General features: G+C 41.3%; 1 protein-coding gene across 1 annotated transcript; it reads left to right on the top strand.

Moving 5' to 3' along the window:
* Positions 1 to 43,019: 43,019 nt before the first annotated feature.
* nrn1la (neuritin 1-like a) lies at positions 43,020 to 58,695 on the top strand. The gene is made up of 3 exons (XM_076106559.1): positions 43,020 to 43,044; positions 43,778 to 43,928; positions 58,398 to 58,695. Exons 1-3 carry the CDS (start codon positions 43,020 to 43,022, stop codon positions 58,693 to 58,695), a joined length of 474 nt encoding a protein of 157 aa, XP_075962674.1.
* Positions 58,696 to 72,089: the final 13,394 nt, after the last annotated feature.

The following is a 72,089-nucleotide window of genomic DNA, read 5'->3' as shown; positions in this document are numbered from 1 at the left end:
GCTCAGCAGAGTCTCTGGAGACTCCGCTCAGCTCAGCATCTGAACCTGACCGGGAAACACTGCTCTGTGGTCTCATTCACTCACTGTGTCGTTCAGTCACTAAACTACTAAAGCATAAATGGGCTCAGATTAAAACTAGCCTATAATTAGGACTGGTATTTATAGCTGCCTTTGATCAATAGGGATCTTAGCAACACAGAGCGCCTGTGTGTCACACAGTGTAGAAAGTATTTCTAGTGTATCTTGAATGTCTGTACTCAGTCCCGTGGGAGGAATTTCACCATATGTATAAAATTTCTGCAAATGTTGCAAAAAAAAAACAGGTTTCTCAAACAGAAGTGTGAGAACAGTTAATCTGCTCAGCAGCTTCAAGAGGGCTGTTCTTCGGTGTCTCTAGGAATAAAGAAAAAGAAGGAAACATCACAATCTAAAAGAGGCTCAGGTGTGAATAATTAAGCCAATGATGACTTAATTCCATTCAGCTTTGTCGGTTTCAGGGTTCTGGTGTTGTGCATGCTGGCTCGCTCTGTCATGGCTCACTGGGCCACTTGAGTAGAAACAGTTGTTAATGTTATGAGTAACACCTGTGCTTTTCCTACTATCACGAGTCAAAAATGTCTGCAGTGAAGAAGGACTATCGTGGGACGCTTACACCATCACTAAGAGCATAATGATCCTACCCTGTTGGTAAGGATAGACAACATTCATATGTAGTCTTCTAAACAACACACCAGCAATGAACCAGCCATCAAGTCCAACCAGGAGACAAAAATACAATGTGCACAACTAGTTAAATAACACGACCGTGATGCTAGCGACTCTGTAAAGTTGTAGCCTACAGTAGATAATTGCTGGCAACATGCCAACATGTTCACGGCGACAATGCAAACATGCCAATGTTTACCGTGGTTGCCATCTTCATTTAGCATTTTAGCATGCTAAACATTTGCTATTTAGCACTCAACACAAAACTGTCTCCACTGGTTGTCTACCCTTTTTACTTTTTACACTTCTTGTTGTTGTACGGATTAAAAGAAAAATATATAACCTTTGGACTGAGCCAGGCTAGCTCATCTGTGTTGCGTTCACATAGTCGGACCGGCCACACGTGCCTTTTAGTGCATTTCAGTGTGTGTTAGCGCTAGACCCACTGGCTAGCTGACGGCCGCCGCTCTGCACTACGCTTGTACGGCGTTGTAGAAGTGTAGCGCCCACCCTCGGGTTCCGCTCAGGTTAACACCGTTAGCTCTGTCCGCACTGTTGCCGTTGTTTGCACTGTTAGCACCGCTAGCTGCTAGCCGTCGCCATGTTGAGGCAATAGATACGCTCTGAATTTTGCATTTAGCACCTTTAACTTAATCTCAAAGTGGTAGTAACGAATATGCCTCATTTATTGTTTGAACACAGGGAGCCTGATACGCTGTCTGTCCTCCTCACTTCACTGTTTTGTCTCCTCCGTCTTGGCTCAGAAAGCTCCAAGTATCAGGGCCAGAGGGTTTCCCCTGGGTGCTCGTCTCCTCTCTGCGTCATCAGCACCCCAATAATCACATTAAAAGCAGTCCATAGGCGAGAGGCTGAATATATTTAGCTTTTAATTGTTCTCCCCAGGAAACACTTCCTCTCTCTCTCTCTCTCTCCCCCCCTCTCTCTCTCTCTCTCTCTCTCTCTGTCCCCCGTCAGTGGGTCGACTGCAGCGTTTTATGAAGTGTTTTTTTTCCCTTCTTTTTGTGTTAAATGCAGCACATACACACAAAGTGAAAGATTCCTCATTAAAATAGGTTTAAAAGCCTCATGGAAAACTGCCTGTGCTTCCCCTCCTCCTTCCTCCCTCCTTTCTTCCGAAACCGACTCAAAGGGATCACAGTCTGAACACACACCGCTGTGTCCAGCACAATGCACCCCCCCCCCCCCCCCCCCCCCCCCGCATACTGTTCTTTCCCTTCTTTCCCCCACTTGCTTTATCCAACTCGTCTTTCCTTCCTTACTTCCAGCGAACCGCATTTCCTCGTTTCTCTTACTTCTTGTGTGTCTGCAGTCATTAATATCTCTACGCTATCCCTCCATCGCTCCTCTTCTTCGTTTTTTATTCTAAACTTGCACATCTCTCTGCTTCTGCTTCTTTCATCATCTTCTCCTACTCTTTTTCTCCCCTTCTTCTTCCTTCGTCCTTTTCATCAAGGATTCACAAATAATGATAAATCTGATAGCGGGAGTCCTTTGTCACGTCTCAAATCAAAGTAAAGCCTGTTAATTTCCAGGATTTTTTCAGTTTTTCTTTTTTAAATAGAAGGATCTTAAGAGATCACATGGAGGAGATTTACATATCTCATGGGCCACACTGACTGACTGGCTGACATGCGATCACATGTGAGGGAAACATTGCAGCAATTATTACTTTGCACCAAAGACAGTGCAAAAAAAAAAAGACATTTAATCGTCGTCTCATTCACTTCCATTGAAGCCTGCGTGTGTGATGGATGAACTGAAGAACGGGTTTAGTTTCTGTCTGAGCTTCGACTACGCTCACCTATGCTGACATTTGACCTGTAAATTGGCAACGAAAACAAGACCTGTAGAAAATGTTGATGAAAGTAGCAATATGATTGGCAGACTGGCATCGTCGCGATTCATCTTACCGTGAAGATGTAAGCTGCATGTCCTGATTTTACAAGTAGAAGCAGGTAGCAGCTGCACACATCGTCTCCCATTTCAGTCGGTTCGGCCTGATCAATCCTAAAGCTGAACATGAGTCTGCTGAATCGTCAGTGTCGCTGTGTCACAGTTTTTGCATTGGAGTTCTACTCGCGGAGGACTGAAAGACCGAAGCCAGGTTTTTAAAATAACTTCTGTCTACATTATATGTGCATTACACAATGCTTAAGTTAAGTTAAAGATTCTATTAATACTGTTAATACATTCTGGTTAAAGCTGCAGTAAGTGATTGTTTTGGCCACTTGGGGGCAGCAGAAACAAGTTGTGAACAATATCACCTTTTAAGTTGATAAGATAGAGCAACATTATAATTTCTTTGGATGAATGTTATTCCATTTTTCTCTCTCTTTTAACTAGGTTTTTGGTCTCCACCAACTCCTGAGGTGAAATATCTCTTTAGCTGCTAAAGTATTGACTGTGTTCATTAGCTATAATTGCTAACTGTGTCTGTCTGACGTTTTGTACTGGACAGGTAGTGTACAGTGAGTTTTGTTTTTTAATGAAACAAAGCTAAAAAAAACAACCCTATGAGAGCCGTGATAGTGAACCAAAACAGTTGATTTGGGAGCCAGTCAGCTAAACAAAGAGCTGAAAGTCACTATGAAGCTCTAGAGAAGCTGCACAATCAGGTGATGGTTCCCTGTAGGTTCATCACTACGAGCCCGTTCATTGTCACGTTGTTTTCACATTGTCACTTGATTCACAGCTATCAAAAATATTGACTGTAGCTGCTTTAAAGTTGCTACAATTAACATTGTCATGAAATCAAATCCAATTTGATGGTTGACATTTTGTCAGCAATAGCCAATCAATGTATTTACATTATTTCTCTATATAGTCAGTTTTATTGGTAGTGGCAGAGTCCGCCATTCCTGTGCTGGATTCCAGCAAAATCATTCGAAATTTCGACCTCTTTTTCCTCATCTCCCCGGTCCTGTTTCCTCTCCTCCATCTCTCAGCCTCTCCTATCCTTCCTCCTGGTCAGACACCTTCTATAACCATCGCTTCCTTCACCTCTTCCTCAGCCTCCCTGTATTCATGCTGTAATTGTTCAGCTCTGCTTTCTAGTTTTAAACCAACATGCAGACACACGGTTGGGAAAGTAGTGCCCACACACACACACACACCTACACACACACACACACCCCTAATGAACAGACAGAAGGATACATGAACACGCGCACACACACACACTCTTAAATCTTTCACGAACCCGTAAAACCCTCCGAGGGCACACTTGAATCAAACACAGAGACATACACAACAGCATATTATGCACACATGTAACACACACGCATATTAGTGTTTGTATCTGCATCTCCTCCTTGATCTCCTCGAGGGGGTGTAAGTGTGTGTGTAAGCAAAGGGTGACAGTGTGTGTGTGTAGAATGAAGAAAGTATTGGATTAAGACCACTTAAACAAGCTGTGTGTGTGTGTGTGTGTGTATGTCAAGGCTCCTCTAACAAACCAAATACTGAAGTACCAGAGCATGACTCTCTTCTCCCTATCCACAAACTACACTGAGCATGAATATTCATACACACACGCATACACACACACACACACACACGCATATATACTATATACTGTAGGAAGGAATCACTTTCCTCTATTGCAGGGGTATTCAATTAAAATTACAAAAGGTCCAGATTGAGAAAATGTCCTCGGGCAAAGGTCCGGAACATTACAAGAATATCTAACTTGCGCTATTTAGTGCCATATATATATATATATATATATATTCAAGAAGCCTAGTAGTAGTAACAACGTCTCTGTGTCGTCAACAACTGTCAAATCAAATAAAGAATGTACACATCAATTATATTTTAACAATTATTATTCTCACTTTTCAAATTTAACTGGATGGATTATAAATAATACATAGAAATACAAAAATAAATGTTCTTCTCATTTCAAGTAAAATAAGAGCTGGAATAAAGAATAAATTACATAACAGAAAGCTTTTCAAAAATGTGCATCTTAAAATAAAGTACTTCATTTTAGAAAAATGTATTTCACTGAATTGTCCTGCAGCTTTAAATTCAGTTCATTCAGGTGTGAAGTGATGTCAATAAAAAAGATACAATATTATATTTTTCTCATCTTCTAAAAAGAGAAATCAGTGTGCATGGACTTTATGTGTGGTTATTAAACCACTTGTTTCTGCTCTATTCTCTCTGTTAACATCATTGTTGGGCAGTGAATTCATGTGTTAGGATTCTGATCATTTTGGGCTCTTAGGTTTATTTTCTGTGTCTTCATTTCAGATGTGAGATGGTACGTTTGTTCAAAAGAGTTGTGCTTTGTCCCGTAATGGCGCTTCATTTACCGCTTTTAATAATCGTCACGGTGTCTGAACATATGAGACACACTGGTTTTAAACTGTCCATGTGAAGAATTAACCTATAAGAGTCTGTTCATTAATGGTTAAAGACTCTGGTCTCTCTGAACACTTTTCTCTTTTTGGAGAACGTCATGTGAAATAACTTCTCTGACTCACGTATTATTCTCCTGCTCTTCCTTCTCTTTCCTCGTCTCTCCCCCGGTGTGTGTACATATCACTCAATTCAGGAAACTTGTCAGAATACCCATATTTGATTGGCTGAGCTGCATCACGTGATGTGATTTACAACGCATTGGTCGGAGCGTTTCCTGCACCGCTGAACAAGTGCTGTAAAGGCTGAAAAAGCTGCGCCGGTTAAAATAGAAGCACTCTGTAAAAATAAAATCGATTTTAGGTCCTGGGTCCGGATACAATGGCGTCTGGGTCCGGATCCGGACCGCGGTCCGCCAATTGGCGGCCCCTGCTCTATTGTAATCAGTCTAACTCAAATCATCTCCCGTTCTCACGGGGTGGTCTTGTGTGTTCTTATGTGTGTTGGCATGTAGCACCTAAAAACGTTTTAGTCTGAGTGCATGTGTTTGATATGCTGTATGTGTACATTAATTCTCCCTAAACCCCTTTTACTCTCTCTCTCACACACACACACACACACACACACACACACACACACACTTTTCAGCCCCGCAGTGTGTTCAGAGAGCATATATAGGAATGTTACTGGCAAGGAGGAGAGGGCTGGGTGTCCAAGGTCAGTGGAGCTCTTGTCTTTTTGTCTGTCTGCCTCCACATACACACACACACACGCACTAATACACAATTCTATAGGGAAGGACTGCAGAGAGCATTGGCTTTGAGTCTGAAAGAGGCGAGTGAACCAGAGAAAAGTGAGGAATTGCGATGCAGTCTGCGGGAACACAATACACAAGAGAAGTAAGAGAAGTGTTGTGGAGGTGAGTGAGAGAGGCAGAGGACAAGTGTGGAGAGAGAGGACGGAGGTAGGAATGGAGATGCAGACAGAGATCAGGACCTGTATTTATCAGGCCTGTCAGAAAAAAGGCGGACCATCATGGATCACTGACCGGAGCCTCCGGACAATTCAATTAAAGAAGAAAAATACTGAAAAAGCTCTCCAACTCTGGAAACTTTGAATAAAACCCACCAGAGAAGAACGGAGGAACAGAGAGAGAGAGAGAGAGAGAGAGAGAGCACAGACAACCTGCAGTGTTGTACAGTGGAGGACCACACAGGCTCAGGGGAAGACTTCTTTGAGTACATTAGCAGTGTAAACAGAGTCAGGAGGACCATGTAGCAACATAGGTCCAAATGTAATCAGGCCTCCCTCTAACTGGGCCGAAGATGTGATCGCGTGATCACGCCTCTTCTGTTAGAGTAATAAATGGCCAGATTATGTAGCATCTTTAGATTGATAATGTTCTCGTTTTGTCCCTAATGGGCAGAGCGTGACCCAGCAACACTGCAGTGAGCCGCTGATGTAAAGAAAAAAAAGTCTGTGCATGTGAGCAGGAGCAGACCGGAGACTACTGTATGCACAGTACGCTGGTGTTTGAGGAAAGCTGCTACATTTCATTTTTTTGGACGTCCATATAGGCGAGCTAGGAAATTACCTAGTGCGGCAGTTTGGTAAGGGCGGCAAAATGATGAAATATGGAGGTAGTCTCTGCGACGTCACACGTTGGTTTCCGGAGAGCCGTTGAGAAGCTCAAGGATGGTCTTAACCATACTCTGCTTTATGGTCGATTTGACTCTAAATGGACCATAATTTACGAAATGAACATCATGCTGTATTGAAGAAGACTTGAAACTAGCGATTGAGACCATAAACTCATGTTTACAATGTTTACTGAGGTAATAAAATAAGTGAAAAGTAGAGTAATTTTCTCATAGACTTCAATACAACCAGAGGAGTCGCCCCCTGATGGACAGTAGAGAGAATGCAAGTTTTATGACACTTCCGCATTGGCTTCACTTGGCTTACTGTGATTGACAGGTCTCTGCCGCCACCAGAGCAGTATACGGCGTCTCTACATCACTCCTCTGCATTCCAAATATGGTGACTTCTGTTCATTAATTGCAAAAAACAAAACAATGGCGACAGCCGTAATCCAAGATGGCAATGGCAAAATCGACAAACTCGAGGCTTTAAAACAGTAGTCCACAAACCAATGGTCATCGTCACAATGACTACGTCCACTTCTAATATACAGTCTATGGTCCAGCCTCGTTCTTGGGCTCATTCACATGAACCAAGGGAGGAAATAACTCTGGATTCTGCTATTTTACAACTTTCCGGACCTAATGATTTAAAATAGGGCTATTCAAATGTTCGTGGTGGGAAGTTAATTCACCTGAAAACAATTATACAGATGCCTCTTAACCAATGTAAGTCAATGGGGAAAAAGTATTTTGGGGCCCAATGACTAATCGCCTCCTTGTTTGTACAGCGGAGGACGACAGAGCCGCTAAAAGTCTCAGAGTCCTGATGCTGTGTTCACACTAAACGCTGCGCACATTTTTTGCGCGAGTAGATTACATACAAAGTCAATGCTTAGACGCAAGTAACGCGAACTTGCTTGCACACATTTTGTGTGTGTGTGTTGATAGTGTTATCGCATGTTACATATAGGATGATGGCATAATGTTTTTTTGCCCAGAGAGAGCGGTAGAAGTGAAACCAACTCATATGACACATTTTATCCATTGTTAATATAGATATTGATTAATGCAGCGTCCATGCTGATACTACTACTAATGTCAGGTTAAGGTTCTCTGAGTTGAATTACTTCTCTCAAGCGAGCTTCAAACCTGTTTTTAGGTGTGAACTGAATTGGAACTAGTGACTGGTATCAATACTTGATTCCCAACCGATGGTTCGAGGTATGATTCCGTTTTTCATTTAATTTAATTCATTGCATGGTGTAATCTCAGTACATCAACACATAGACATCAACATTGCATTGGACACATGACAAACACAACCGAATTCAATGAAATGTAATTCTGTGATTTAAAGACTTCACCTAACATGCTTACTCAGTTATGAAGTAAAATGAAGTTCATCTTTACTGCTCATGGGCTGAACCACAACAAATGTTGCAGTTAAAAAGTTTAAATTGTACTTAAGCAGACTGTTGATTGGACATTATGTTGAAAAGTTGCGGGCCATAAAACCGAAACAATGAGCTAATGGGTGATTCCTGATAAATACCTGTGTTTTGTCATGTAGCATGGGAAATGTAGTTCCTAGCAAGTGTGCAAATTCATAGGAAACACACACAAAAAACAACAGATTATCAGAGGTATTTTAAAGGAACAGTTTTTTCCCGTTCTTTTTAAGAGCAAGATAAGAAGATTAGCACCGATCTCATGCATTAAACACTAATGAGATACAATGTGTTGATGAGTGAGCGTTCCAAGAAAGCAGACTGTTTCCCCGAGCTTTCTGTCTTTATGCTAAGCTAATCACCCTCTGGTTCCACACTTTACAAAGAATGGAGATTGATATCAATCTTCTGATCTCGTTCTCGGAAAGAAAACAAAAAAAAATCATATTTCCCCAAATGTTGAACGGTTCCGTTAAGATGATCCATATTACTGATTTGTATTCAGTGACTCGGCTTTTACAGCTTCCTGAGCAGCTTAGTTGATTCGAAGTGTTGTTCTTGTGTTTTTGTTTATCTGCATCCTGCTACAGACGAGAGAGGAAGTTGTTTGAACAAATGTGCTCAACCTGCGACGATGTGAAGTGACACGAGCATTAAAAAAAGATGTGCATGCCTCGTCGGATGAGCACATATGCAGACGTGCAATGGCCACAGTGTCCTTGTGTGTGTGCGTTTTGCGTGTGTGTGCGTTTTGCTTGTGTGTGCATTTGGTTGCATGCATGAAGGCTCGCGTGCCCGTGGGATGCAGGGCGAGGTGAAGTGGACGGAGCGGCGTTTTGCGGCCGCGCGGCCGAGGGCTTTGAGGCTTGGAGACGAAGAAAGAACCCGATCGACAGCAGACTCCTTCAGAAATCAGACAAAGGAGATAAACCAGACTCAGTCGAGGGAAAGAGAGAAGCAAGCCGAAATCAAACCAAAGCCATCAAAGACGAGAAGGTTGAGGAAGGCGCATTTGTCGCATACAACCGAGGCCAACCTACACTGACATTTAGACACACATATGGTTGTTTAAGATGAACTGAACAACTCCTCACCTTTCCATAACCTAAACTTTGATGAACTTGTGAGACTTTGCCGCTCAGTTCTTTTTATTTGTGTTTCGTATTCAAAAATGCGTTAGAAGTACATGCTGGTAAGAAAAGTCTGGTCCTTTTTACATTTGTTATATAATATTGTCTGAGTTTCTTCACTTCTCCCTGCAGCACTCTATTAAAGAATCACTCGTGACGTTCATACAGGAAACATATATAGCTGTAAACACATGCACATAATGTGTTGATAAATGTGTTGATAAAGTGGCACAGTCACAGGTTCACTCCCAATCAAGTGGTGCTCTGAAATGTAAATGTGGATGAAAATGAGCACACTTATCAACACGTCCCCAGGTTATCTCGCTCTCTCTCACACACACACACACGCACACACATGCATACACAAACAGAACCAATTATTTACTATGAGTTGAGTAACAGTATTTTAAATGACCTACTTTGATTCTTGGGTTATCATTTATACATTCATATATACATTCAGTTCTTTATGGATACACAACAACACATTCAGCCCCAGGGACAGGAAGTGGAAGGTTAGATTTCCATATTGCGTACATTAAAGGTGTGTTTGTTTTTGTCCAGAGGATGGTAGCTTCCTGTTTGTGTGAGTCTATGTGGCCCTAAAAGGAGGAATAGAGGTGCAGGTTCAGACCCATGGAGTCAGCTACAGAGGGAACTTAGGGAATTTAGTGATTTTTAAATGTCACTTCATTTCAATGACAGCAAATCAAGAACTGTTACTGCTCAGCTCACTGTAATGAGAAAGATATGATCATCCCAATCATACATCCCCGATAATACACGCGCTGTTCAAACAGATCATTCTGAGCTGCTGTCCTTCGAGACATGATTTGTGATGGACTGCATCAGTAAAACCGGCACTTGTTGTTTGCCTTCCACCATTATGTTTGTGTTGGTGCCGCCTCTTAAAAAGATGATGTCATATTTGGATTACAATTCATTGATAAGTTCTTCTAATTTTTTGTTTCCCGTGTGGAAAAATGCTGGTGGATGAAATAATCTTTTAAGCATAATGCAGAAATCTATTTAACTTTGTTAGATTAATTGAAGTGTAAAGGGTAGAAGAATTTAAATGTTTCTTAACAGTGAACAGTGTTTTTAGGGGGCCAGTGTGTCGCATTTAGGGGGATCTACTAGCAGAAATGGAAAGAAATAATCAGAAATATGTTTTCTCTCATCTATAATCACTTTCTGGAACAAAGTCCCAGAAAGCTGCAGGTCTGCTGAGACCCTCAGCTCCTTTAAAGCTTTAAAGACTTTTCTGTTTGCTGCTGCCTTTAATTGAGTGCAGAGTAACAGTGCAGACTTGGTCTCTAACATGGAAAAACAAGGTGTTATTCTGAACCCAATGATCTCTCATTCCCTCCTTCCCCCATCTTCCACATGCTCTTTACTAAACAGCAAGCTAAACACAGTTCAAGGATTCAAGGATATTAATACATTTCTGCATTTTACTACTGTATTTTATTTCTTACACTGCTTTTTAGTGTTTCAATGAATGTTTTTAAATCTCCTTTTCCTTTGCCTTATGTTTTGATGCTTTTAATGGTTTTATGTGAAGCACTTTGAATTGCCTTGTTGTTGAAATGTGCTATACAAATAAACTTGCCTTGAAACTAAGAATCGTGTTTCTACAGTAGCCCAGAACGGACAAACTAAACACTGGCTCTGGGAAGGTTGATTGGTTGCAATCTGCAACTTCACCACTATATGCCACTAAATCAATTAAAGATGTTCAATAATAATAATTATAAAAATTTGAAGAATCCTGTTGTTGGCAGGATTGTATATCCTGACTAGGGTTGCAACGGCTCATAAAAATCATGGTTCGGATCGTGTCACTATTTTGAGTAACGGATCGGATCAGCACAAAAGACATTTTTTCTTACTTTTAGGGCATCTCTGAAATAACTTTTATTATCTCTAAAAGTAATTTTAGAGATAATAAAAGTTATTTTAAAAGATATTTTAGAGATGCCCTGATCAAGTTTTTTTTGCCACCAAATATCAATCGCCGATCATCGATGATCTATACTGGCCGATACAGATCAATTTAGTTGTTTAGTTTTGCTGCTGTATACAACTCTCTGTACTGTTCAAAATAATTGCAACTGCTCTGAAGTCAGTGTAAACCAACAGAGGATTTTATCCTTTTACTTTGTTATCCGCATCTATAGTGGTCTCTTACATAAAAACACCCAAATCAAATAAAAAAAAAAAGATTGTACTGTAATGATAAAAACAACAACATTGCATTGACGGTTTTAATAATGTTCTATAAGCCGTTAAAACTAGCGTTAGAAAGTTTCTCTGAGCTTGAAACCGTCACAATGTAACTGAATGGAACCGCCGTATGTTAGCTGTTAGCTCCAGTGCTGCTAACGTTACCAACTCGGATCGGCTACTAGAAAGCATTGATGCCGATCCTCTGAACGCATATTTTTACTGAATATCATTCGATAGCAATCGGCAATAAAACTGTATTTCACACTATGAGGGTTAACGTTAAACTGTGTAATTAATCTGCAGTTCACATGCGTTGCGGACCGTGAGGGGGATCCATACGGATCGCGGCTCGACAACGGTCCGTTACACCACTAATCGTGACATTAGTTGCTGTTGGAAATATCAGAATCAAATCCTTCAAGTAACACATTTTATGTCAACAATATTCAGAGGTGGGTAAAGAATTCAAAGGAAGTTATACTGTCTTCCTTCCTTTTTTTACCAGGTGGTATGGCAAAAGGAAAACGGATGTTTGGATGTAACATTGTGACATGTCGCAGTGTGAAAAGCACAGGTGTTAATGATAAAACCAGTGATGGCTGGATTTCATTTCGCTGCTTCAGTTTCAGGGTCACGGTATTGTGTGCACGCTGGCTCACTGTCACGGCTCACCCGGACTGATCTGACACAATGTCGAAGGGATGTCGTCTTTGCACACTTCACCTGTTGAAGAGCAAACTACGAAATGTGCTTAAAGCCCTGTTTGTGAGTTCCTCCGCATTGTAGCATCCCTGGAGCCTCTGTAGGTTTACACACCGAGAGCTGACGGCTTGTGTGTTCCTGTGTCTCCATGGATCTTTACACACACACAAACAGAAAGCGTGTGTGTGCGTGTGTTTGCTTGTCTGTGTGTGCACGTGCTCCCCTGTGTGTTGTGCGTCTGGGGAGTGAGGTGCTAACAGTGATAAGTTACAGCAGCAGCTTCAGGTGCGGAAGTCAATAAAAGCTCATTAACTCAACAAGGGGGTCAGTGGCTCCGTCCGCCACAATATACCTCCCACTTCGTCATCTTCACAGGGGAGCGTGTGTGTGTGTGTGTGTGAGAGAGAGAGGGCGTTTTCCCCCGCGTATACGCATGCACGTGTGAGCCGCAGGATCGATGGGACCACACGGTTCGTTTCCTATTGACTTCACACAGGAGTGGAGGGCGGGAAATGTTAGAAAACGGATGAAAGAGAACGACTACATTAGCGGGATCAATGACAAACAGTGATTATGACAGAATTAGTCATGATAATTCCGGAGAAGATAAGCGGTTTACGTGGGTCGCTGCAGGACGAGCACAGGTGCAATTAATAACGCTAACGATGGGAGGCTCACAAGCTCCTAGGTCCTAAGTGCTGTATCTGTGTTGTTTGGCTCCTCGAGGTATCTTACTGGGACACTGCTGCCATCGTTAATGGGATCAGTAACACCTGTTATTCTCCTGCTATCACAAGTCAAAATGTCTGCCGTGAAAAAGTCCACTTAAAAGCAAACGCTAACGTCGGACATGGGATCACTTAAACCTCTCCTTTCGATCACGTATAGACGCCTCAGCGCCACAGAGCACACACGTGCTGGTGGGTGAAATAACACATCAATGATAATGAACATATTTATTACATTCTCTTTTTTTGAGAGATTTGAAACCCTTTTTTGAGTTAGTTAAATACTTGCGGAGATCGCACAGCGACAAAAAAGAGCGCTGTAACTTCATCGAGGATATAAATCTTGTATCGTTCATCATGTATTTTCAATACTTTTTTTTTTCATCCATTTTTCATGACACAACTGTCATTGCGTCCCGTCTCTGCATCAGACGCTAATGACTTCACTAACTAATTGTGGCTATCAGCACTGATCGTTGTGGATTGGACGTTTTGTGTAATGAGGCTCATTTGCATCGATATGAGATGATTGTCTTGATATGATGTCTGCATGTTATCTAATTTATATATGTGCGCATAGCACAGGACCACCAAGACAGGGTAGGGGTGCATTTCGTGGGTGATTTGAGAGTTACAGTTCATTTTTGTCTTATTTGCAAAATCCGGTTGTGACTTCGCCCCTAAGATTGATATAAACCACCTCATGAGTTCCAAATATTTCCTTTTGGCCACTTTGGGACAGCGGAACAAGCTGTAAACGCAACATTGACACATTTTCACCCTGATTGACTGGAACCATTCAAAGATTTTCAACCAATGGTAAGAAATAGGTTTTATAAACGTGTTGGTGCGTTTGTCCTTGCGTGCTTGTGTCTGTGCAGAAATTCCCTCTCAACTCCTCTCTCCTTATCTCCCTCTCTGCTTTTACATTCCCATTCTCAACGGCTGCTTTATTGCTTTACATAACACGGGCTAACTAAACAGTTTTTTACACATCAATCTTTCATTACAGCTCCATTGTGAGCTCTCCTTAATAAGCTTTTAGGCTGAATAATGCACAGACCGGTGGCCATCGGCCTCGGGTGCAGGTCTGTGAATGTCAGTTGTGTGTGAGTGCGTGTACGCAAGTGTGTGTGCGGGTGTTATCAGATTCACATTCTCGTAGGTCAGATTAATTTCCATAGCAGAGCGGTGCTCTTTCCATTCGCCCATCTGCTGCTTGCGTCGTTGCAGATAATTCTGTGACCCTGGGGGTAGGTTGGAGGGTTAAGTGCCTTGCCCAAGGGCACATAGTGGGACATCAGGGAAATTTCTCAATTTAGAAAACGTCTGAAATTGTGACAATTTCACATGTAGCGCTGTGAACTGTTCTGTCTCATGTGGTCAGGCATAAATTACGTTAAATAGTCAAATGAATGTGTGAAGGTTAATGTGACTCCTCGTCATCAGTGGACCCAAATGAGTGCTGTGATCTATATTCTCTTAAGTCTATTAGGAACCTGCATCTGTTTCTTCAAACATGTTAAGTTATTGTAAATCAATACTCTGCGCCTCAAGGGAAAAGGGAAAAGAAATGTTTATGGTGACTGTAAAGACTCTCAGGAGGATTAGTAAGGTCACAGTTGGATATATTTGGTAAATGTTTAATCAATGAAGCTGCTAACACATCAGCAGCAGATCCATCAACACATTGCCACTTCCAAATCATCAAATAGCGATGCTCAGTGGCCCTACGCTGCAAAGTATGATGCCCCTCTAGCTTTAGTTCTGACGTGTCAGGGACGACATGTCAGTTTCCGCTCATTACATGCATCATGTCTTTTCAAAATAAACTTCCAAGTTTGCAGGAAACGCACAAAACTACTTGGTTAGTTGCAGGAAAAGATTGTGTTACGTTACAGTTTGTCATGTAAAATAGCGATGTTCGTTACGTTACTGGCATTCATAAAGTTAGTAAGTTACATAAAAAAAGTAAGGTAAAAACAGTCAATGTTGACTTGGTTTTACATTGGACACTAACAGCGGTCTCCTGGGTGAAAGTCGTGTGTTTGTTTGACCTCCTCCCACCAACCGTGGGTGGATTTTCTTACTCTTTATACTATGCCAGTTGCTCCGACAGTCTAATAATGACAGATGGACTCAAAATCAGATGCTGAAGGGCGCTCACCAAGCGTCTGGTTGGATCCATAGGTAAGCGACCTCCCATCACCTTGTCATAAGCATATGAAATACAGGTGTTCACAGGCTCCATAATTAACACCTACAACCCCTTAAAATCATGTTTTTGGTGTGTCTCCAAAACCAGGTTAATTATCCTCTGATAAAGTTGATACGGCTAATATACTAGCAAACAGTGTTTTACTTAAACGCATCATGAAGACACAGAGCGCCATTAGCATTCATTGTGAGTCGTGTTTTTGGTCACCTGTTGAACGCAAGTCTAACGTGCAACAGTGCTCGAACTTTACTGATGTACAGTATGCTGGCGGCACAATTGCTGCTGATGAGAAATGTGGATGGAGTAGCATCTGTAGTAGACAACATGTGTTAACATGTGTTAACATCCTCCATGTCATGGTACACGGTCTTCACATGGTATTGTGGAGAGTTGAAGATTACTTTCTGCTGCTCTCTACCACAGTGAATGATGGGAACTTTAAAATGATGAATAGTTCCCTATTTATTAGTGAGTCAAAGCCTAATAATCGTAGTTACCTGGATCTAACTCCAGATCTATTCATACATTTGTAGCTCCCTGTCGCTCTTATCACAAAGTAAATTAAATATATATATATACGTATATATACCAATATATCTACTTGGGAATATAATCAGGGCCTAATCACTTATATCTCAGTCCGGTGTTGTGGGGTGAAATCCAGATCTGAGCGTATGCCGCTGTTAGATTTATGCTTCAAAGTTATCAAGGGAAATGATTCAGTAACAAAGACGAGCATCATACTTTCTTTTATTGTGAAAAGCTGTCACATAAACCAAATCTGTGTAGCGCCAGATGAGGTTTCCTCTGAGCAGCCTAGTCTGGAGCATCATTTGTGCCATTTCAGTGCTCTCTGATAGGCTGTTATGTAATGTGTATTCTTGCACACAAAACCTCATAATGCTACATGGGCACTTACGAATGAAGCACACACTGTGACTGTGCATGATTTTGGCAGAAACTGTGATAATTATTTTTGGAACACGGCTATATTTGCAAGAGTTTTGAGTAGAGTCAGAAATGGCCGCAGCAGCGGATTATAAACAAGGTAATTATCTCAGGGTGCTGCAAGAAGGAATACAAAACTCCTTAACTTTGTGTTTAACTTGCCAAATGGACTTCCCAGAGGTGAAGTCAGTCAGTATTTCTTTTGTTTGAATTTTTAACAAATGTTTTCCTAAACGCCTAGTTTTTGTTTTTTACATTACCATGAGGAATCGAGTTTATTGCTCAGCAGGTTTGCACTCACACACCCACAGAGCTGACAAAGTCATCAGACGAGACAAACGGCTGTAATAGGTTGGAGAGAAAGTTCTCTCTAATTAGTTTTTACTTACTTGGCAGCTGGGTCTAAAGTGACCAAAGACAAGAGGACAAGCAAATGAGGGTTGTGAAGTCCAAAACAGGCTAAAGTGCTACGGTGTGGACTTCAATGCACCAAGGCAGTAATTATACATTGGGAGGTGTATATACTAATGTGCTCAAAATGTCGACCCTAACAACATAAATGACCCCAGCTGAAGCTGTTGCTCGACTCCTGTGGGTGGGTACAAGCAATGTATGCTACTCTGTCTCTAAATAATTACTTTCAAATGCATTAAAACGGGGGAAACTAGAATTTAAAGTGAGTGTTACGTTAGGCTGTATCCAAAGATTGTATATAAGAAGTAAGTGAAGTCTCGAGTTCGCCTCAAGTGTGTCGAATTGGCCGTCGCCATCTTGGATTTTGGCCATCGCCATTTTGGTTCTTTGCATTTGGACGGCTCTGGTAGCCACGCCCTAAAGCATATCTTGCTATGTGGTCTATGTTACTCTAAATGGGACCGTTATTTACTAAATCAACATTGCTGTATTGAAGAATACTTAAAACTAGCAATTGAGACCATAAACTCTTGTTTACAATGTTTATTGAGGTAATAAATCAACTAAGACTCATTTTCTATATAATCAGACTTCTTTTTGCAACCAGAGGAGTCGCCCCCTGATGGCCATTAGAAAGAATGCAGGTTTAAGGCACTTCCGAAATTGGCTTCCCTTTCCTGAAAGGAGGTTATATCACGATTGGGTTGTTTTTGTGAAATGTTATGAAAAGAGAAGAAGACGGGACAACCCCCCTCCCCCTTCCACAATGCTGACTGTATTGCTACGGCCTTGCAATACACCTCAGAAAGATTTATGTATTTCAATCCAAACTGTTTTCAAGCTTCGAACATCATTTCCATGATGAGATGCACTTCTGCCAACAAACAGCTGATGCTTTTATGCGATTGTTGACAAAAACTGTGGCCAGGTGCGTTTGTTTATTCACCAGGCAAGTCTCCTGAATAAAACACTGCCGCTGATGTTAAAAGCCTCCTGCCAAAATGATTAGATCCTCCACCTCCCGTACTGCAACAGTCACTGAGGTGTGAGTAGGGGGGGAACGCGTTCGGCTTTTAAACGCCCGGAGGATCCCCGACCACTTTGCACCGACGCATGCATGCACACACTCACGCTCACACATTTTTGAAAGCTGAACAGACATTCCTCAACCAACGCTGTTTGTTCAAAAGGGCTTTTTAATCACCCCGGTGTTACTCTGCGGGGACTGACTGAAACTGAGGCAGAAATGTGTGTGTGTGTGTGTGTGTGTGTGTGTGTGTGTGTTGTCTCCATTTACAATGTATGTGTGTGTGTGTATGTGTGAGAAACAGACCAGTTGGGAAATCACCAAGAACAATCATGACCACACATCGCTGCTTTGGTTGTTTTTGCAGGAGAGACTGACAGATATTTACCACGGCAGAACGACTTTGTCTCCGTCTCATTTTCAGCATCTTTCAGTCCATCTCCATCTCGCTCGTTGCCTTCTCTGTCTCCTTCACTTCTTTCTCTACTTTATCTCTCGTCCGTCTGCACTTTTTCCTCCTCCCTCTCACAGCTGTAACTCAGAACAGTTTAACTAACTTCCAGACAGAACACAATATTTGAGTGGCTGCTTTTTTCCCCACCGCTGTCATTTACTCCACGTCTCTCAAGGTCCTCAAGGTTTTTCCTCTCCTCCCCACCATCCCCCTCTTCACCTCCCCTCTCTTCTCTCCCCACCAACCTTTTCTTTCTCGCTCCATCGTCCCAACTTTCCCCAGAGCCTCCTCAAACTTTTCCTCCAATTTTTTTTTTTTGTCCTCTCTTAAAATTCTTCCCGGCTTTTCTCTCTTTCTGTTTCTCAGATAAGTGCATCAGTCACTCCCACTCAGAGGATTGCCTCCGTTAGATCGTCTTGTGTGAGAGTGAGGTTGTACCCATCAGAGACGCTCTCTGGAGGAATTCACTTTTACGCATGTGCTGTGGCGGTTCAAACTAAGCCTTATACATATTCATCGACATAGCTCGGCATATTTCCAAAAACGCTGAAAGACTGATGTACTCCTATCCAACTTTATTAAGCTGTGTTACGTGCCGCTCTGTGTGGTGAAACGATGCAGAGTGGCACTGGAGATTAAGTGGTAGTTAGAACCACCTAAACTAAAACTTTTACCTCCAGGTTTCATTTGTGGAATACTATTTGGCATCCATTTTCTATTTCAGGCCGAGGTCTAAATCTTCAAGAAAACTGTAAATTCACCGTTTACACCATAGTTAGCAGAAGCAACATGCTAGCATTTCTTCAACAAATTAAAGCATGATATAAAGAAAGAGACAGAGAGATGAATTACTCTTTTAATGCAGTCTTATGTATCCAACAAGTAACACATTGTAGCACTGTAAAGTATCCCCTTCTGCCACAACATATCTCTTTTTGACATGTTGAGTGAGCTATTTGACCTAGAGCAGCTAGTGCTTCAGTAACACTGTGTTTCCCCCAGTAATGTAAGCTAACCTCACCGGGATAAAAAAAAACAGAAGAAACACATTTATGGACTAAATAGATTTACTATCCCACTGACAGTTCAAATAAGAATAAGAAGCAACAACAAAACAGCTGGAACAAATCACAAAAACATCCAGGCCAGCACTTTGACATTCGAAAAAAAGCTAAGCTAGCGTTAGTAACGCCATCAAGCCTCTGTTTAATGGGCTATCGGTAGGAATCAGTACAAGATGAATGTTGGATGACAGACATCTGAAGTTATCAGCCTGATCTCACTAAAATACATGAAATGAAGATAACGTCTTAATGGTGTATAACGTGGTGGTGGCACGGATGAAGGGTTCAAACACTGGACTTTCACCCAGGAGACAGGTGTCTGTGTTCCGTGTGTAACCAAAAATCAGTGTTGACTTACTTTAAATTAGGTAGGTTAGGTAAGTTATTTTAACCCAAAACATATTTCCGTTCTAAACCAAACAAATTAAGTTTGTTGCCTAAACCTAAATTGTTTCAGTAGTGGCGGTGCACATTTTGAACACATTTCATGCCACCACCACATAACGCGCTATTATGAGGTTGTGGTCATTTGGTCTTTCTCTGCAATCATGTTGGAAATTACCAATAGATTTTCTTTAAAAAAATACTGTATCACTGGTTTATTGTTACCTGATGTTTTAGCTGCTGGTCTGAAGCTAAACTCAGACAATGAGCAGCTCTAACCTTAAAATGTTTAGTAGATATGAAAATAATATTAAAAAGGAAAAAGATATTTAAATGTCTCCGTCGGTGACATTTAAACAGTCTACAGTGTCTTTCATTTATTATTAAAACTAGCAGTAATCAAATTGCTAAAATATGACTAATTCGTATACATTGTTTTAACTAAACCATTTGTTCACAAGCTATACCGGAATTGCATATTTAATCAGCCAAATTCATGAGCACCCTCATTAAGGCCCAAACTGATTTTTAGAACCACTCTTTTGCACGAGTCAGCTTGTTAGTTGGTTATCTGCCAGAGTATCTGATTGAGACTGTCACTTTGCCAAAAATCCACCGGTATCGGCTGGTGTTCATTTGAGACTCCCACTGATCTGTCCAACTTTGTTAGCAGCAGTGCCGGCCTGTCTGGGCTTTAACCCACCTTAATCACACTCTCGATGTTTGTTTGTCAGTGGGAAATATAGGTTTGGCAGCCAGTCAACGTAATTGGCTATGCACCAGCAACTTAAAACCAAGGCAGAGCCTTATTACGCAGGTTTTACTCAGTAAATCCCATTCCAAAGTGGGAGTTAAGCCAGTGATATTTAGTAGGATAAACAGTGCGGGAGCTTGGTGTTGTGATTAAGTGTATAAATGGGAGTATGCACATGGGATGGTTAGGAAATAATTGTACACATGAACATTTTTTGAATGAGTAAAAAGAAAAGGAAAGCAGCGCTGCAGTAGAGGATTTTCCTCCCACCCCACCTCCAGTGGTTTATACTCGCTTATCGATCCAAATGCCACAGACATATACTGTGTCACCTGCAAGAGACACCGTACACCCATCAGCAACATGCAGTCGTTTCACCTCAGTCTGTTGGCTGGTGTCCTCGCGGCATCGTGTTCTTTTGGAACGGAGAGGATGGACCCGGCCTTGGTGCGGCAGATTTGCTTGGTGAACTGAGAGGAGCACGGAGCGGAGGCGGAGAGTTTGGAAGATGTTGCAGCACTAATGCAGCACAGTGCCGTGTTAATGGCTCAGAGACCAGGGGCACTGCATTCGTAAATGAAGCAATTTTAACTTTTCAGGGTGAAAGGGGCCAGAAACACTTGTGACGTCATCAAGAGACACTCTGTGGAGCTGCTCCATTGAAAATTAATGACTTTGTGGACCCAGCCTTATGGAGGGTTTTTCTTTTTGACATAATGAATTAATAAACAGGAAGGTAGGTAGCTAGATAGATGGATGTCTTCTTTTGATCGTTAGCATTCCACTTAGCATTTGAGCTAGTGTCAATTACCACATTTCACAAAGATGGCAAGTACGGCTTTGTCTGTGGTGTATATTCTTTATACTGTTAAGTATTTTTCAGGAAAGAAAACGTGATATGGAACCAGCTGGTTACTCACTATGAGTACCTGTACATCTATTTGATCCAATCCAGTCGGAGACACTTATGTAAATGAATCGATCTTAATAGCAAACAGGGTGTACATTTTGGTGGAAAAGGCTCCATATATACACACATACATGAACAGTAGCTGCTCTTACTTCAGTGCACAATAATAGAAGTATAGCACATAAGGCGGGGGGTTTGGAGCACATCAGCAGATTTATAGTGAGCCAGTTCTTCTTCCAGGAGACCTGGAAACGTTGATTTGTTTGTCACGTAACTGCTGTAGTTACATAATAATTCCTTAGGTATTTAAACCCAAACCACACTCTTTTCCTGAACCTAACTAAGGAGGTTTATTGCATTAACCTAACTGCGTTGTTTCCTGTGAAAATGGGGTTTATTTTGAAAAGACTGTATGCATGTAACAAGCAGAAATGTACATGTGTTGCTTGATTTTGGCAGAAAGACGCCCAGAAAATGAGAAAACATTTTTTTTAGATATTATACCAACTGTTGTATGAGGAGGATACGTTAAATCCAGTGGTTCCCTATCTTGTGACCTTGTCACTTGTTGCACTGGTTGTGACCAATTCAACCAAAAAGTTTTTTTGTTTTTGTTTTATTTGACACATTTTTAGATGCGTGGTTCAGTTCTTCAAATCAAAAATACAAAAACAGTGAAGTTTGTATACTTTTACGGAAATACATTTTTTTCTCCTTTCCTCTCCAATTATGTCACGATTTGGCTTGCGATTCCTTATTGGGAGTCCTTAGTCCAGTTTGGGAACCACTGACCGTAGTCTTACAGACAGCTAAAAAACAACAACACCAACAGCATAAAAACACAATTTCTGAATCTACCAAGTTATCTTTGGACCTTGTCTTTAACAAGAGCCAGTGGTGGTTGACGATGCAGGCAAGGCAACAATTAGAGAGTCCCAGTGGGCACCATCGTTTCTCCAGCGTTCCTCTGCCTGTCCTAGCGGAGACAGTTTGTCAGTGCGTCGACTTCCTCCACAACTTGCAAACCTACAGTGCTGCCATTCCCAAATGCAAACGATATGAGCTCGATAGAAGTGTGAGTCAATAACAAAACGTGCTTCACATGTTATTGTAGCGTGGAGTGAGATGAGCTATCTGGTTCAGAAGGCAGACAGTCATCTTAGTCAGCCTCCTGTGATGGCCGTGAATAACACCTCTTTTACACAACTGGCACAACTGCAGAAAAACTGAGGCTTGATTCATTGCCAGTGGACCAGAAAGGGGTGGGCACAAGCCACAACAGTGAAGATATCAGTCTTCTGCTCCGACAAACGATGACTGACAGCAGGGGCGTTTCTAGGATTCAAAGAAAGGGGGGGCTTAGCCCCAAGGAGAGAGGCATTTGGGCCCCCATTTGGGGCCGCGGCTATCCATTGTTTCAGACAGTTCATAGATTGGTTCAATGAGAAAGAGTGTGATTTTGCTCTGTAGTTTTGCTTGCATTCAGTATATGATAACACAAGAGACAGAAATTTCAGGGTCATAGTGAAATTTGACAACACAAATATGAACTTTTCTCAAATAAAGAGAGAAATAATTTTCCTGCTTGTAAAGGAAAGACGGATAAACTAGCTTTCATATCCGCGTCACTCCCAAATCCTAATTCTTAAAGGGACCACACACAATTGATGGAGAATGGACCTGACACTGTCAAATTTTGAGTTGTTTACTTGTTTTATTATGAGCAGAAGGGAATAAGAGTTTGATCAACATTTACATCTATTTTGTTGTCCGTGTAGTTTTTACATACCAGTGATATTGTATGCTCATTTGGACACCATCACTGAGATAAAGATGAACTAGTTCAGTGTCAAATGTACCATTCAATGGAAAAAAAAAACATGAATAACAAAAATAAAAGAACACATTTCAAGTACATCTTAATTATCGAATGATAAATGTTGTATGATGGGCTGAAATGGAAGGAATCTTCTTATATCCATCTGGTCAATGAATTGGATGATATACCGGTACAATAGCGTTATGAGGGACACTATGACATTTAGTTTTCACTAGCATTAACTGATTATAAACAACAACATTCTACAGGGACTGATATTATTGTTTCGAAATACTAGAGAGATATATTAATGCAAAGAATAGAGAGATGTCGATAGTTATTTCTTGTATTTCGAATTCGCTCATTCACACTCTTGCTCACTGGAGCCAGTTTCTAACAACATAGCTAGCTAGCTAGCTAGCTAGCTTAGTGTTAACATAGCCCACTACAATATTCCCTTTCATTTGCCTCAAGTAAACCTAAATTTAAGCAGGTAACAATCGTTAACAACTACAGATAGCCACATTCTGTAACTACCTGTACTTACAATTTCACTCCGTGCATCATTTACTTTGAGCTAAACTCCTTGGCTATAATCCTGGCTGTCGTATTTTAGGGGGGCTTCAGCCCCCCTAAAATAGGCCTAACGACGCCCCTGACTGACAGCGTGAACCGACCAATTAAGTGAACTAAAGCTGTCAGTTTGAGCAAAGATTCTAGAGAGTGCAGTGAGGCCGCCCTCGTTCACTCTCCACAGCGGACTGCAGCACCTTCTCCCCGTGTGTCTGAATATGTGATGAGGTCAGCCAGCTTTTATATTCTGTTAGACCCTTCTTCTTTTTTGTTGCAGTAAATGTAACGTACCTAATTGTATGTGCTGGTTCAGAGAGCAGGTAATCCCTTTGTTTCCCCTCTGGCTACACCGTGGCAGGTCTGAGTGCACACCTGGCGGAGAGCTGAATTGATTTTTCTGAGGAAATGTTTGCACCGGAGCACGGAGGAACAACTACAGCGGCATACAAAGTGGAAGCGGATGTTCTGCTGACATGGCGTATTGAGCGCAGCTCTGTAGCATGCTGTAACCATAGCAACAATTATTACAGACCAAAGGTGGTAAACGGCTTGTTCGTAAGTTCTTGCTTTTAACTTTGGCCTGACATTCTCTGGCATTCCTTTTTAACTTACGAATGGCTTTAATTGTGTGTCATATTACAACATTATATTATGATAATCAGCCCCGAGCTCCTCTGGTGCAGAAATGATCCGAATCAGCACTTCTTGTTTGCCCTGATAGTAGAATGAGTTGTCACGCTGGCTCATTAACATGTGTAAAGGATTTAACCGTCCCATGAGGAGAATGAGGACGAATATTTCACTGCAGAGTGAATGTGGCCGGTGTGTCGGGAGGGGGCTGCTCTGAGGATGAGCTCCAGCTGTGACCCCGACTGTGTGGCGTACCGATGCATATTCATTCACCTACGGTCAATACAGGCCCAACACCGTTTCTAATACTTTTACTGTTCCGTCCTTTACCTTTAACACAGTTTCAAGATCATCCCGAGGTGGAGAGAAGGGAAGGCGGCTGCTTGTTGAGCGATGAGGAGAAGAGGATTGATACTCGGGATAAAAGACAAGGATTTTCTTTCAAATACTTGTACTTCATGAGCACCTGCCATGCATTGGAGCGAGGGGAGAGACGGCTACAACCTCCAATTTGACCAATTTATATCAAACCGGAGAACACGTGGGCACACGCTCAGACCTCCCTGCTATTAAAGCCAATTGAATCACTGATCACAAGCCTTATCAGACTTAAAAGACCTGCGTAAACTCTGAGACTCGTTTCATTTCATCTCTGCTTTAGAGGGAAAGTTAGTTTGCCTAGTTGGTATTAAACACCTCGCTTCTGCCAAGTATCTAATGCACCACAAATGTATGAAGATCAGAGCTGGCTCAGAGTGCAATAGCTTCTACTGTTCTAACTCCCATAGTTAGTCTGTCTCTGCTTAAACCAGCCCACTTCCTTTGTTCTCGGTTGGTTTGTCTTCATCTTTTCGTTGTTTCCTGTTTGCCTTTGACCTTTCCTGCTGGTCGCTTGGACCCTATGGCTGAGGTTTGACTATAGTCAAAAAAAAAAACTATGTCCCAATGTCTTTTCCGAACCACTTTTCCAAGTCAACAATGATTCAGACTCACTATGAAATGATTTCATAAAAGTAATGACAACTCTGTTTGCTTTTGAAACGTCTCAAAAACAAATTCAAATTTGTTTGTTTTCCATGAACTGGTTTGAAGGGAATAAACAAGGCTACACGGAGCATAGTTTGGTTAGGAGTCAGTAGCGGCTATGCTTGGCTGTAAACTGCCAGTAAATGGAGTAGATGAAGTAGAGGTCCCCTTGGACATCATACACATCTACAGTACATGGGAAAAATGGAAATAGCTCTTCAAGAATGTGTTTCAATTGGGCAAGTTGTAATTGTTCTTTCATGATATGTCATCTTATACAATACTGTTATTACAAAACCTTTCAGAGGTGATAAACGTGTGTTGTAAAACAGAAAAGCACAAAGGTCAGTCATCAGCAAACATGAGCCGTAATTAGAATAGTTGTCATCTGAGGAGGAAAATGAGTCCTGTGTGGGAGGAACTTTACGGTTTAGGAAAATTACGTTTATGACGCCCCACCCCTCATGTTAACAGGCATTGAACTGTCCCACAGAGGCTTCCTTTTCACAGGTTACACACTCCTTCAAGTCTAAAGCCTCTCAATAAAGAGGCTTTTTTTCCCCTACGTTCTTGGATCTTCTCCCCTCCCTGCAGTGATATTGGGCGCTGGAAAAAGCACACACACAAACACACAGAGGTGTTAGTGGAAAGGTACTGTAGAGCGGGTTTTCCAGTCACGCTAGAGAGTCACCTGACCTGCAGCGGTCTAATTATAAGGTGTTGTTGTTCACTTCTGGTCCCATGAATGTGCAGGAAGCCAGAGCAACACACAAACACACACCGACATTAATATGCATGCGAGGGCTGTGCCGTGTACACTTCCGTGCACATGCATATACTAATTTGCCCTTATTTAATTTTTTTAATGAATTCCGTGAGAAAATACCCTCCCACAGAAACACACACACACTACAGTTAGCTGGTATACCGGTTTCATCAACACCGGTTTCATCACCATCACCCGTGTCACGTTCGGCCACGTTCATAACACAAACGTCCTCACACACACACATTGAAGTAAACCGTCTCATTGGGACGTTGTTTCTCACGCGATGAGGCCGTCACCCTGAGTACCATCATTAGCTCTGCATGTGTTTTCAAGAGGAGGCACGTCAGAGGCCAGAGTTTCCATAGTGAAAGTTACCATAGCGTCATGTAAAAACACTCACTGCTATATGGTGTGTGTGTGTGTGTGTGTGTGTGTGGAGGAGGCGGGGCCCTCACGCGGAGCCATGTGCATCATTCAGCAATGGATTGACACTTGAAGAAAAATAGCTGCCCGTCTAATCAATTTGAATGGGTTCCCCTGAGACACTGCTCCTTGTGTGTGTGTGTGTGTGCGTGTGCGTGTGTGTGTTTGTCAGGTGAGGCATCAGCAGCATTTCAGTCCAGTCAGCAGTGATCTTGCCAGCCGCTGCATAACCAAACTCATGAATAGATCAGTACATTGTGTCTGTCTGCGTGTGTGTGTGTGTGTGTGTGTGTGTGTGTGTGTGTGTGTGTGTGTGTGTGTGTGTGTTTATTGTGGGTGTTGTACATGTACGTATCTGGATGCCATCTGCATTGTATTTTCCCAACTTTACATCATGGTAACCATGAGTCCATGTCCTGTATTGGATGTTTCAGTGTATAACATGGCAGCAGCCCTCTGAACGCCGTGCTGTCAGCGGGGGAGCCGCTGCTCCACAAGCAGCACGCCGCCTTGAAAGTGGAGCAGAGGGGAAAACATAAACTTTTATGTTTTTCTTTCACTGCACGGACAAATGTAAACAACAGCTTGAGCTGAAGCTAAAGCACAAACACTGATAGAACGACAACGAAAGGCGAGTTTGACATCAACTACCTTACTTTCAGTTCCCCAAGCTCTGTGAGCAATTACACACGTTAAAGTGGTTTTATCAACATGAGCTTAGAAGAGCAAAGCTTGACAAAGGTTACAGACACCATGAACCGCACATACCCACGGAAAACAGAACAGAGTGGCATTGAGAAGCTGAGAACCACTAGCTAACATGTTAGCTTGCTAATAAAGTTGTGAGGTGGGGAGAGCTGTTTGTCGTCCACTGTTTTAAAGTTTCTAAAAATGTTCTGCAAAGTCAATAGTAGGTATCCAAAAGATGGACAAAAAATGATTGAGTTAAAGAGTCAAGTTTTGGACATAAAAATATATAGTTAATATTTGTGTCATTCTCAAAATTGTTGGCCAAGAGTGTAGTTGTGTGTATTCACATCTCATCAGGAAACACTGTTCTCTTTGAATTGACAAGCCTCGCCCTGGTGGGTGGACAACCACTGGCCGGTGACCTTCTGACCTTTCTTGTAACAACATCAGCCGAAATGCTCAGTTGTATACAAGAAATCTTGAGTTGTGTATATTGTCATGGAATTTATGAGAACATTCACGCTCCCCAGAGGATGAAGCCCTTTCAATGTGAACGATGCACATGCTTGTCTGGAGCCAAAAATGTCAACTTTCGGGATATGTAACGGCTGTTTCACCATGATATTAGTGTGGATGCTCATAGTCCCCAGAGAACAAACCCTACTGATTGCGTTGAGCCCCTTGAACAAAACTACGCATAAACTACACATAATTGACTAGCTCTTTGTAAAACTGCATGTGCTACAATGATGTAGTGTGATCATTTTAATGTCCACCTTAGTTTTCGCTTTCTAATAAATAGGTTCGATATTTAGTTTGAATTTTTTGCTGTAAATCATTTCTTTTTGCTTGTGGTGCGTTAAGGTTAACAACCTCCGCCCGCAAACTTAACACTACCACAAGATCTTGATGTTGCTGACCTCTGGTGGTTAAACTGGTCATCTTGCTGCAGTGATGCCATCACCGTAGAGCGAGCTCACAGGTGCAGCAAATAAGTATAAAGAGGCGGTTGAGTGATGCAGGACAAACAGCTGACACAGTGAACACAGATAGCAGTTTACATTCTGCGCTGCTAAAGGATGTGATTTATGGAATGAATGGCTCAGTCATCTGATTACAGGCATCCCATTATAAGCACGTTAACAAGCCACAGAGGGTAAAACGGAATAAGTTTAACATTAACGTTTAAGGCCTTAAATCACATATTTGAGGAAATCATACGGCCGGGACACAGTCATCCTGTATACTGACGTGTCAGGGTGGAACTTAAATCAAGAGAAAGTAGAATCCAGCGCAAACATTTTTTAATTTTTTCATGATGGAAAAAAATTGCAGGAGAATTTTCAAAGTGCCGGTGGAATATGCGAGGGGAAAAGGTGAGCTATCTCTGAGACAACAAATCAAAGACACTAGAAACGAAACATAGTCTCTTTGAGTTTTCCCAAACAATCCAAATAAATGTGAACACCTCACGAAGGTCAACAAATGTGTCACATTTTTCAAAACAACATCATAAATCACATCGCACTGTATCCCTGCGTAATGCCTACTTACATTTTATTGATATAGTTTGGTTTCTTGCAGATACTTGCCACACTGACCGCTGAGTTTTTTCCTTTGAAAACACAAACGCAAAAAAATGCTTTTGCCCATTTCACTCAGAAAATCAGTTACAATTTAAGAGAAATGTGTTTGGTCAGGTCAAGAAATACAAAAGAATAAATTAAATTTTAGGATCTTTCAGGGTTTTTGTCCAGGTTTAATGGATAAGGTTGGAAAGGGTTTTTATTTTATTTTTGTCAACAAAAGCCATTAAACCAAGAAAGTAAATGATCCTCTCGAGGAATATTTTCTGTGTTTTCAAAGCCTGATCTCATTCCTCTGTGCCACAGAGCTCCATTCTTGTCCAAAAACTATTACGACACATCAATGAGTCCTGCATGGTTCTTTACACCCGCCTGTACACATAAACCAATCAGTTCCCCAACCCGACCCTTCGACAATAGAGATCCACCGCCCGACCCCGAAACTGCAAATCCTATAATAACCACGCGCTGTTCAAATAATTCATTTAGGCAGCGTGTTCGAAGTGATCATTTTGGGCCAATTCATACATGTGACCCTAAGATCATCTATCATCATCTATTCAGGAAATACAAATATCCTTTGCTTATTCTCATAATATTGAGCAGCATATCTCCACAGTTAACGCGCCTGATTAAAGTGACTCATATTCCAGGTGGCGCAGAAGACCGAGCCAACGCACAAAGCAAAGAGGATTAAAACATGAAATTATTACTATTTACATTTGATTTGAATAGCCGAAATGCTCATTTACTGTCCAACAGCCGCGATCCGAACCCACTGCAGGACTCTGCAGTGGGTCACGAAGTTGCGCTGGATGACATGTTCCCTTCATTCTCACAGACAGGCACTTTAGTTTATTTTCTATGATAACATCATAAAAAAGAAACACACTGTACTGTCCTGCAAACCAGCCCCGCTGCTTGTTTCTCTCCTTGACAGTAAGAAACATATTAGGAAAACACCAGTCTCATCCTTTAACATTTGTCATGCTGATACAATACCTCGCTGTATTGGATGCGGTGAGAGCAACATTTCCTGACATCAATAGTCCTAAAACAATTCTGCCGAACAAATACTATTTATCAGTGCAATTCATCAACCCCCCTTCAGCTTTTCTCCACTTCTTCATCTCTTGTTATCCCCTCTATCTCTTTTCGATCGCAATCAAGTCTGCAAAAGCCTGGAGACTTCTTCCGCTGACCATATCAATCAGTCACTCCACCCCTCTGCTCTCTCTCTCTATCTCTCTGGGCTCAGTCTTAGTTCAGATATCAAATATTAATCAAGGCAGGTTGAGAAGCAGTTGATCAGCTGTCCCTTCATTGATCTGCCTGCTCTCTTCAGCCACTGATGTGTCCCAGCAGCTGGAGTTATGCTTCTAATAAGCATTTAGTTTCAAGTCTGTGTTTTTTCTCTCTCTCTCTCTGTATTTTTTTTACTTATGCCCCCATTTTCTGTTTCTTTTCTACCGAGCATTCCTGTCTTATTAGTTAGCGCATGTCTTCATGCCATAAAGCCATTTTCAATTTCAATTCCAAACTTCAAACCAGCCGCCTGCTGCTCGGCCCTGCTAGTGTTAAAGAAGTCCATTCAAATTCAGTCGGTGAGCGCACATCTGCACTAACCTTGGCAGATTCTTACCACTGACTAATGGGGAAAGTCCTGCATGAGTTTTAAAAATTCTCTATGGACCCAAATTATTTAAATTTCGAGTTGGCTATGTCTTGGGCTCGTTCAATGATTTATTTTCTTTACCTGCTCATCCCCTCGAAAGGGGAACGAAGCCCTCCGGTATGCTCTAAGCAGGAATCAGGGTCAGACCCTGAACATCCTGAATGCACACCACATCAGCAGTTAGTAACAAATAGACTGTTGGCCCATTTCAAACCCTGTTAGCTTTTTCTGGAACCTTTTTAGGAGCTTTACTGCTTTTTGACTGCAGGAATCGAGCTTTGGTTTTGATGGAAGCATAAACAGAACATAAGAAGTGGACGTAGATCTCGTGACCCGTCCCCCATTGGTTTGTGGACTGCAGTTTTGAAGTCTCGAGTTTGGCATTTTGGCCGTCGCAATCTTGTTTTTTTGCAGCCATTGAAGGGAAGTGACCATATTTGGACTCCGGAGGAGCGACGGCTCTGGTAGCGTCCTGTCAATCACAAGGTAGCCACGTCCTGAAGCATACCCTGCTTTATGGTCTATTTTACTCTAAATGAGACCATCATTTAAGAAAATGGTCATCATGCCGTATTGAAGAAGACTTGAAACTAGCGATCGAGACCATAAACTATGTTCAGAATCAGAATCAGAACCATTTATTGCCACGGTATGTTGCACATACAAGGAATTTGACATGACGGGTGGTGCATAACATTAAACAACCAACAACAATCAACACAGTGCAAAAAGTAGAAACATATTCAAATTTACAGTAAAATATAAAATAAAGTGAAATGTAAAATAAAGTGCACAAACAAACAGATAACAGGACTATAAACAAGTGAGATGTACAGTAAGTGTAATGTAAAAGTGTCGAGTGTATTTAAGTAAGAAGGGAGGGGATGTGCAGGGGAGTGACCGGTAGGAAATTGTCCTGGGGATGTCAGTCAGTGCGTCCCGGGCTTTGTTGATGAGCCCAACTGAAGACGGGAAAAAACTGTTCATGTGTCGTGAAGGTCTTGGTCCTGATGGACGTCAGCCTCCTGCCAGATGGAAGGGGCACGGACAGTTTGTGTCCAGGCTGAGAGGGGTCGGCTACAATCTCTCTTGCTCGCTTCAAAGTCCTTGAAGCAAACAAGTCTTGAAGGGATGGCAGATTGCAGCTAATCACCCTCTCAGCAGAGAGAATGATGCGCTGCAGCCTGCCCTTGTCCTTGGCAGTGGCTGCAGCGTACCAGACCATGATGGAGGAGCAGAGGATGGCTCAGCTGCCTCAGGAAGTACACCCTCTGCTGAGCCTTCTTGGTGATGGAGCTGATGTTAAGCTTCCACTTGAGGTCCTGGGTTATGATGGAGCCCAGGAAGTGGAGGGACTCCACAGCGTCGACACAGGGTGATAGGGGCAGGTGGAGTCGGGCACGTGTTTACAATGTAATAAATCAAGTGAGAAGTAATTTTCACATAGACTTCTATACAATCTGATTATTTTTTCAACCAGAGGAGTGAAAGTAGATTGAATGCAAGTTCATGGCACTTCCGCATTGGCTTCACTTGGCCACCTGTCTGCTAGCACTATTTAACGGCCCGGGAACAATCAGTGCTGAACAGCGCTTCGAGATTGTATGTGAACATCTGTGTTGTTGCTCTTGAGGTGACAATGTCAGTCTGATGGTCAGTCGAGCTGCCACTTTGATCCTAACTTAAATATCTCAACAACTATTGGATGCATTGCCATAAAATGAAGTACAGCATTTCATGCTCTCCAAAGAATGAATCAACTCAAGGGACCTTGACTTCCTGAGTTTGAATCCTTGGACTATTTAGTTTAAAAGGCCCAAAATACATGATAGTTTACAGGCTCCTCACATACATGCCTTTATGTGATAGAAACCAGAAGAACATATGAACTTTATACAGTAAAGGCCATTCAATCACCTCTAGATATACTCTATTTCGGTGAGGCCACAGTGTGAAAACCCCGAGCCGTTAGGACTTAAACAAGGCGTCCTGTCAGACGGTCGGTGACCTCAGCGTGAGGTGGAGCAGGCGGCTCAATCAAGCCTTGGAAACAGATCATTAGTCTACAAGCCAAAGCAGGAGCAACAAATTCCTGCCAATTGCACTTCCCTCCTTTATTTCCCTAGAACTCTTCTCAGTTTGAATAGTTGCTGGAGGAAATAATCACAATGAACTTGTCTGAAGAGGGCCTCTTTCAAAGAAGTGTAGAGATTCAACTCAATTCAACTGAATTTAACGAGAAAACCTGTGTTGCTTCCAGTATACCAGGGCTCCAGACTAACTTTTCTACTAGCACCACTGGTGCAGTTAGCCGCACCCTTTTGTTTGGCACAGCATTGTGTTAATCAGTGATGTAAAGTAACTAAGTACTCAAGTACTGAGTACAATGCAATTTTGATGCTACTTTCTACACCACCACATTTCATTTTTACATTTATTTGTGAATAAATTAAATGCATTGTTGTGCAGTAAAGTAAATGACCAAACCAAAATAAAATGACCTTTATGTAACCAGCTACAACATTAAAAATCCATCTTACACGTTAATGATCAATCTAACCCTAATATTATAATATATCATAATGTAACACCTGAAGAGCCCAGTTGGCTGCATAGTGAGTACTTTTACTTTTAAGTAAATTTTTTTGATCATATACTGACATCATTTTACTCAAATACATTTTTGATTGCAGAACTTGTACTTTTTGTACTACTACTTTTAATGTTATTTTACCATGATTGTTGTATTTTTAGTTGTGTAAGATATCTTTGTGACTGATCCAGTGTCATTGATTATTATGGAAGAATTACTTTCACCATCAGTGGCGTCTGAGTTGCGACCTCTCGTTGTCTTTCCTCTCTCTCCTCATTTTACGTAAAAAAAAATTTTTAAAAAATCAGCGATAGACCGCTTCATTTATGGAACATAGTAACTGCTACATGGATCGTTTAGTTTTCCGGCGCTGTGAAGACGAGCGGTGCACCGCCACGTACACGCGTATGGCGTTTAATTAGCATCAACCCGCGTGCACAAATGCGGCCCCGCAAGCTCGGGGTTGAGACGAGCACCAGCTCGACCTTCCCTACGCGCTCACAACTGCTCAACACCCAGATGTCAAGTTGACTTTTGAGACTTTGGAAGCGGATGGAATAGACAGTAGCTGATGTCTCCACTACAGAATGATCATCGTGCACTCGCATGGTATAGCGACCACGTGATGTTTTAACTCGCACACTCACAAAAAAAACATCATTTTGATCGCAGTCTGGAGCCCTGTAAAGGCAGGATGCTGTTAGCGTAGGTTAGCATAAAGACTGGAAGTAGGAGGTAGCCAGACGCTGCAGAAAGTGCAGGGCGGATGGATACAAAAGATCTCTGACACATCATTTTTACAATCCAGTTTGTGTACAGATTAAACACACACCAAGCATGTTTGTATATTATCTTTAGAGGTGCTGGATGTGCTGGTACGTGGATTTCTTTTTATGTTGTAAAAAGGATTCTCGTTGATCCTTTGAGTAAGATGGTGACCTCACACCTGTGATGAAAAAGTAGGTTTTGCTGGTTTTTCAATTATAACTTGCCAAATCAATCTCTTAAATTGCTCTCAGCGTCTCCTTTGCTCTGTTATTACTGCATCCAGCATTCCCGGTGACTCTGTCCTCTCTTCCCCCATCAACTCCATTGCCATCTCTTTTTCCCTCAAACCTGTCTTCCCCTTCTCCAGACGTTTTTTTCCTCCTCAGGTCTCCTCATTAAAACTTGATGGAGATGAGTGAAGCCAATAATCTTCAGGCCCCGTGAACGACTCTGCCTGAAATCAATAGGTTTCCTGGAGAAAAACAACAACAACACAACGGGAGTGGGGGGGGGGGGGGGGGGGGGGGGGGGTTATTAAATATTAAATATTAAACAGCAGGTCTCTGGGGAGAGAAGGGGGAGAGTTGTGGTGATGCATTGTCTGACCCAATTAGCATCTCCTGTTCACCTGCCAAGCTCCAGCCGTGGCTCCACTCTGACTTTTACTCGTCACGACAAGCCACTTCTGGGACAGTCACACTCTTCTGAAGCGTTAGCCTCGCCGCCTTGTACACTAATCACGACATGATGCATCTGTGCCTGTCACACCCTTGAAGAGGGCCATCTTGGCTCCGTGTATAAATCGGTCACCGCCAGCTCCAAAATGATCTCGCTCTCAAGACGCGATGAGGCTCCTCTGGGATGAGCCAACTCTTCCCAAACACAGGCTCAGCTTTTTGTGTTGCCAATCATGATGTTCTTCTGGGACTGTGTTACTCTTAAACTACGCCTAAAACACTTAGCTTTCGTCTAATTTTTACATTCACAGAAGAGTCAACCTTTTCATTTACCGATCGAAAAACACCTATTTTTAATTCTTGAAACATTTAGATGACGGCCTCTTACGGGGATGACAGACTTTGCTTTGTTCAATGTTACTCTGTGCTGCTATCATGTAAATGCATTAGCACTGACTGCTACCGTTAAATAGTCCTGTGAAAGAAAATCTTTACTATGCCAGACAGACAGGGGAAGGGACTATTTTGTGTTTAAAAGGTAACTTCACCCTCAGTTCTGAGCAGGCGGCAACCTCTGGTTCTGCAAAGTGGAAGTGTCTAAAAGCTTGCATTCTCTCTACTGGCCATCAGGGGGCGACTCCTCCAGTTGCAAAGAATGGTATGGAAGTCTATGGGAAAATTACCCTACTTCTCACTTAATTTAGTACCTCAATAATCATTGTAAACATGAGTTTATGGTCTCACTCTTCTTCAATACAGCATGATGTTTTATTTAGTAAATTATGATCCATTTAGAATCAAATAGACCATAAAGTGGATATGCTTTAGGGCGGGGCTACTGTGATTGACAGGACACTGCCGCTACCAGAGCCGTGTCTCTATGTCACTCCTCCGCATTCCAAATATGGTAACCTCCGTTCCCCGGTTGCAAAAAGTCAAGATGGCGACGGCCATAATCAAAGATGGCTTCGGTGAAATATCCGAACTCGAAACTTCATAACGGCAGTCCACAAACCAATGGGTGACGTCACGATGACTACATCCACATACAGTCTGTGCTTCACTGCATCATTTTGAAAAATGCAAAAGAGTGGGCGGGGGGCCGAGAGATGAAACCAGGCCCTCTTCTGTATGATGACAGCTGCGATACAGTGTTGACACGTATGACAGCTACAGTGGCTTTGAAAATAGCAATATGGCATGGGGCGCTGAATTTGATGGATTTACGGTTTATTAGACCACAAATGAGACAAGACTTACACCCTGCAGTCCCTCTGCCTCACTCGTGACCGCTGAAAGACTACCAACTAGAAATCAGACAGTTAACATTCCTTTATTTCATGACGTAGATTAGTCCAAAACGGTCGACTCTCTATCTCAGAATTGGCCTTGCAAGATTAGGACAGATTTAAAAGAGTAGATTTTCAACCATGAAATGCCGATTTTTATAAATTTGGAAAGATTGAAGTGTCAATTGATGTGTTTCTTCACAATCCAGTCATATTGTTTAGTTTATAGCTGAAAAAACACGTTTGAGTGTGCAGTTATTCTTTTGTCTTGGAATTCACAGTTCATATGAAGCCTGCGGCAGTTAGGGGAAATTCTCAGATTTTCAACCTCATCTCTGTCTACTGATTGTTCAAGATGTCGCCAACGGTATCTGTAGCTGTCGCTTAGCTTAGCTGCGGTTGCGTGTGTGGATATGTGACATGTAAACACCTGTGCAGGGACAGTAATTCCTATTTCCATCGAACAGTTTGAATAAATGAATTAGCACAAACGTGATTTGATAAACACAGGTTTCATTTCATAAACCTCCATCATCACAGCTCTGTGTCCTGTTTTGTGTTCAACTTTTGCACGAGTGTGAGTAGTTATCTTTTTATGTCGGCCTCTGCACCGACCATTATGTCAATCAAAGGCCACAGACAATGAAAGCCCAGCCTGTATTCTAGATAAAATTCAGGTCACTGGTCGTAATTATTTATCACTCTTCAGTGGAGCAAAGTAACAACGTATATTTACTCAAGTACTGCACTTAAATTGTTAAGGATTAGACCAGTTTGTGGCTCGTGGCTTCTCAGTGTCTAATTAGGGCTCCATGTCACGTTTCAGACGTTTTTTAGTTGTTAGCAGTTCCACTGAAGAATGTCCTCTCTAAACCTGTTTCACTAAAATAACTGTTTGACGCTCAAAGAGGCAAACTCTTCAAATACTTTACAGATTAGAAGATATTCCCAAAAATGAACTTATTTTCTTCTTTCCTTCTTTCCTCTCCCATAGAGAGCGCTAGCCTTTGTTGCACCAGCTTCTGTAACTCAATGCAATATCTCATTCAGGAATTCTTTCATCTGTCTTTCAAAAAACAATTTTTTATTTTTAAGTCAAATTGGCTTACAGCAGTTGCCAAAATCAAAACCATTGTCATTTCATTTGAACAAAGTTAAACAACATTTAGTGAGCAAAGAAAAAAAATTGCAGCGCTCAAGACACACATGAGATTGTGAACCGGTTTTGTCCATAGCCCCACCCAGGTGAAAAATAAATATGCTAAGTATATTTAATTTTAGCATACTTGAGTATACTTGAAGCCCTACTAATCATAAGTATACTTAAAGAGTGCTATTTTGGAACAACTTATTTTGTACTTAATATATTTTAGTTGTGATTAAATAGTAGTTATGCACAATTTGAAGTGTATTTAGTATATTTTTGTGTGCTAAATTGGAACAACTTAATGTATACTTAGTACAATTTAAGTATATGACTGTGTATGTACTAATATACATGCTGATAGCTAACTTAAATTATACTTTTTGTGTGTTTTAAGTATATTTGAAATATATTATGAGTGTTTTGCAAATACAATATTAATATATTGATATTGTGGTAATAGTATACCAAAAGTTATACTTTTGGCTTATTCCAATTACTAAGAAAGCACACTTTCTTATTACTATGCTATATTACTTTGTACACTACATACTATTATACATTACAATATTACAAATGTATTACCAGTATCCTAAATGCTGAATGAACTTCCCAGATAGTAATCAAAAACACTTTATTGAATTTCAAATATATTTTATTAAAATATATATATAATATATTTATAACAACAATTTAAAACACACTTTGAAACAATTGCAATATAGTGCATTTTTGAGAAATAAAAGAAAATATATTTAACAGAGAGCAAAACAATTTTAAGTTTACATGGTACAAACAAAACAATGTTTCAAAATAAAACACAGAACCATCCAAAAATTGCACCGCTTCAGACTCTCGCTCTCTAAATTGAAATTGAAACATGTTCATTTCCTTTTGTTGAACTGCTCATTGTTGCATTTCCTTCTGATGGCTGCTCGCACGTCCGAGGCTCTCGTCTGTGGAAATTCTTCTATAACAGCATCTGTTAAGAGAAGAGACGAGAAATGATGTCACACAGCATATTCATACAACATTTTCTTCTATTTTGACTACACAGGAAATCCTGTTGAACCAATATTATTTTTTGAACAGTAAATCAGGATTAATATTGAGGAACTATAGCAATATGATATGCCAATATTCCTACCAGTGCAGGTCAAACGTATATTTCATCACTGGTGGTGTGTTTACCACGAACATGTGATCCTGCTGCTTTATAAATCGCAGAAGCTTTAAATTGTCTACATACGACTCAAGACAATTACCTGTTATGGCCTGCACTTTGGCAACGTCCAGTTGTCTTTTCGGTGTTCCCTCTTTCCCAGACTTCCCAGTCAGGGCGGAGAGTGCAAGGACATCCTTCGTGAAAACCAGGGCAGCCAGCTCCTGGCAAAAAAGGGTCATGCGGGAACGATTAAGCCGCAGGAAGGCCCTCTTCGAAACCGTGACTGTGCTGCCAGCCAAGGCGTGCTGTATATGAGAGAATCAATGGAACACATTAGGTTGGAAGATCTCTACCTACCTATTAGGAATTAATAGACGTTATTCACATAATTATACAATGTGCTTCATTATTTAAAACACTGCTAGTAGTCTGTACATCCCTCTATGGAGCGGTACCACCAGTGGTGTGGAGGTTCCCACTCTCTACTAATTCACATGACTGATGTGTGACACATGTAACCTAGTAAATCCCATCACTTTATTTCTGACACATTTGAACTTGAACAGCAGACGATGCTGGGGAAGACAAAAGGAACGTGGTGTCATTTTTCACAGAGCCTCCATTCAGTAGAGTAACATCAAGTATATATTAAAGACAAGCGTTATTGACCCATTTGGCCACAAGAGGGAGTATACCTTTAAGTGAGTTAGTTTAATAAAAACGAGTAGCCATACTATTACTATTATACTTCACCAAAGATCTTCTACAGCGTTTGCTCCTCTCTGTCCTTCTGTTGAGCCATGACATGCACATCGGACCAGCACATACAGGTACTTTGCAAAAAGCCAAAGCCGTGCTTCTTTTAGGGATAGAAAATCAAAAGATCCCATAGATGTCAATGATATTTGATGTATGTTTGGATTGTAATCTTGGCAAGTTTGGATACATTTATCTCTTGTTAACCAAACTTCTGTTTTATACGCATGTCTTCATGGCTTACGGTTGATCTCCATCATTCCCCCTTCCAACACAGTGGATACTGCTTATCCAGACATCTATACTGACAGTGAATATTCACATATCTTATGGCTTATCTTGTTTCTATCCTCATGTGACGACGAGTGTATTTCCCCTAAAAGGTAACTCAGCCTTTGCGATGACATGATACTGGTCTGGTCTATAGCTTGGAGCCATAAAGACGTTCTATTAGGATCTTTTTAGGACATGGCAGGGGAACAAATCAGAGATCAGCGTTTTTATGCCTCCGCGCCCCGGCGATAACCAGGTCTCACAACCCGCATACATTTTTGGTCATGAATCAAGAATTCATAAGCTAATTATGACAATTCACACAAATGTTTAGTACGATAGTTTCACTTTGACTTTCCAGTAATTATCTCACGACTACCTAACTGTTCATAAAGTAGTAAAACGTATCTCCACTACAACAGCAGAATGCTGCTCACGCTAATGCTGCATTAGTATTACCAATCTAAGAATGTAATCGGTGATACTATGTCAGTCTCTGGGGGCATTTAGGAAGAAGTACTTTTGATACCGTAAGCACATTTAACATACTTTTGTACTTTTATTTAAACAGGATCTTAAATGCAAGGCTAGTAATTAAGTATTTTTTACTTAACTAAAGCAGCAGAGTACATCTTTTACAAAACTGACAAACAATAAATGTTCATGCCAGTGCAAACATTGACTGATTTAGGTCAACAGAGTCTTGATGAATGGTAAAGATAAAGATGAAAGAAATCCACTGGGATTAAGCTGTTTTTGTGTTTAATGATGGATCTGTTTCTAAATTTAAGATCACAGTTTTTATCAGCTTCTCTTGTCACTCAGAGTGAGTTCCATCGTGTATCAGCCCTCTCTCATGTGTATGTGATAACTATTCATTGGTGTGCATTGCCCTTCATGAGACATGGAGCTTGGAGATGAATGAGTAACGGGATGAATTCAAATAGAAGAAAGACAGAATACAAGCAACAGATGGCAAAAGAAAGAAGCTGCCAAAACCTTTCACTGCGACTCCTTTTGTCTCCACCTTCACCATCAGTCGGAGTAAGCAAAGAAAGGATGGAGGTGAGAACTTTAAAACAAACCTATTTCACAAAGGTTTGTGTCAGTCATGTGTTGAATATTAGAATATTTCTGTTACAGACAGTCAACTGACAGTTTTTCTCAATGTGCGTCAGACGATCCGATGATTCTTGTATTGATCGCCTGTCTCCCACGTTATCGGGGGATGTAATCACTGCTGACACACCTACACCAAAATCATGATGGAAAGGATGTGTAGCCTGAGAGTCAGACTTAATCGCCATTTCGTTGCACTGCATCATTCAGTCTGACTTCCTGCTCGTTAGCCGACTTCTTTCGGGGTATTTTACTCTAATCAATCAGCAACAAGTGACGTATCGGTCCTGCAGACATCATTTTCAGTCAACATGGAAGCTGTGGGAGCAACATTTTTTGATGTGGATTGATGAAATACAAGCTGCATAACATGATTTCCTCCAGGTTTGTTGACATACTCTTGTCATTTTCCTTCTCAACCCCGTTTTTAGAGTGTGCTTATATCATGCTAATGTGCAAGTTTTTAAGGGAATGTAATGCCGCTTGGGCCGATATGTTTTTCTATATTGAACATATCAGGAGAATGTAAACTGATAGTATTTTTTCCCTACAATATCCATTCTTGCAATAGAATGTCCACTCACAGCAAATAAAGCATTGTTGGACCTTTTATGGTTGTGTTTTGCAACTTGTCAATTGATTGTATCCTCAAGATTTCAATCCTGGTTGTGTTGGCCATGGTCAGCAGGTACCAGTAAATTTCAAACGATCCGCTGATGAGAAAATGTAAATAATGATCACTGTCTTGTCTTGTAGACACATTTGTTAATGAACATTCGTGGTCAGCACTAACCTCGGTAACCAATACATGTTTTCTCCGGCTGTTCTCATGCAGCGTTGAATGCACTATAATTCGTAGATTTACAAAGAAATCAAATTGTATGTAATCCATGTAATCGCTGAACAGGAAGTATAAAGACCACAAAAAGTCCCATTGAGAGGCTCCAGGGCCGGTGAACAGGTCACTTGAGTAGCGCTACTTCAATAGTTATATTTTAACACTAACTACGATCTTTTCCTTCATCTAACTAAGTTGTTTTGTTCCCTAAACCTGACTATGTTTTTTCCTGTGAAGACAAATGTTTATTTTGAAAAGACTGTATGCATGTAACGAGTGGAAATTGACACGGTTTGCTGGATTTTTGGAGAAAAACACAAAAAAATAGAAGTAAATATCTCCTTATTGTCCTTCAGTAATCTGAATAATCTGATGTTCAGACATAGCAGTGGCTCTGTGAATGGGAAACAAACAAAGTGGCTTGGATTGAGCAACTCTTTTCCAGCCAATCAGCAACATGAGGCGTTCGTGTTCATGCACAGGACAGGGGGAAGGCCATGGATGTACAAAGACATAGGCAGTGGAAGGGAGAGGGAGGACAAATCTGGAGAGGGGTATTTGTTTGCAGGTTCAAATATCAACAATCTTTTTACAGAATCGCTGACTCCACCTTTTAACACAGCTCTGATACGGTTGTAAGTGATTAAACAGTCCACACTGAGGCTAATTTCAATGAGATCAATGAGGGATTACAAGGAAGCATCGTTTTCTTGCAAATCCCTCGTGCCTACGTTGGCAATCTGAATCCAACACTGGAATGGCGGACCTCGCCACTACTAACTACTTTTGTATGAGATTGATTGAGATGTTTCTGTGTTTTATTCGTTTGTAACGACTTGCCTCCTGTTGCTGCCTTTTTGTCAAGGTCGTCATTGTAAATGACAACTGGTTCTCAATTGACGTATCTGGTTAAATAAAGGTAAAATAATAATAAAAAAGAGGTAATTTTTAATGTAGATTAGTCTACAATTGGTAGCACGAGACACAACGTGTTTACCAAAATCACAACCTTTCCCTAACCTCAACCAAAGTGCTTTTGTTGCCCAAACTTAATCACACATGGGACATCATGTGAGGTCTCTGGCATTAAGCCAATGCCAGACCTATTCGAATCAATGAGACATCTGGAATTGTGTTTGGCGACTGAAAGGTCTGGTACTAGGAAGATTGGAAAATTGAAAAGATGGGAAAATGGAAAAGCCTTTGATGGTGATTAATTGCATCTTCTGTTTCCATGACGCTTATCCGCTACTCAAAGTCTTCTCAGGCTTCTGATTCACATTCATTTGCTGCTGCTGCTGCTTAAAAGACATGAAAGGATCAGCCTAATCAAACAGCGGTGCCCACGTCTCAAATGAGCTCTAGGTCTCTGCAGTGTGTACAACGAAGCTTACTTCCCTCTCTTTTCAATCCCCCATAAACGATGGTACAACGGCGAAGCGATTGAATGATTGCTGATAATTATTTTAAAATACATCAACCAGATATGCATCTCTCTGGATAAGATTTCTCCTCCTCAAGTCTGACTCAACAAACAGCTTTGGGCTTTGGTGAGATGCTGTAAATAGCTATGTACAGAGTAAACGACTTGTGAGACTGGGTTCTCGGGGGTGTGTGTGTGTGTGTGTGTGTGTTTTATTTTAAGTTTCCTGAATGGGCCTCTAATTATACTCATCTTTTGGTTTTCACCCTCTGCAAAATGCATGTAAGTAGACTTTTTGTGGATACAGGGTACATTTCATCAGGACAGTTGACCTCAAATCAGAAACTATCTTCACCAACATTCTGAAGAAACTAAACACATAACAGCGTAGGTGTACGTATGTAACCTTCACTACTTCCTGACACCTGCCCCTGAAATGCATTTCGGATATGAAATTCTGTCCTCCAGTTCCTACCCTAATCTTTGTACCTACTTAGAACTGAGAGTAAGCAGCGCTACTTCTTGTTTTTCGTGCTTGTTCTCTGTCAGCAACTGTCTTGACAATCCATGCTGACAACCTGAGGAGGTTGACACCTGACAGCTATGTTGTTGTGGCTCCTGGTTGGTTCCTTTTTCTACAAGATGATCCGCAGTTTAAAGTTTAGAGGTACTGCATTTACATTTTAAAAGTCTTAAGCTGCAGTAATAAATATTCCTTTATCAGCAATGGATAAATTGATCTACTCAGAATGTTTAGACACAGCTCTCATCTGTGTTGCTTTTGGCTTCAACAGCTAAAAAACTAAAAAACAAGTGCGTATTGGTGGAAATAATGTGTGTTGTCGAGTCATCAAAGGTGTTAGTAAACGTGAGCTGTGTCAAGGTGGTCAGGTCCTGGCTGCATTCAAACTTGATTGTGTGTGTTGTTGCTCCAAACAGAATCGGATCAGTGAGGATGAATAAATGCATTTCTCCTCTGTTGCATCTCCATTTCCTGGTCAACAGGCCTCGACAGCTCTCGTCTTTGATGTGAGCCATCGATCAGCAGCAGACTTCAAACGCCGAATGAGCGAGAGGGGGAAAGGACACACAGCTGTCTGTAGCTCCTCGTGTATGACGGATGATATATACTCAACCTCTCAGTCCATCATTGAAACAAAAGGCTGCACAGACAACAGTGTCACTGGACGGACGCTCTCTTTTTACATGCACACTTGTCTCAGCTGACTCTGGTCCAACAGCCTCAGCCATTAACAAAGAGTAACAGAAATATGATTTATTGTCAACTGCTGCATTGGTATTTCTGCTCGGATTGATTTCCCAGTGCATGTTACACAGCGAGTTTAACATGAATTAATCTTTCTCTGTGTCTGTGTGTATTTTGTGTGTGTGTTCCACAGTGCTCAGCCCGTGCCCTGTTGCCGCGTCGTCGGCCAGAAGGTGTCACTCCATCTATAAGGGTTTCGCTCAGTGTCTGATGGCGCTGGGAGACAGTCTCGCCGACAGCGCCCGCAAGGACGAGGACACGCACGAGATCCACTCCATCTGCAGGTTGGTGTAATCAATTGAGAAACTTGAGTTTTGGCTGAAATTACGCAAAATAAAAATAAATGCCTCTAGAAAGTGAAAAAGGTACATGGGCAGGGCTGGGAGGGCGGCTACGACACGTCTATTGTCGGCTCATCTTCGGTAACCAGTGTAGCATTACGATCACATCGAAAGACTTTTCTTTTCTTTAATTCCACCATGATGTCATGCTACATTTATCGAACATGAGAAGCACCGCATGAACTGCTGGGCTTGGTCTACGTTACACTAACATGTAGCCAGACTTTACTGTCTTTGAATACCGTTCATGATAGCCGTAGCCCTTTCAATTAGCTTTCGCCAATCGCCAGCGCTAATGGTAATCGCCAATGGTTTACGTCACCTGGCTCCAGATCAGCCAACTGCAAAATTAAATTGCAACAGCCGGGTTTCAACGAGGGCAGTCTTCACAATATGTAGACCTAAAATACTTTGCACTAAAATGTCAAGGTTCCATCAACAACTACTAAATACTCACATACAATGGTTTTCAGCTGAAAAAAGTGCTGATTTATAACCACATATCACCAAGTCAAGTCAATAGGAGGCTTGCAGAGTTTCAGCATTTGAATATGCATTTTTAAACCCCGCAGAGCAGATAGGTCAGTATCAGTGTGTATTTGGTGTATTTAGTGACATTAGGGTCAAGGGTTTTGAAAACAACAACAGCCGCTCGCTGGGGGAAAGTAGTACACATGTATGTTTGCTAGAACTGAGTATGCAAGGCTTTTGGAAAGTCAGTGTGCTATCTGATATCAATAGGGCACGTACAGTACATCTGTAGAATCCCACAGATCGAAGCCTTGTCCCTCTAATCCCTCACTGCACTTACCCATGACCTGTTCACATGCAGTTATAATAATAATATTTCCTAAGATAGCTGTGTGTGAACATTAATAAATGATGACATTATCATAGACACATGAGTAAGTTTGCCATAGACAGTTTGAAACGTTGCAATGAAAGTTTCATGGCTGTTGTAAAGGAGAATCAGGAGCTTTAGAATGGGCTAGTGGTGTACCGTATTTTCCGCACTATAAGGCGCACTTAAAAGCCTTTAATTTTCTCAAAAAACGACAGTGCGCCTTGTAATCCGGAGCGCCTTATATATGGATCAATTGGTTAATTGGTTGATCCATACTGGTTGTACACGGCGCTCTGTCAAAATGTTTCAGTACGACTGGTAAACTACAAAGCCGCACCGCGGTAAACACCGGTACTGTGCTTACTCCTAGTCCAACACCACTTGTGTGTATAAAGACCCCAAAATGGCACCTTTCAAGAGACACGTTTACGACGCTATTCTATTCTATGCGCCTTATAATCCGGTGCGCCCTATATATAAAAACAGTTCTAACATAGGCCATTCATTGAAGGTGCGCCTTATAATCCGGTGCGCTTTATAGTGCGGAAAATACGGTATATAACCTGTGTGCAATGTAAATGTGTAACTTTTACACATGCTTTAAATGATCCTCTTCAGCGTTATTACCTACATAAATAAGAACACGGCTGAGATCATTAGCTCATACAATGACCAGCCCTCTGCGGACAGGCCCAGATCCGGCCATAGTGCCGCCATCGACCAAAGTTGTAGCTCTGGCAGAAGGAGGAAAACTCAGCTCCCGGCATTGGCAGTTCCTTCTTCGGCTACTAGTGTTTTCGGAAACACTACCGCTTTTGTCCACAGGTGTGCCAAAATCAACACAAAATGAAAGTTTCACATAGTAGCTTTAAGGAGGTACTCCAGCGATTCAGTATTGCCATGAGCAGCATTTGTAACGCAGACTAACAGTCTCTGGTCATGGTGTAAAGCACAGTGGGCAATATATACTGTATAATATATATACAGCATAAGGGATATTTGTCCTGTTCTAAGTTCTGTGTCATCAACAGCATGATGTTGAAGATTCTAGTGCACCAAACTGACATCAAGACTGTGATATTTCTTTCATTTCTCCCTCCATTGCTGCAAACTAAATTTCCGTTTGCCATTAAGAATTCCCCTCGCGATGTGGCTTTCACAAGCACACATCACAGGATTGTGATGAACTCCATGATAAAATGAAACATGATTTTACTGACTGGGATTATATGAAAGGGATATTGAGTCTTTCACATACACAAACAGCGATTACTGCGAGTTATGCAGTTTGACTGCTAGATTGCCACAACTCTGCCAGGTGTCAGTTGAAGGAGAAAGCACACGTTTATCTAGTTCGGTTTATCATTTATTTTATACAAAGGTATGACATTTAATTGACACCGATGTTAAAAAAAAATGCGTCAGACGGCACCTTTCTGAGTGATTTTAACCTCTGCCATTTTAGTGTAAGAGAAGATAAACTGTTATGATGCGGTAGCTGTTGCTCATATTTTTCCATTTCTCAAAAGTGGAAACAGCGACTGGGGTTCCTGGTGTTTCCCGTGACAGCGGTGACATTTGAGAGCCGGTGTTGCTAGGACGCACTGTCCACATCTGTGGTGCTCTATAGACTGGAGCATGTCACAGCTCTGTATAGCACACAAAGAGCATTCAAGATACATTGTTGGTTATGTGATTTAAACAATTTATGATGCCTGTCAACATTTGGTGAGTCCCATCGAGGTGTTGAGTTAGTATTCTACTCATATAGTACAAGCTAGCTGGCTTTAAACGATAGCACTGATTTGCACTTGTCCTCTCTATTTGTTCATGTTGTCTTCAACACCTGCTGAGTTGTCTGCAGCTCCTGTACACTCACTACTATGTTTGTCCTGCATTATACAAAGGAAGAGTTCCTCCAGGTGTTAGCTGTCATAAGGAGCCACGAAGTAGCGTTGGCAGTGCTCAAATCACGGATAGGCCTGTGTGATGGTGATTTACAGGTAAATGCTGCTGCTGTCAGTAGCTTTATAATTAAATTGCTCACTGCTCCTAAAAATGCGCGAAATGCAGAGAACAAATTTCATGTATCTGTGGATATATGATAATTGGAGTAAAGTTTAAGTTCAAGCTTCTATGAGCAACTTTGATTTAGTGTTGCCTTTGGCGGTCCCTGTGGACTAAAGTGGTTTTCTTTGAGAAAAACTTTCTTTTTACTGCAGCAGGGTCTGACAGTCTGACCTGCTCAGTCCTGCCAGCGGGCCCAGCAATACGGCCCAGGTCTCCTGCAGCACGGTGTTGGTGTTAGCCCCCAGTGTGGACCGGCGGAGTAGTAATAGTGAGGCAAAGCTCTGCTCCTGCTCGGAGGAGGAGCAGCTCTCTGCCTCCCACCGGAGCTTCCCGAAAGACAGCAGCGAAGCCGGATCTGGGTTTCTGAGTGAACCTGTATGATTTAATTTGATTTTGCACTGAATCCGACCCAGTGACACAGATGACAGGCACGAAGAATAACTATAGAGGAACAGCCAATCATCTCGCTGATGGTCTCGTTTACTTATGTAGGTCATATAGAGGCATCAGTATTAAACTGAGACTGTTTCATAAGCAGTTAAAAGTTCCTCACAGTAACTTTAACACAGACATGAAAGTGAAATCAGTCCTCTCATCTACAGTAACTCTCGGCTAGAAAGCGAAAACACATTTCCCCAAAATGAAGAACTCTTCCTTTAAAGAGATGAGCTATTGAACCATCATATTAGTCACTGAAGTGAGAAATTGATCAAATAGAAACGTCTGGTCATTTCTTTGGTAATTATATTTTGATCAAATAAGACAGGCTAAAAAAAAAAAAAAACACCAATGATGAACTGATTTTTCACTTTGAACACTTCACACCCAAACAACTCTGCCTCCTCTCTTCTTCCCAGCACATCTCCACTCTGCAGCTCTCTTTTTAGCCTCTCATTGTTTGGGCTGGAGGCCTGATGACGCTGATAAAAGATGCAGAGCATCTCTCACTTCCCTTCTCTCTTTTACCCCCACTTTTTTGTTCTCTCACCACTCCATTTCTCTATATCCTGTGTCAATCCATCATACCTCCCTCTCTCTCTCTCTCTCTCTCTCTCTCTCTCTCTCATCTCCGCTCACATCTCTATTTATACATACCTCTGTCATCCATCTTCCAGAGGAGTCGTATCCTCTCGACCAGGGATGGGAGCCATTAATGGGCGAAGGGACTCAGATTAAGTCTGCTGATCTGAGAGCAGTGTTTCTGTTGAGTTAAATTAGCACGGTTCCAAAATGATATTAAACTCCTGAAGTACACAGAATCCTCACAGCAGACTGTAAACACATGCTGGGAACAGCAAAGATCAACCAAAGAGGTCAAGGTAGTTATTACGTTCAAATAAAGTTGCCACGCTGCAAGAGCTGACAGGTTAAGTAGTCATTTAACGCCATATAAATGGAATTGTGACTAGCACTCTTTTTCCCACTGCATTATGAATGAAGCTTGCGCAAACTGAAGTGCGCCATCACGCAGCGGCAGCATTCATGCTCTATATAAGACGGCTCACAGACATTAAGTAGTTCACAGGAAAGTGTTGTCGCTGAGCTCGCCGTGTGAGACCTCATTTTCATTGAGATCTACAAAGTGTGACATCACAGTCCTTGTGGAAAACCTAATGGAGTTATCCTGAATACATCGTCTCGTGAGGATGTGTGCATGCGCGAGCCTCTCCTCGCAGTATCTTTTGATATTTGCTGACAAAACCAGATTTCATTGTGTTTCACACGCAATAACAATAAAGCATCTTATCTTTTCTTGGCTCAGGCTCACCTAAACTCTCTGGACTCTCCTCTCCTAGTTGCTTCCCTCCTATTTCAACCTCGCTGCCTGACAGCGTGGCTCTTGGGATGGTAGTGTCGGTCAGTTGGTTCACCACTTTGGTCCAGACTGAGATATCTCTACAGCTGTTGGGTGGATTGCTGTGGATTTTTGTACAGACGCTCATGGTCCCCTACGGATAAACCGTAGGTCAAAGTTTTCACAGTGAAATATCTCAACAACAATTGGAGGGATTTCAGCGGTGGATAGTAGCTAGGTACATTCACTCAAGTAGTGTTCTTAAGTACAATTATGAGGTACTTGCACTTATTTGTAGTATTTCCATTTTCTGCTACAATTCAGAAGTAACTATTACACTTTGTTCTCCACTGCATTTATTTGATAACTTTAGTTATTTTGCAGGATCAGATTATTAGTACCAAGTATAATCGATAAATACATGTTGATGTATTATTATAGGTTAAGTTTAGACTTTATTGATCCTCCTTTTGTGAAGTTCACAAGCTACCCAGCAGAATATAAAGTTATTAGAATTAGGCCCAACTTTGTAATTTGCAAATTTTTCTGAAATGGGTCATTCTGCATCATGAGCACTTTTAATTATGGTACTGTACTTAAAGTATATTTTAATGATAATACTTTTGTACTTTTACTGAAATCAAATTTTGAATGCAGGACATTTACTTGCAACTGAGTATTTCTACACTGTGGTGTTAATACTTCTGGATCCTTCTTCCACCGCTGATGGACTGGAAGTGTTGTACGGTTGTCCCTCCTACACAGAGGATGTATCCTCATGACTTTGGTGATCCCCTTTCTCAAACGCCACCATGAGACGGACATTTTTGGCTTTTGGTGAAATTTCATGGATTGCCATGAAATCTGCAAATATTTAGCTCGTTCAATGTGTTTCTGTCCTCGTCAGTAATATTTGCTGCTGTTCCTCACAGCCAGGTGTGGGGGAAGGGGTTTCCGAAGCTCTTCCACCATCCGACAAGCAGTTTTTCTGCGTCTCCTTTTTCATCCATATGACAATGACGTGTGTATCGGTGTGCATTAATTGGAGAGCATTGTGATTTTCAAATACTTAGTAACAGAGTTTGGTTTTAACCTCGACTGTTGATCAAAATGAGGGTCGGGTTGTACCGGTATACCGATGTCGTATTAAGAATTTGACAATTATCATTGATCATAGAACATTATTTTAAAGTCACAGCTAATGGTATTTTTCATTTGGTAGATAATTTAACATTCTATAGTGCTGCCAACATGTAAACTAACATGCTTTAGTTAAATAGCATGTTATAGTGACCTGCTGTTTCTTTTATGAGGTTTATAATTCAGTTTATTTTTTATAATATAATAATAATTTAAGGGTCCCTGTAACTAATTATAGTAATAATAAAAACGAAAATAATATTTAATAATAATAATAATAATGTAACACAGCATTCCGTGATATTTTCTGAGACGGTTATACCGTGAATATCTCACACCGTGACAACCCTAAATGAGGGGAAGGGAATGGTTCAAGAGAATTTCCTCACAAGTAGAATAACATCTTGTCACCATGGCCCTGCAGCCCACCCGTGGTACCACTCCACTGTTGTTGAATGTCCTCTATTCCTTGAGGTACCAATTAAACTACTAATCCTGCAACCCAGCCACCTTAGTGTGAGTGTTGCCTAATGCAGGGACATAAGAGCCCTCACACACAATCCTCATGTCCGCATACACGCGGACAATCTCCCCAATCTACACTCTCTGTGTCCTCGCCTCACTTTCTCGTATTTCCCCCCCTCTCTCTCTCTCTCTCTCTCATCCCTCTATTTCCTCCTCTTTGTTCACTCTCTCTTTCCCTCCCTCTTGTCTTCTCTCACCTCTCTCCATCCCTACACTCTGTTTTTTAGCCTTTTCCCTCTCTCCACCCAGGAACATGGTTTTAGCGCTTTTATCAGAGCCACCTAATGAGGAGGTAGCATGGCGCTCCCCTCTGAAGATCGGCAAGCACGTGCACACGCACACACGTGCACGCACACACACATGCATGCTACAGTGTAGTCTGAATAAGAGGCTATGATTTGCATCTAGGCCAAGGCTGCTCCATTGTCAGAGCTCTCCCAGGAGTGTGGCGCTGCTTTTATTCCTCATATTCACAATGGGCTTTATGCAGTTGCAATCATTCACCGTGGATCCGGAGGAGGTTAGGTGAAAAGGAAATATTTGGGGCTAAAGATACAGTTACTAGGCACAATAGAATTAAACATTAACCTTTTTGCTGCAGCTTTGAAAGGAGCAGGGGAGGTTCAGATGAAAAATAGGTACCGCTTTATTAAGGAAAAGTTCTAAAGGGTTATCAGTAATACGTTTATTCATGTTAAAATCACTTTGAATAATAGAATTAAGCCGCTAATATGTATTCATATATAATGAGAAGAAGGCTTGGGTTGCCAGGTTGTGAACTCACTAGAATAGAATTGAAATCTGCCACATTGTTGGAAGCCTCTATTATAAATGGATGCCAGTTTTTTTTTTTTAAAGACTAAATATGCTTTAAAATAATAATACATAAAAGTTTTAGTATTTTCCCCCCAGAACTGTATTCCTGACAGTGTGGAGAAAACTTTGAAACACTATTTGGGACTTGATAGTATAACAAAATATTTTAAGGGATAATGTGTAGCGGCATCTAACGGTGGGGTTGTGCTTAACTGAATACCCCTCCACTCACTCCTCCCTCTCCAAGACTGCGGTAACGTGAGCCGCCGAGTGCAAAGCCGCTCACCGTATTGAATATTATATTCTATTTCTGCTAAAAGATCTGCAAAAATGGTAAACACTGGCCCTCTTTAAGTGAACAAATAAAGGAATTAGAAGTACTGCCTCATGGTTGTATGCCTCCGCAAATGAGTCATGTTGCAGTTTACATCCATGTCCGTCCAAAATGTCCTCTTTTATCCTGTTAGACATTTGTCTGAAATTCTCATAATTAGCATATGAATTCTTAAGCTACAGAACATATAAAAACGAGTGTTATCAGAAAGCTCTCTCTTCCAAGGTTTAGCTTTCTTTCACTCAGCCTCCTTCCACCACAGCCTCTCTATTTGCTTTCAAATTCTTATCCTCCACAGATTTAGATAAGGCCATTCATGCTTTCATTGCATCTCATTGCAGCGTCTCACTTTAAAGTCCCTTTCAGCTCATTTAGCATGTAGCGGTTACGATTTAAACTGCTGCCACACAAAGACGGCGTAATATTCCCAAGATGCGCATCTCTTTTTGGTTATAGATTTAGAAATGATATTAAGCAGGAAGAGTTTCAATTCTTCCTTTTTTATTTATACAAAAAAGGCTGTCACATATAATACTATTGATCCTTAAAAACATGAAATAGGTTGTTTAACAGAAATAGTCATTTACTGCTTGAACCTGCTGCCGAGATACCACAGTTGCAAAATAGATCAAGTCTTGTGTTGGCGGAAAATAGAACTTTTTTCCTCCACGAGGTGAAAGAAGCCTTCTTGAAGCACGTCAACACTGTAACCCTGATGAAGGCCACTGCAGCTGAAGCGTGAGGATATTAATATAAAAGCTTTTCATTTCTTTGTCGCTTTTCAATTTATGCCAATCCGCCGGAGCTGAGAGGCCGCGGTATTTTTTTACTTTTCTTTTTTAACCTCTTACCTTGGACAAAATAGTTACAAGGCTTTATGAGATTTCTGCAGGATTTGAAAAAAGAAATACCCACATAAGTGATGTTTCAAACAGAATTGCTTTTACATCCGCGTCTCAAGCTGTCTTATAAAAGATGACAGTGAAACCTTGGTACATTATTTAAAATGCGGTCCTCTGAAAGTCTTCAATGTACTAGGAGTAATGATTATATAATAATGATGTGTTTTTTTCTCACCTCTGAGCCAAAGTGGTTAAAACTGGTTGGCATAGGTGGGAGGAAAGTGGGTACGGTTGATAGTGACATACGATGAGAAAGACATTATTAATATGTAGTATTTTTATAGACGATTTAGGAGGGGGACATCTTTGTCCTCTGAGGAAACAAGTGTTCTTGTTTGTTTTTTTTCAAATCTGACAAAGAAAGTTGTGTTGTGTTGTGCAAAAAAAATAAAAAAAATCAATGTTGTTACTAATTCTTGACACATTATTTTTTGTGTTTTTTTTCATACTTCAGACCAGCAATGCATCACTTGCAGTAGGCTGTCATCCCTTCACCACTCTTGGTGGAAAAAAACAATCCCGCGTAGACAGCAACTTGCCGCTATGCCGAAGAGATTCTGGGTAGTTGGTTACAACAGTAAATACAAAAACGCTGATCTATGACCCCCCAGGCGACAATCAAATATGAATGAATGTCTGGATTATGGCGAACACTCAGGTTCAGACAAGATCGCAAAATAACTATTAAACATGTGTATAAAACATAGTTTGTTTAACAAGAGATAAATGCATACAAACTTGTCAAAATTACAATCCAAACACGTCAAATTGCATCGACATCTAATAGGATCTTCTGTTTTTTACCCCCCCCCCCCCAAAAAGAAAGGCCCAAGGGTCAATCGAATATGTTACATTGTTGCTTTAAACCACTTCAGAACAAACATGGTTATACAAGGCCATACACGCCACAGGATCTGGCATACATGATGCTGGAGGCCCAAGTTGTAATGCAGTCATTGATCATTGTGTCGGCAAAATATGTCCACCCTTTGTTCCACCAAAAATGTAAAAGAATAGTTTAACACAGTAAACAGCTCACAGTAACAGCAGTGTCAAGTTTTGTTAAGAAAGCATTTAACAAATATTTATTTAATCGTAAAGATGTCAAGTCATTCTGCATTTACATATCATGTGACTCCAGGTGGAGCCCTGACCCCAAAGTGGAAAAAACTCTGCTCTGTTTTGTTCTTTTCAGACACACTCTCATCCACAGCATTGCAGACTGCTTCACTGAAGCTGAACATACTCTCAGCTCCCTTTTCTTCCTTGCGTTCCCCAACACATCTTGTGCTGCTCTGCTGCGCTTCACTCTTCTCTGCTCTACATACTTTCGCACCATTGCCTTCTCCAATTTCCTGACACAACTTGTGTCAGGAAATTTATATATACAGTATATATATATATATATGTGTGTGTGTGTGTGTGTGTGTGAGTGAATGTCAATAAATGTTTCCCATAACATCGAGCCATGAAACTTCCAACACCCCGATGACCAAATTGCTGTGTACATTCATTTTCAAGTAAAAAAAAAAGAAACGTCAAAAAAGAAGTTCAGAACTGGGGTTTGGAGGTTTTTCGGATGTCAGCAGCGGCATGTTAGCAGCAGAGCAGACGTACTCTCAAGAGGTTTTATTATTGTGAAAGCAGCTGGTTGTCTGTCAGTGTCCTCGTAGTGTTTTTGCTGTCTCTGCACCACCTGTGACTTGAGCAGATCCCCCCCCCCCCCACATACACAGACCAAAAACCCTGCACCGCTGCACATGACGCCATCTCTTTCCGATGGAGAGGAGGCAGCCAGATGCTGCCTCCTCTCCATCAGCTGCTCCTCCCACAGCAGTCGGAGGTGGACCACTGAGGTGTTTAAGCCCTGGACACAGGCCAAACACACACACACACACACACACACACACACACACACACACACGCCCAGTCATCAAGGGAGGCCCGGCCTGCAGTGGTGGTGGTGGTGCCTGATAATTTTATAAAGCTGCATTCGAGTGTTCAAGAGTGTTCCCTTGCTGTTTCGACACAGTCACACAATATATTGAATAAGTGGGTCTAGAGAAATATTTATGGACAGTATGTGAGCAAAGAGTGAATGTGTGTGTATCCATCTGTCAGATGGATATAGAAAGTAAGTGTGTTTGCATTTCTGTACTTAAAATTAGGAGCAAATGCCCCCAAAATGGCACACAGTACAAAGAAGACAAGTTGTCGCTTCTTACTTATTTGAAGGATTTTTTTAATGTTTGGGGCTGTGAGAGTCGTGATCTGGGAGTTCAGTTTAGGTGAGAATCACAGCTACACTAAGATTAGTAATGAAGCCTTCAGGGTGTCAAAACAAAACACAGGACTGCAACAAGCCCACCGTGATTAATCCTATTTGTCTGAATTAGATTGTGGCGATCAATCCCTCTCCAGCTATAGTGATAAATCAAAACTGATTAACTGCTCCATTCAGAGGCAGCCGGACTCACCAACGACACATTAGATCTTCGTTTCCCTTGTGTAACTTACCTTTTGGTATGACGTATCACACGCTAGACTACTTTCCTTTAGAATAATCGCTGTGCAAAGCTGCCTTTTGCTGTGTTATGGAAAGACATAAAGCGTGCATGGTTAAAGGAAAAGTCTTAAAAATTAGGAGCCTTCAAATCTGAACTTTGATGAGAAGTTCGATATTAGTTGGGAGAGATCCAGGATGTGATTAGCTTACCTATGCAATTGAAGCAGGCCCTTGTGTTGTTTTTTCCCATTCTTTTGACATCGTTTGAATGCGGCATATGTGACAGACAGAGGCAGCGAAGGCATCAGTACTCGTCTTGCCTACTTTCTGCTTTCTGTGCTGTAAAAAGGTAATCAGTGAAAAACTGCACACAAAATATCCTTGAAAGACAAAAATATTCGACAAGTGACCAGTTACCATGAGGCTAAACCGTGAACACACGAACTGACTTCTGTTCAGAATGATTTGATATCCGCCTCCTTATCTGACAGCAGGTTAGACAACAAAGAAGACTATGCCAGGCTGTTATTTGTAAGGTTCAGAGTCGAGACAAGGCAGTCATAGCATAGAGCATGTATTGTCAAGCCGTTCTTACTCCCAAGTGTCCCTGTCAGTGGCCCTCGGGTTATTAGACGACCAGAGCAACTGACGTCGTATAAAGAGTGAGAAAGTTCGCTTAGGGCGGGCAAGCGGTCGGGAGGGTCAAACAGACTTTTAACCGTTCTGTTCGTGTCCTGTGTGAAACCAAGTAACTTACTTACTTAACTAGCGTACTTAATTAAGCTAAATAACATCCTTACTTTAACCCAAACCACGGTATTTTCCTTGGCCTAACCAAGTACTTTTGTTGCCTAAAGTAGTTTTATTGCAAAAGTAAACCTAGAAACTAAGTGATCCTATGTTATAAATTGATTTGGAAAAGAGACAGTAGGTATGTAATGAGCGGAAACTGTACGTTTCTTTTTAATACAGGAGTTTACGTCAAAAAGACACTGTATTCATGTAACAAGTGGAAACTGTATGTTTCCTGTGAACAAAGGTTTATTTTGAAAAGGCACTATGCATGTAACAAGCTGAAACTGCATGTTTCCTGTAAACACAAAGGTTTATTTTGAAAAGACACTATGCATGTAACAAGCTGAAACTGTAAGTTTCCTGTAAACACAAAGGTTTATTTTGAAAAGACACTATGCATGTAACAAGCTGAAACTGTAAGTTTCCTGTAAACACAAAGGTTTATTTTGAAAAGACACTATGCATGTAACAAGCTGAAACTGTAAGTTTCCTGTAAACACAAAGGTTTATTTTGAAAAGACACTATGCATGTAACAAGCTGAAACTGTAAGTTTCCTGTAAACACAAAGGTTTATTTTGAAAATACACTATCCATGTAACGAGCGGAAACTGTATGTTTCCTGTGAACACAAAACTTTACTTTGAAAATACACTATTTATGTAACAAGGGGAAACTGTACGTTTCCTGTGAACACAGAAGTTTATTTTGAAAAGACACTATTCATGTAATGAGTGGAAACTAGCTTGCCGTCCGTGACACATCCAGAAGTGACCCTAAAGGGGTACCAGAGCGTCACAGTGTAGTGTTGAAGTGTAGGCTCACTGACCAAGCGTTGGTATTTGACGAGTTTGGAGTGAGAACGTGTTGGTATCTGGGGTCTGGATGACATACACAGAGCGCCTCTGTTACGAAAGAGGAAAAGCAGCATGTTCATATTTATTATATGGACTTTTATGGTTTTCATAGTAAAGTACTTCAAGTGTTTTGTGTCAGGCTGATTTTGAACAGAGCCATCTGCTTCTGCTTTCTCCACCGGCCCTCCTTTTCTCTTCTTCTACTTAACACTCAGTCGGTTTGTCCTCAGAGACAACTTAGCCAACACATTCGTGATGAGGGGAAGAATTAGCAGCCAATTACAGTCAGATAGACTCAGCTTTAGATGTGGAGTTTAATGCTGTGATTTACTGAACAAATGTTTATATCCAAAAAGAGCTGTGTAAGAAGACTTCCTCCTGTCTCTCCTTCATCATCTTTCCCTCCTCCTTTTTGCTCTTTTCTTTTTCCAGTTTTTTTCCCCTCTTATTGCTCTTCTCAGGTCAGACAAAGTGTTTCAAATGGTTGGATACAACACAGCAGTGGTTCAACAAACACCACGTTCATGACAGCTTTTCCATTACCTGTTCTAATGACGTTTTCCCCCCGTTTCAGTCTAACTCGCACTGCGACCTTTGCTCTCAGAGTAGTGGAGATCAGCAGATGGTCTCTTGGCAACTGCAAAGAAAAGTCAAAGGAACAAACAAATAGATTGAATTAGATTTACTCAGTGTAAGGGCTTAAGCTTCACTGTCGCCGCATCTTCATCAGCTTTTTTCAGAGCTTAGATCTTTATTAGTAAAATCATGGGGCATTCACTGGTCTGGATAATTATGTGTCTGCGGGAGATTATTGGCTCGGCTGCGTCATGCTTAAGGTGTGAATTTTAGATGTGGTTTGATCGTATTTATAGCACACATCCATGGCAAAGTGAAAAACTTGGCACATTCCTCATACAAGGTTGGTGTGTACATTTGCTAGCTGGCATGGAATGTCTGAACAGTTGGACTTGAGCAAGAGTTTCCAGCCATGCTGGTGGTTTGGATCTTACTAACAACACTATGGTGCTCTTGCTTTTGCTTGAACTGATGAATGCAATAGATGAGAAGTTGTGAAATCACCAAAGTTATTACAATTCATCCTGAGGGGAACATGAATGTCTGTACCAAAGTCATGGCTACATTTCACTCAAAACCAAAAATATCAACCTCATGATGGCACTGAAAGAAAAATCAGGGGATCAACAAAGACATCTTCTGGGAACCATGAAAATGTTTTGCAATTCCATTATGTAGATGTAGAGATATTTAACAGGATGGATGGAAGGTATTACAAACATTGTCCTTCTGGGGGCACTGACACAAAAGTCAGGGGATCATCAAAGTCAGAAAGATTCATCCTCTGGGGATCATGGACGCATGTAATTTGATCCTGTCCTTATAGGCAACATGCATAGCTGCAATTTAAAAGAAATATATATTTATCTAACAGTATCAGGAGATTGTAATTGTATATAAGAGCACTGTACAAGAACGCTGCCATCCTTTTTGAAAATCTGAGTTGAAATCATGCACACTTTTTGCTAGCGTGCCATTAATAAAGATACCACGTACCACTGTTGGCGTGGCTAATGTCTGTAGACAGGCTCCCACCATCCACTACATCCATTTGTCATATACATAGGAATTTTGCCCCGTTAATTCAAGCTTTCCATTATTTTTGCACCTAATCATGTGTAGACTGTACTGCTGTTTTGACTCCCTATAGCCTTTTTGCTCATTTGGTTTTAGGTCTCTTACATGTCTTGGCTTCATTTGTTGTCATGTGTCCCAAGTCACATCTGAATCTGAAGTCTCGTCTCTTTCCTTCAGGTCGTGGGACGAGTTCCATGACTGCGCCAACATGGCGATGGCCGGCTGTCCGGACGAAGCCGCAGCGGTCTGGGAATCCCTCCGACAGGAATCAAAGAAGATGCAGTTCTCCGGAAACCTGTACGACATGTGCTCCAACCGCGACGACCACCCGGTGGCCTCGGTCTCCCCACGTGGCTCGTCCAACCAGGAAGAAATCAACAAGGAGTCTCTAAGAGGGCGCGCAGATCACCTGGCAGGCGACCTCCATCTTCTCATGCTACTGTCTCCTCTGCTGCTGCTGTTATTTTCGATATAGCTACCCTAAAAGAAATGGGACTCGTGTGAATAGATATAAACTTTGTGTATTTCTTTTTTTCCCTCCACAAGTCCGTAGACTTTCCACTTCTTTTTCCTCTGCTCTGCCAGGGGTAGAATATTTCTAACTGCATGTTCAGAGGCCCGACAGTCTTTTTGATGATGCGTCTTTAAACTGCGTGTGCCGTTTCATGAATATTCTCTGCCTTTTAATTAGTCTCTCTGTTGGAAACACACACGATTCATACAGAGATGCACAACCACTGTACAAAGAGAACTGAAAACACATACATGCTTAAACAGACAGCAGCCTCATGTCATCTGTCTTTAACCCCCAATCCCCGTACATGTAGTTTATCTAGTTGTTGAGTGTAAGAGAGACAAAACAGCGTTCCACTTGATGAACCTGAAAACTAAGTGATGAAGAGGCCAGATGCCTCGACCAGCTAAACTCATTCATTCAGCTTTACAATGGGAAGCCTTTTATAATCTAACATAACTGGCTCGCTTGCTTGATGGGGACAGGCGAAGAGAAGGTGAACTATTGCATGTTTCTGTAAGTTAAAAATAACTCACAGTGTGACTCATCAGTTTGACCGAAGCGCTGCGAGAAGTCTCCAATTGGCGAACTTTTCATCTCCCGTTGGCTTCCCTCTCTAAACGCAGCCGAGGTTGAAGCCTCCCTTTCTGTGACCAATGGCAAGCTAAAAAAATACGAATAAGGAATAAACCTAAACAACAATTGTTTTTAATATGGTTTGGTTCATTTTGTTGATTTCTTTAAAGACATTTGGGGAAAATCTGCAAAAAATGTGACACTTGGAAGCACAAAAAGCAAAGCAAGACACCTGTTCCCAACACACAGTCAATACAGTAAACGACACAGTGAAACAAGTCGGGTTATCTTGCTAGCTGTCAAATATACTTTCTTTTTTTCAAAGTATCGGGGTGCTAAGCTAACTACGCCCATCTTCACTTAAGTGCACTTTGCGTTAGCACTAGTGTTAGCTCGTAAGTTGTAGCCTAGCAGCTATCGGGAGTGTGAATTTGGATATCATTCGGCAAAAACCCTCCAAAAGCGCTTGGTTGATGATCCCTTGCACTCCTCCTCCTGAACCAACAACATTGATCAATGGGTGAAGTCCACTACAGCTCCAAATCAGCGTAATTCTCCAGACGCACCATGCTTGCTACCACTTTTGTCAAACCAAATCCCAAATTAGATCAAATCTTCCTATCTGACTCAGAACTACACAGATTAAGACATTCTATCTAACATTTCACTGTGTCCTGGATAGGGATGCCCCCCGAAACTCGGTTCTTAAAAGGAACCGGTTCCAAATTAGTATCGATAAGGTCCGGAGTTAAAGGTTCTGCTATTGGTACTTTATAAGCTACAGAGTGAGATCTTCGCGGAACATAGCAGCATCACTAACCTTGTCTCTCTGTCTCTATGTCTTTGCACGAGCTGTGCTGAGGCTGAGTATAGCGTGACACACATCATGGCAGAGAGAACAAAAAGATCCAAAGTGTGGCTACATTGTACTCGAGTGGATGCTGAGAACTCTCGTTGTCACATATGCAACAACAAACAATTTATCATCAACATTTGGCAAACAAGCAGAACATAAAAAAATAAAGCAAGCAGCCCTCCATCCTCGTCCTCTGCAGGTTAGAATAGGCTAATATATTAAAGGTAATCGCTTAGCTAATTGTTCAGCTGGGAATGTATTTGAAAGATTTTGGAACTTCTTTTATTGCTGCTCAAGAAAGACTATTTGTATACATACAATAATAATAAAGCAATATTGATTGTTTTCTTAATTAATTGTCTTTTTCTCTCACAATATAATAAAAAAGAACCTATAAGATTATTGATAAGAGTGCGTGTATCGATAAAATCGTAACGATACCCATCACTAGTCCTTGATGATTTTGATTGGTTTAAGACAACAGATAATGGCTCCTCAAGGCCTTTATCGTTTGCTAGCAATGCACAAATGTAGTGTCTGGTTTTGTGAGAGCTTTTTAAATTCTCCCTATCAAGGATTTATATAAACTGAATTGAGTATTTAGTCTCTTCCAACAATCCAATATGGTGTACAAATACTTTTGTTGTTTGGGGAATCCTCTAGAAAAAAAAACAAGTCCCAAGAACAAAAAATGGAGTTGGAATCCTGCCAGGGATGATACCTCTCCTCCAAATAAAAAATAATATTTGGTGCTCTTAAAGTACGTACATTGTTTCCCTAAGTACAAGTTCTTAGCTAAAGCACATAAAGCACTGTCAAATGGCTTCGGGTGTTGAGATGTGTCTGAAAATGCTTTGGGACGCAGTAGCATTGTTTCGCCTGGTATGAAAAACTAGATTGGTTCTTAGCTGCCTTTGAGGGACAACATCGTCTAAGGGATTCTGAAATATCAATGTGATCAAACCGGGAACGATGACACCTTCAAATTTGTCTTCATACTGAATGCGTGCCATCGCCCCATAGGATCACACAGTAGCACAAAACTGAATAAATTAAATGAAGGAACATTTGCATGCAGTCTCAAACCTCAATTCTGGAAAGAATTTGACGGATGAATAGTTTTACCATCAGAACAATGCCAAGGAAAATGCCTCGGATTTCAACTTCCACTGCACCAACGCGAGTTTTGAGCTGAAGTTAAAGTGAAGTCAGAGTGTACCGTAGTTGTTTTTATTTGGTGCTTGCCCAGGTACGAAATCCTCCGAGGCCCTTCCTTGGCATCCTTCAACCGTAGCCCTCCAGTATGGGACCAATATGTTCGCCTGTCAGAATCACGATCCCCTCGCATGCCAACCTTGTTTCATGCTCCGGGAGCCGTGGTTTTGGCCCTGCAGGCCTGCTGAAGCTGCTTGTTATTCTAAGTGGCTCGGGATAACAGTTGTTTCTGTCTGGCCCAGGATCAGAAATACTATCAGATTAGAGAGAGCGAGAGAGAGAGAGAGAGAGATGAGTACACCTGGAAAACAAATACAGTTCTGCCGTGTTGAAGATTGAATACACCTGTCTAGCAGCGAGGGTGTCTTACACGGGGGGCTTTAGGTTGGAGGTTTACTTTGTTTATTCACTAAAAAAATAAAAAATCAAAGCCGTGCACTAGAATTTGAAATGGCACAAAAATAAATCCTCAAAGGCTGCAACAGTACGCACACTTTAAGAGAGGAGGGAATGGATAAAAAAACTGTTCACCTTATGAACTGATTGAGCGTCAGCCTCGCCAGTGGCAAGTTGGTTATATACATACCTACAGGGCTGAATTAAACAGTATTGGCAAGCAGATCTGGAGACATTTGTGGTAATTGTATTAGTCTTATTTGGTATGGGACCCCAATTCTTTGTCATTCTTGTCACACACACACAAACACACCAACTCAACATGTCGACCCTGGGATGTTTAAAATAAACTAAGCTACATCGGCAGAATACACTGCCAGGTTGATCTAAGTGTTAGACTGAAGGAAGTCAACAGAAGTAAATAGAGTTAAAACTCCAATCAGCCCACGGCTATTTATTTTTTTGACATGAGGGACTTCATCCAGAGATATGCTTGGATGGTTTAAAGAGACTGCTATAGTTTTGAACTTTAATTAAACTGACAGAATTAGCAATTAGTGGCCTCAATGGCTCAATTCACCAAGGTGCAGCCATTTGAAAAACCATCTCGGCGGCACTCAGATAAGATATTGGCACTGCGGGCTGAATCTGAGTAAATTAGAATCTTGAGGCTACGTAGGAAAATCGGATTGGATGGGTTTAGCCTACAGTGAGTTCAGTCATCATCACCTCAGCGACAGCATTGTTTTAAGGAGAAAATAACCACTGCAGATTACATTTTAAAGTCTTTCTTTGCGCAGAGGTGCTCCAAAACACACACACACAAAACAAAAAACAACTCAAGAAATGTATTTATGAGACGATGTGTTTCATGTAAGGAACGTGGACAAATCCGATTGCAGAGCGGTTTTCAATAATGCTGCAGGGTAAATGCAACGTTATTGACCGGAGCGGAGCTGGGAATTATTTTACAGCACTGCGCTTCGAGACTATACATCTCCTCGCCTCCAGCTTGGTGCTCTGACAAATAGGTTAAATTGGACAGAAACAACTGCGGGAGAAATTGTAACATTCTCAAACACCATACATCATTGTCACATTAATGGTGCAGTATATTTGGTGTTATTACCGTGATCAAACGGCAGAGACCATTATAGCCTCTATATGGCGTTTTTTTTTTTGCTAAATGTTCCTCATGTTTCATTAAGTCGACGTTTTACATGAACCCTTTGCTTCGTCTCCCAACAATGTCTCCCTCCTTAACGAGACTCTTTTTGTATGCTCTTTCTCTATTGGAGAGTATAGAGATGTTTAGGGTTGGGGAATCCAAATTCTATCAAATCCCTTACCAAAGTATCCCACTCATGAAATTATAATATACAGTATAGTATAATAATAATGATCTGCTGCTGGGGATATTTCTCAGTTCAACTGTCAGTGTGAGCTAATAATGTTTGCTAACATTACCTCAATGCTTTTTACTTTCGTCTTTGCTAATAAAAAAGATTGAGATGAGAGGGAGATTTGTTAGCGTTGATGCTCAGCGACTCGTGCTAATGTGTCAACACCGTTAGAGACAGGCCCTAAATATGTCGGAGGAGAAATTGGCCACAACCTACAACAAAACATCTAGGGAAATATGCGCATGCGCCGTCTTTCCAAGAGTTCGACGAGAAGATTGATACCAGTCTCATAACTGTTTCTGAATTTCACACATTGACTCGTATCTCGTTTGTTTAATCCACACATGAAAAAGAAATGTGGGGACACTAAATATTTCTTTGATTAGTTAGCTTTCACAATTTTTTTTGCGAAACGCACGGACCTGAGATTGGTATTGATTTTTTCATCTACCTCTCAAAAAGAAAACTAATAATACCTCCCATAATGTTGGACCCTTACGTTAAAGCACATACAACCTTAAAGAAGGGGCAAAACCAACAGAGAGATGGTGAAGAGCTAAGAAGGCACTAAACATCCTGTCCGCTACCAACTCCGACTCAACAGCACTTTTAGCCAGCAACTCTGAGAGTGAACAAGTTCAGCTGGGAGAGACGTGGCAGATGGCAGTAGTGAAACATTTATGACATTTTGACCTGAGGTTTGAGTAGAACAGCGAGGATCAGACTAGAGACAAGACAAACGGACAAACTCCCACCTGGGCACCAGAGTCATATACTCGCCTCCAGCAAGCGGCTGCAAGCACTGCTGTGTGTTTTCAAATTCAAACCTGAGGCCTCCCAGGTGTAATTACTGATAAGACAAAAGAGAAATGACATGAGACTGAAAACTTGGGGAAGCAAAGCACAAGATAAGTACGGCAATGACCTGTGCACGTCATTGAAGATGCATTTTGTGAAGATTGATTCGGAGGGCGATGATTAAATATAATTCAACTTTTTCCTTTATCTAAATTTTTCTGCTGACAAAGAGGAAGAGAGTAGTTAATAAATGCATCTAAATTCCTTCCCTCTCGGTTTTACACTCACACATTGGTAAAATAAATTAAAACCGCTATTGCTTAATATGGAAAGTCAAATCACTGTTTTATTACTAGAAACACACAGACTGTCAATGAGTTAGGTCACAACACTGTGCATAGTGTGAATAAATACAGCTCTATGATTATCAATGTATATAGCAGTAATATATTTCAGATGTATATCGACAATGTTGTGCCCTGCAAGTGCTACTTCTAAAAGCTTTAACATTTTCTATTAGTTGTGCTTTACACCTTATCCACATTATCCGTGTAGGCCCATGATAGCGTCTGTGAACTACGGACGGGACTTCCACGAACCGGAGTCTGTGAGAGTTAGCGATATCCTACAGTCTTTTTTTCAGAGCTCTTTGGCAAATACATCATCACGCAATACTTTGAACTTGGTAATGTGATCATAACTCTGCCGGTTACTACCAGGGGATGTGACAACGACCTGGAGAAATGGCCCAAGCTAGCTCAGCGTTAGCTTAAATGTTACAGATTTTTGGGACAAGTTACACTGTTCATGGTTTCACCAACAAAAGGTGAATTGAATTCTGTCGCATGCCACTAGCTCTCGCAAGCACCAGCTCAATGAAAATGGAATATCCGGGTTCTGTTCCAGAAATAAGAAAAACTCGGAAAAAATCCAGCAGTGTAACAGTTCTCTCAACGGTATGCTTTATATGTCTAAATAATGGACGGTCGTCCATACCATTAAGTTAATACGTTGTTGTTGTTTTTTTAGCAACATTTAACAAACGCCCTTACCCATAATTTCCAGAACTTTGACAAAAGAGGCTTGTCCATGGGCGAGTCGAGGGGTTGTGACTGGCATAGACTACACGCATGAAGAAAGAGGGTTGAATGGAGTTTTAGACAGAAGAGGAAAGTGGCTTTAGAAGAGGGCGTGGGTGAATTTTATGGATGTGTACGAGGAAATTCAGAACGAGAGTTAAAGAAGCTAGTCGGGACATGACGTCATGACTTTAGCTCTCTATAATCCACGCGTGAGAATCGGCCAAGCAGAATACACAAGTCTAACGTGAGGTTAAAATCCTGTCGCGTGCTGGATTTCCACCTTTAGTCAAATGCACAGTAAAAAAAAAAAGAGAAGCTCAACATAAACTTTGCGGGGATATGTAACTCGATTGTTTGTCTTTTCCTCACTGTATTGTTGTCTTTGTACCGCAGGTGGTGATTTTCTGTGTTCAAGGTTGTGTGCGAGTGTGTGACAGAGAGAGAGAGAGAGAGAGAGAGAGAGAGAACCCCTTCTCTCTCTCTCTCTCTCTCTCTCTCTCATCTCAAATATCTCACTGTGGTGTAAATTAGCTTGTTAAATTAAACATTCATCCACACAACACATTTCATTATTACAAATTAAAATGCTCATCTCCAGCACTTTCTAATCCAAATGTCGCTCCTTTACTTTGTTTGTTTGTAGGAATAGCATGTGTTACTGAGCAGACGAACTAAAGCCAGTGTGTACATGTGTGATCCTGTGACACATATGTCACCTCCACACATACATCACACGCCGAGAGACATGTGAAAAAAAAACGAAAGAAAAAAAACACAGGTTGTCTTTAAAGTGGCGCTGCTGTTGCTGCTGTGGGCTTGCCATCAAACAGAATAGAGATCCAAACATCTGGATCATGGATGGACTTTTCCAGGGATGAAAGCAGGAAGCCACTCAACAGAAGCTCTGTGCACACACAGATCACGTAGCTGTATTTTACTGTGGACAGTATCAAAAGCTAGATTGTAAGTTAGCGCGTTTGGCCGAGTCTTTTACAGACGGTGCAGACGCAGCCTTTTCTGCTTTCAATTTCTGTAATTTGTCCTTGGCTGTCTTTCGTAATGTCTGCTTGTCTCTCACTTCTTCCCTCTCCCTTCCCTCCTTTCTTTACTCTCATCTCCTTGCTTCTCCTACAGGTCTTTTCTCTGTCCCTCCATCCCTCTATCTGTCCACACATCGTAGGTTTTGCTACCTTTATAGAAAATCATTAAACTGGTGCTGAATGACCGACTAATCGAGTGTGTTCGTATTGCTCTGTTGATAACGTTCAAATGAATGTCTCCGGTGTGATTTGAGTACAAACAAGGTTACTTAAGGCCTCTAAACACCGGGGGGGATTATTTCGCAACATAGTCTACGAACTGTTGATTTTGTAATGAGAACTTACTCTCTAAACGCAAATATTTCCATTTTTTATACGATTTTTCTGAGCTTTCGCACCACGAATAAAGGCATCAACCAATCACATTGTGCGGAACGGACATATTCACAATGTACACCAGGACGGCAAACTTTATTACCCCTATCCACAGAAGGGCATCGCGTACCAGACCCACTGTTTCCGTTCATACCTTTCACAATTAAATCCATTGACATATACAAGGCTATACAGCAATTTACCTCAGACAACCAGCTCTGAGTCAATAGGATCCTGGTAGTTGGTTATCTGCCCGTGTGAATCTATTTAAGCTATTTCTTAATAAAGTGCCGCAACTGTTGCAAATTTTCCTTGCTGGCCTTATGAATAGTTTTGATGTGAAATATGCGCAGGGAAGTGTTTTGCATTTTTGTGGCGTTAATTTGTCATTTCCCTGGTGTGTAAAGGCCTCAGTGCAAAAAGAGAAATTAGAGAAGAAAAAAGAAGAAAACATTTGACATTATGTACTCACTCTCATGGCAGTGGAAACCCTGGTAAAAGTTACAGTAAGAGGGGTTCGTGACCAGGCCTTACGAGCTGTATGTGGAGTAGTATTTTGTTTTTAGAGATGTGGTAAGTGTGTGGATCGAGCCCTTACCACAGACATTACTTGCACGAGACATCATGTTTATCCTTGCCATCTAAAGCTCTTCAGTGTGAAAACAAGGCCAAGTATGGAAGTTCATTGACATCCAAACTATTGAAAGAGCACGAGACAATTTTACACAGTAATCATCTGCAAGTCAACGCTGGAGAGCAAGGACTTGTGGCACAGAACAAGTATTCTGACTTAAATACAAGTTTTAAGGACGAGGAATAGTGTTGCGTCATTCATTTATGCAATACAGTAGAGATTATTTTATTCAGTCTCCTCAAAGCTGTGTGCAGTCTCTTAGCAGTTTTCGTCACTTTTGTCAATTCCAAGTGTGAGAAGAGTAACCTAAACAAAAGATGGCACCCATGATTCATCATTTTGGTAATGATAACACTGAACTCAGAGATCTGGGAACTAGTGAGATCTAACAGCTAGCCAGGCGTATCTTTTGTTGAAGTATGTTAGCCAAAAAGTGTTAGCGAGTGCATCAAATTTTCTTTTACTGGTTATGTATCTAATGCTGCAGGAATGAGTCCTAAAACCTGTAAATGAGTCAACATTGTCTCAAAGTCAATAAGGTCTGTGGTTGACACAAGCTTAAAATATGTTTGCCATTTTATTCTATGACATAACATACGTCAGTAAACACCCCTCAAGCTTAAAAACGGCGGTTGCTAATAAGTGGCTAAATGAGACTACGAAACATTATCACGCCGAAGAGTAGTCCGCCTTTAGCTTAGTGGTGGTGACGTGAATGTGACCGGGGTGTAGTTTGTTTATAGCCTAATGCTTTTTACTTCTGCCGATTGTAGTTTGTGAAGATTATCTTACTGGACGAAAACGTGTAAGGATTCTTTTCCCGAGGGAACCAGTGTGATGCTAACTTCTACAAAGACACGTAATCCCTGCAGCACTCTATGGATTCATATACAATAAATAAACATAGTTAAAGCAGTGGTTCAACAACTTGGAACATTTTCTTCCATGATGCGGCAGATGAGAAGGTAAAACACTACTCTCATATCTGTGTGGTAATAAGGCTACATCCAGCAGATGGTTAGCTTTGTTTAGCATAAAGACCAGAAACAGCTACCCACAAAGGTAACAGAATCTACCTACCAGTACCTCTAAAACTCAATTATTAACATGTAATCTGGCATATACACTCTCGTAAAATCACAATGTGACATTTTTACCCTTTTCTTTTAAATTATTGATATTGTGACCTTTTGGAGTGAGTCTTTATGCTAAGCTAAGCAGCTACTGGCTGTAGCTTTATATTAAAAGGGCAGACATGAGAGTTGTATCAATCTTCTCATCTGACTCCCAGCAAGAAAATTTCCTAAAATGTTAATACAGTATTGCTGTAAAGTGCACACTTTGCATCATCACCAGCCTCACTTTTTAAATATTTTTTGCCCCATTAATGATTAATCAAAGTAGAACAATTCTGATTACGCCACAGTTGCGAGACTCGATTACGCAGATGTCTCTAAAAAGTTAGCTTTTTTTTTCAGTGACATTTCACGACTCTGGATTAAAGCATCACCGGCCAACTCAGCATGTTTGCAGCTCCAAATGGCTGCGAGAGAGAAGTGTCTGAACTTCAATACCCAGGAATCCTTTAAGGGGACATCAGTAAGCATCACAACTTTCTCGTCTGTGGTGCTTTTTTTTTTTAACCAAAGAGGAGAGCAAGCTAATGTAACTGGAATAGGTCTGCTGAGTGCAGATTTTTTTTTCTGGACAGAGCGCTGCTCTCTCTGCTGTGTGGGGATCAGATTGGATTTCACTCTTACATTTTGATTCTTCATTTCCTGTGGCCAAAAGAGTCAACAAAACAGTAGGATTTTATTTTAGCAGACAGGGGAAATCTGCTACAATTTACAGAGATGGGACGAACGTCTTTGTTGCAGCCGCACCTCAAGATTTTTTCTCTTAAATAAGGAATATTTGTAAGATTACGTATTGTTCGGATGACAATGTTTTTGGAAAGTTTTTGCAGGTAATTTGTAGTGAAACTCGAAGGTCTTACTGCCCCCAAAACCATCACGGAGTTCTGGTAGAATGTGTTAAGAATAAAGCAAATGAAGTGAACTCACAGCATGTGCCTGACAAATATGAGTAGCCTACCACCAGCTGAAAAAAAAAAATTCTGCTGCTTTCTGTAACAGCTGCTGGATTTGAGAACCAAAGCTGAACATGTGGCCTTAGCTTGATTGAATCTCCTCTCTGGATTTTTGTTCTGACAACCAAAACATTACACACAACGTGTATCTTTTCTTCCAGGTTCACTGTTGGGTTAGCGCTTCAGAGTGGATTCCAGGAATGCTATTTTTGCACATTATGTGAAATATGATTCAGGATACTTACACGCTGCCTCTTCATGTTCATGCAAAACCACCGGGATAGTTTTACCCTCCTGAAATACCTCCTGTGTGATTGTGGTCAGAGGTGTTGTCCTACACTGGACATGCTGCCTCCTCACCTTTTGCTGCTGTTTGCATACAATAAGCCAAATATGTGGATTGTGATGTAACCCATACATAATCTAATATATGGGAATGTGGGCATTTACATAGATAGTAGAGTACATGTATGTCTCTCCCCAATAATCACATATATATACCACATATAACAAAATGTTTCACATATACATTCTTACAACTATACACATACATGCAGTATGAAGGTATTGTTTTGTATATTATTCAAACATTTATCCATTCAGTTTATTAAGGTCTCAATCGCTAGTTTCAAGTCTTCTTCAATACAACATGATGTTCATTCAGTGAAATAGACTATAAAGCAGGGTATCTTTTAGGGCGTGTCCGCCCATGTTTCCGCAGTCCAAATATGGTCACTTCAATTCACTGGTTGCAAATAACCAAGATGGCGACGGCCAAAATGCCTAACTTGACGCCTCAAAACCACTGTGCACAAACCAATGGTTGACGTCACGATGACTACATCCACTTCTAAAACACAGTCTATGGGCTGTACTGCAAACTGAGGCTTTGAGCGAAATACCGACGCAAGCAAGAACGCTCACAATGACAATGCGAACATGTGACTGTTTGGCCCGTACAATGTGCACAGTTTTCACCAACTTAGTTTAAAGTGGTAGCATGTTAACAGAAAATATGGCCTGTATTACATGTAAATGTCAGTACTTATGCAGCTATTTGACCATAGACGATTACAGTGATCAGGACTTTATCCTGAGGGCGACATTAACTTATGCATCACGGATGTATAGAGAGATGTATGTAACAAATCTCAAGGCAATCCATCCAATAGTTGTCAGGACATTTCACTGAAAATCACCAAAGTCAGTAGGATTCATCATCCTGGGCACCATGAATGTCTTGCACCAGATTTCATGACGATTCATCTGATAGTTGTTGATGGTCAGTTTGGACTAAAGAGGTGGATCGACCAAACGTCATTGCCATCCCTAGAGCAACGTCGCTAGCATCAATCCATATTTACAAGTTATGCTTGCGTCCTGGAAGATCTTTTTTTCTGGTCTGTCAGCGGCGCTCCCTCAAGCTGTAAATGCAAAACTTAACAAAGAACGATAGAAAGAAAGACGGGGTGTAAATGTGTGTGTGTGTGTGTGTGTGTCTGGCCTTCGTTGATCCCCACACTGTGCTTCATCATCACAGTGCGGTGTGAGAGAGCGTGAGTGAGAGTCTCAGGTGAAAGCCACGTATGTTACGCAGGAGATGTTTTTGCAGATGAATATTTTATCACTGCCGGATGCCTCAGTAAACAGAGAGCAGCAGCAGCAGTTTGTACAGTGGAGATGGCGTCCCAGACCTCTCTGGATTTAGACAGTAAGTGCGTGAGCATGCGTAAACACATGCTCCAAAGGTCTGGGACGCTAGCGCACATGTTCCTTCCTGCAGTCCCCTCTGTGTTCCCACCAGGCAATGAGCAGCAAAACATCCAGCTCCAGTGGCCTCAATTACAGGAAAAAAACGAGGGTTTGTGCTAAGAAAACTGCAAGTAGAAATCTGTGTCAAAGTTCCTTATTTATTCATTCTGACCTTGAGGTGAAAATGTTTCCAACACAGCGGCGGCTCTCCTGCCCATGTACGAGACAGCTGCGGAGCACAAGGTTGCCCCTATGATGAGAGCCAGAAATAAGCTGTGGCAAGCTGTATTGTAATAGCAATTAATTGGAAGTGGAAGTGGAAGTTAAAGCACTCCCAAGCACACTGAGACTCCTGTGTTTTAAATGATGAAGTGTATCTTTGTTCTGCACCTCCCTTTTGTTTTGAAGAAGTGGTGCAGATGAGTAAAGAAAATCATCACGAGATTTAGTTAAAAAATTAAATCTCAGCATCTCAGTCCACTTATCTATGTATGTATATATATATATATATATATATAAATATATATATATATATATATATTTGCTGTTTCACAAAAAGCCTATACGTGTCTTATCGTAGTCCGTGTTTCCAACAGACAAACCTCCAGTTCTAAAAGCCAAGTATCTTAAACTTGCATTCTTTCTAATGGCCATCAGGGGGCGACTCCTCTGGTTGCGAAAAGAGAAAATGACTTTACTTCTCACTTCATTTATTACGTCACTAAACATTGCGAACATGAGTTTATGCTCTCAATCGCGAGTTTCAAGTCTTCTTCAAAACAGCATGATGTTCATTTAGTAAATTATGGTCCATTTAGGTCCCATTTAGAGTAAAATAGACCATAAAGCAGGGTATGCCTAACAAAGTAATTTACGCCTGCTCTACGTCACTCCTGCGCAGTCCAAATAAGGTCACTTTTGTTCACTGTTCACCAAAATGCCATACTTGTCGACGTCACGGCAACTACGTCCACTTCTTATATGCAGTTTATGCTTTCACCCAGGAGACTGCTGTTTGTGTCCCGTTCGAAACCAAAAGTCAATGGGTCAATGTAAATAACGTAACAAACGCACTTAGTTTTACTGAACATAAGCAAATCATCTTGTTGCAGTTGTTTGGTTCGGTTTAGTTTCAATTT

Source organism: Anarhichas minor, unplaced genomic scaffold (assembly GCF_050575085.1).
Source record: "Anarhichas minor isolate MPS153535 unplaced genomic scaffold, ASM5057508v1 ptg000034l, whole genome shotgun sequence".
Lineage (NCBI taxonomy): Eukaryota > Metazoa > Chordata > Actinopteri > Perciformes > Anarhichadidae > Anarhichas > Anarhichas minor.
Note: the sequence above shows the minus strand (reverse complement) of the source record. Positions and strands in the feature narration are given on the sequence as shown.

What these genes read in the sequence shown, in the direction of transcription:
- nrn1la (XM_076106559.1), top strand. Translation starts at nt 43,020, where the DNA reads ATGATCCGCAGTTTAAAGTTTAGAG. An exon ending in CCGCAGTTTAAAGTTTAGAG is followed by an intron (nt 43,045 to 43,777) that starts GTACTGCATTTA and finishes TGTGTTCCACAG; the next exon opens with TGCTCAGCCCGTGCCCTGTT. An exon ending in GAGATCCACTCCATCTGCAG is followed by an intron (nt 43,929 to 58,397) that starts GTTGGTGTAATC and finishes TCTTTCCTTCAG; the next exon opens with GTCGTGGGACGAGTTCCATG.